Source organism: Triticum urartu, chromosome 1A (genome assembly GCF_056163025.1).
Source record: "Triticum urartu cultivar PI428250 chromosome 1A, HENAU_Tu73, whole genome shotgun sequence".
Taxonomy (NCBI): Eukaryota; Viridiplantae; Streptophyta; class Magnoliopsida; order Poales; family Poaceae; genus Triticum; species Triticum urartu.
The window spans coordinates 514,715,765-514,787,853 of record NC_141873.1 but is presented as its reverse complement, the minus strand read 5'-3'; the positions used below and the strand labels follow the sequence as shown (position 1 = coordinate 514,787,853).

The 72,089-nt window shown below is 45.5% G+C and overlaps 1 protein-coding gene and 1 pseudogene across 1 annotated transcript; one reads left to right on the top strand and one right to left on the bottom strand.

The window, feature by feature from the left end:
* Positions 1 to 26,483: 26,483 nt before the first annotated feature.
* On the top strand, positions 26,484 to 27,077 carry LOC147992109 (uncharacterized). The gene has a single exon (XM_087538928.1). The coding sequence runs from the start codon at positions 26,484 to 26,486 to the stop codon at positions 27,075 to 27,077; it is 594 nt and encodes a 197-aa protein (XP_087395054.1).
* Positions 27,078 to 36,703: 9,626 nt separating this feature from the next.
* On the bottom strand, positions 36,704 to 43,838 carry LOC125537107 (calcium-transporting ATPase 7, plasma membrane-type-like; annotated as a pseudogene).
* Positions 43,839 to 72,089: the final 28,251 nt, after the last annotated feature.

The window sequence follows — 72,089 nt, the reverse complement described above, 5'->3', positions numbered from 1 at the left end:
TACCAAGTATATAGATGCATTAAGTAAATAAGAGATATTGTGATATCCCAACAAATATCCATGTTCCAACATGGAGCAAACTCCAATCTTCACCTGCAACTAACAACGCTATAAGAGGGGCTGAGCAAAGCGGTAACATAGACAAACGACGGTTTGCTAGGACAAGGTCGGTTAGAGGCTTGGCTTAGCAACATGGGAGGCATGATATAGCAAGTGGTAGGTATCGCAGCATAGGCATTGCAAAAGAGCAAGCATCTAGCAAGCAAAGATAGAAGTGATTTCAAGGGTATGGTCATCTTGCCTGCAAACATCTCCGAGAAGATGAAAGCTTGAAATTCGTAAGCATACTCAGCGGGCTCCTCGAACACGTACTCGTCTCCCGGCTCTACCCAAAGCAAGAACACAAGCAAAGGGAGATGCAATCAACCACGTGCAATGCACAAGCAACATGATGCAAAACATGGCATGATATGCGGGATGCGATATGCGGTGCATATGCATGCTTCGTAAAGGAAAGATTGAACCTGGACTCAACTTGGAAAACCAAGAGTGCCACTGGAAAGTTGAGTTGATTTCGGTTTAAATCGATATAAAGATCACTGGAATCGGATGCACGGTTTGGAAATGACAAGCAAAACAAATATGGCACCGGTCTGCGATTAATAGCACGAGACCATCTAAATGCATCAAGAACAACAAGCTACTACACTCTAACATAGCAACAAAATACATGGCAGGAATCCACTCAAGATGCTTGACAAAAGATGAACACTGAGCTACGGCTAATTCACTCAATAGCAGGTTCAAACAAGCATGGCAAAAGTGCAAAAGATTACAGGTTACAGACTTTGTGAAATTAACATGTCAGGAATTAACATCAGGAAGCAATGTTTAGGGCAAGATAACAACATGCTACAGGAACATATCATGGCAAAGCAAGGCATGGCATGAAGCTACTCAAAGCATACAACAAAAGTCCCTTACTGACCATGAGCCAAAAGGGATCAGAAAATACAATGGAAACCATGTGAACATAGCAACTTACGTTAACAGATTCAGACTTAGTAGAAAACTGGAACATGGCAAAACAGATATTAAGTAGGCATGTTTACGAGCTCGATGCACTCACCACAAGGCATTGCATGACAAACTAAGCATACACCCAGCAAGAAGACATGGCATAGAAGCTAAACATGGCAAGAACAACATCATATCATGCATCGATCAACTACAACAACCTCGGCAAAAATGCTTAACACGTAAACATTCTGCCAGGAACATTGTCGGTGTCAAAACCGGCGGATCTCGGGTAGGGGGTCCCGAACTGTGCGTCTAGGCCGGAGGGTAACAGGAGGCAGGGGACACGATGTTTTACCCAGGTTCGGGCCCTCTTGATGGAGGTAAAACCCTACGTCTTGCTTGATTAATATTGAAGATATGTGTAGTACAAGAGTAGATCTACCACGATATCAGAGAGGCTAAACCCTAGAAGCTAGCCTATGGTATGATTGTATGTTGTGATTGTTGTCCTACGGACTAAAACCCTTCGGTTTATATAGACATCGGAGAGGATTAGGGTTACACAAGGTCGGTTACAAAGGAGGAGATATCCATATACGTATTGCCTAGCTTGCCTTCCACGCCAAGTAGAGTCCCATCCGGACACGAGACGAAGTCTTCAATCTTGTATCTTCATAGTCTAACAGTTCGGCCAATGGAGATAGTCCGGATGTCCGGAGACCCCCTAATCCAGGACTCCCTCAGTAGCCCCTAAACCAGGCTTCAATAACGATGAGTCCGGCGCGCAGTTGTCTTCGGCATTGCAAGGCGGGTTCCTTCTCCGAATACATCACAGAAGAATTTGAATACGAGGATAGTGTCCGACCCTGCAAAATAAGTTCCACATTCCACCGTAGAGAGAATAATGTTTTCGCAGATCTAATTTGCTAGCTTGTTTTGGCAACACGATGTTACGTCATGGCCCGGTGATTATTCAAACCGTTTCTTTTAACCAGCCCCGCACATAACATGAGGCAGTTTTTCAACACGTCTTGTCAAAGCAGAGATCGTGTCCCCTTATTACGGGATTCTCATCAATACGGGCGTGGGTAACCCAACCGCGCCATCAATTACGGCGCTTGGGGGATAAGCGAGTTTTACCATGCAAGTGGGGACGTTTAGTTTTGTCCGCCCATATAAAGGGATAAGGATTCACCTTTCTATCCATGCCTTCTTCCTCCTCTGCTCATCCGCTCCCGCACACTCGAGCTCTAGCGCCCAAGTCCTCACTTCCATCTCAACCTTCTCCAACCATGTCTGGAGCGGGAGGCAAGTGGATGGTCTCCTCCGTCACGGAGGGAGACGTCAAGAAACTGAGGAGAGCCGGATACCTGCCCGACGACATCGCGCACCGGCTCCCAGATGAGGGGCAACTCATCCCCACCACCAAGCCCCATGAGAGGGTTGTATTCCTCACCCATTTCTTCCGCGGACTGGGATTCCCTCTCCATCCCTTCGTCCGGGGGCTCATATTCTATTATGGCCTGGATTTCCACGATCTGGCCCCGAACTTCATCCTCAACATCTTGGCGTTTATCTCGTGTGCGAGGCCTGTCTCCGCATCAAGCCCCACTTCGGCCTATGGCTGAAGACCTTCAACGTCAAGCCGAAGGTGGTGGGCGGCCTCCAGGCGGAGTGCGGAGGCGCCATGGTGGGCAAGATGCCCAACATAACATGGCTCGACGGCTCCTTTGTGGAAACCATAAAGGGGTGGCAATCGGGGTGGTTCTATATCACCGAGCCGCGCGACCCCGCATGGGTAGCGGCCCCCGAGTTCCGATCTAGCACCCCCATGCGGCTCACCTCCTGGAAGGAGAAGGGCCTGTCTTGGGGTAATTCAAAAGAGCTGACCAGACTCCAGACATGTATTCAAAACATGGTGGACAAGAAGCTCAAGCTTGTCAACATAGTCCAGGTTATGCTCATCCGCCGGATACTCCCGTGCCAACAACGGGAGTTCACCTTGTGGGAGTTCAATCCGGCGCAGCACCAAACTCTGAACAGGCTCTTCGACACGACTCATGAAGATGCCTGGAGGGTGCTGTTCAAGAGCGCCGAGGTCCCTCCCCCCATTACTAAGGATCGCGGATTCAGCGCGAAGCGCCAAGCCAGCGCGGTAAGTTGTTTTACCTTTCACAGTATACTTATTTTTATATAGATTGACTCTATGCGGGATCTAAACTCCCGTGCCATTAACAGGACTGGCAGAAGATGGCCGGACAAATCAACTGTCCGGCTCCCTTGCCCGGAGGCCCTACAGACGCCCTTCTGGCGAAGATGTTGACTCCAACCCCTTATAAGGTGCCGGAGAAGACCAAGAAGGCCAAGGGAGCTCGAAAGAGTTCCCGACGCCAGGCGTCGTCGGACTCACCGTCCGATGACTCTGTGGCGCACTCTTCCCCTGAAGACGAGGAAGAGGAAGAAGAGGCTCCCCCACTGACTGGGGGAGACAAGAAAAGGAAGGCCGCCCCAACTAGGGAGGCCGGAGGGTCCAAGAAGGGAAGGACTCTCCTTCCGGACAGCTCCACCACCGCCGACGAAAGTGAAGACGAGTGGTTGCCCAGGGCCAAGCCCCAGGGGAGATCGTAAGTATTTGGATACCAAAGTAACCCATAGGATTCATTGCTTTCCCTAATCGCCAAACATAATTACGCAGGCCGCCACGAGCCAATATCGAGGTATCATCGGACGGCTCCCTGGGTTCGTCGGACATGGATAGCGATCCAGTCCCGACTGCCACCTCCCCTCATCCTGCCGACGATGCCGAGGTGTTGTCTCAAGAGGCACCGGATCGAGGGGAGACAGTCCCGGAGGCGCCTCAAGGCGACCTTCCGGACTCCCGGAGCAGAGGGGACGGGGCCCCTGAGAGCTCCGAGTTCGGCCCTTAGCCGAACACCGCGCCGGAACCTCCAGCGGTTCCTGGCTCGAGCAGGCTGTCTCCTTCTAAGAGGGGTGAGATGCCTGTGCCGGTGACCTCTGTCCATCCAGAGGCGCCGGACAATCTATTGGAAGTGCTTCGCAGCGCTTCCATTGAGGAGGAGCACCGCACTATCATGAGTGCGGTGATCCAGAAGGTTCAGTCCGCCAAGAGCGGATTGACTGAAGCCTGTACTAGACTTCTAACGGGCTTCAAGGTAAGTATTTTAAAATGTAGTAGAAGTATTACAGCATAGACAGTAGCCCCTGATGCTTTGTTCGGTGTTCGCAAAGAAAAGCCGAACAGAGGATCAAATAATATCGCAGGAGTCTAATATAAGTATGTCAATATGCATATGTAGGCTTCTCGCTGGCGTCCGCCGCACTAACTGTGGAGGTCGTTGTACTGAAGTAGGACCTCGATGGGTCCAAGAAAGAGCTCGGCCTTGTCAAGAGGCAGCTCGAGGAGAACGACGGTAAGTAATACCCTGTCTATAGATATATGTATATATAAGAAAGGACGCAATTGCAGAATGGCAGGATCATTGTATGTTTTGCCAGGGGCCACGGCCGAGGTGGTGACCCTGAAGCAAGCGCTGACCAAGGATGAAGAGTCAGCGGCCAAGGAGCGCACCGAGCGAGAGAGGCACGAGCCTCGGGTGGGCGAGGTGCAGCAAGAGCTCCAGGCTCTCGTGACGAAGCACGAGGCGTTGGAGCTTGACTTGAAGACGCGAGACTCTGAGCTTGCCGCGGCCCGTGAGAGCGCGAAGAGTGCCAAGGCCGAGGCCCAGAAGGCCCTTCAGGAGATCGGCGCGATGAAGAAGATAGCGGCGGGTAAGGCTTTCTATATGCAAAGCAAGCATGTCAAAGTAAATTATCGATTACTTACCCGGATCCGGAGCTCTTCAGGAGCATTCGCAGATTTGCCCCGCAGTGTGTCCGATGCCGCACAATTTTACCAGGCCGAGGACGGAGCTCGACGGAGAAGCTGTTCTGGTCTCAGTATGCTGAGGCCGAACATCCGGTGCCAATGAGCGACCAGCTGAAGCAGATGGTCGAGCTACATAAGGCGGCCGATCAGGCCATGAAGGGCTTCATAGTCCGGTTGTGGCCTGGCGACGCCCTTCCGAACAGCTTCTTCGGCCTGGTGAGGCGGCTTGTGGATGCCTGCCCACGGCTGGAGGTCGTCAAGCGATCCGTCTGCATTGAAGGTGCACGCCGGGCTTTCGCCCGTGTAAAAACGCAGTGGGTCAAGCTAGACGCCGTGAAGCTGATCAAGGAGGGGCCGCCAGAGGGCAAGGAGCACCGCCACCCCGAGATGTACTACGAGGGTGTTCTGCCGAGCGCCTATCTTATCGCGGATGAGTGTTCACAAAATGTAATATTTGAATGAGACTTGCTCGTTTTGTCCTGTATGTATGAAAACTTGTATCGTATTCGCTATGCAACGCTTGTGTGAATTTAAAATATTACCTTCTGTTTGGCTGTTTATCCAATCTGAGAGATGGCTAGTCCTCGGCTTCTGCCCCCATGCCACAAGTGCTGGGGTGTTCGGGATAAACCTGAGCACTCTTGTTCCCATGTTTGGGTCCTTCGAGGGAGGTGCTCAGCACAACGAACAAGGCAACCGGACTAATAATGCTTTATCACTCTCACTTAGCCATAGAATTCTATAATTTTAAATTTCGGCGAAGCCCCTGGTATTCAAAAGGCCGAATTCGGGGCGCGATACACGCCTGTAAGCCGGACAGAGCCGGCCCCTCGCCCTAAGCGGCATAAGTCTTTAGAGACTCGAAAAACCTCGCCGAACAGCGACCAGTCTCTTGCCTTATCATGACAGTCAGTTTTAGCTTTCTCTACTGAGGTGCTCAGCCTGGCAGAACCGGGGCACAATCGCAGTAGTTCTCCAAGCGCTACCTTAGCCGATAGAGCGGAACGTAAGGTACCAAAACATAGGAGCCGAGCAAACCCAACATTTGATCAAAGACATGATTCGGAGCTGATGCATATAATGCTATAAGTTCGGGGTGCCGCACTTGTGAAAGTGTTCAGACTTTTCACACCATATTGTGGGTACGTAAGCCCCTGGTGCATTGGCCATACCAGAGTGTACGGTTGCAAGGCGTCATTAATGAACACGTAGATATATATATATATATATAACAAAAATGCAATAATAGTCATAATGTCATGCATTGTTTATTAAAAAATTGCATTAAAGCAGAGTGATACCGATAGTGCAATAAGCAAAAGAGTAGGACTATGTCCCTTCCAAGGGCAAGCTGAGGAATGATATGAAATCTGTAATCAACCTGGGAATTTCGTTGTATAACGTAGTTGTCTGCCTCCTTGGTTGCTGTATCATGTGTTCGGCAAATAGAGCTGCCGGACAGTGTTTCTAGAGATTAAAGTCCTGAAAGAAAAAGAAAAATAACCAAACGGGAAGCCCCTAGTGCGGTTTAGGCCGCGTTTTGGGGCATGCCGCAGTTGTGCCCCCCCCCCCTCCCCACCTGTGCCCATGGTATTTTTAATGCGTAATTATGTATGCATGGCACAAATATCGCCGTTGGACTGGGATTGGGGTGGCCGCCGTATTGCTATGCGAGCTCCGATCGCGCCAGGCGGTCTATTTGCCAATTGCCCCGAGCGCGCTTGAAGGTGTCCGGGCTTTGAAACGCTGAACTGGTAGATTGCCTTGAGAGGCTGCTTTGCGCTTCTGCTGCAAGGGCCGCGGTGTGCTCCTCTGTTCGGAGAGAGCGCTCTGTGTTTCCATTGACTGTAATAACTCCGCGAGGTCCTGGCATCTTGAGCTTGAGGTATGCATAATGTGGTACCGCATTGAATCTAGCAAATGCGGTTCGTTCGAGCAGCGCGTGATAACCACTATGGAACGGGACTATATCAAAGATTAACTCTTCGCTTCGGAAGAGGGGATCCGAAGACCACTTCCAGTGTAATTGAGCATGTGCAGTGGGCCTCTACGCCTGGAATGACGCCCTTAAAGGTCGTTTTTGTGGGTTTGATCCTTGAGGTGTCTATACCCATTTTGCGCACTGTGTCCTGATAAAGCAGGTTCAGGCTGCTGCCGCCGTCCATAAGGACTCGAGTGAGGTGAAATCTGTCGATGATTGGGTCTAGGACCAGTGCGGCGAATCCGCCATGACGGATACTAGTGGGGTGGTCCCTGCGATCGAAGGTGATCGGACAGGAGGACCAAGGGTTGAACTTTGGGGCGACTGGCTCCAACGCATATACGTCCTTGAGCGCACGCTTCCGCTCCCTCTTGGGGATGTGGGTTGCGTATATCATGTTCACCGTCCGCACTTGCGGGGGAAACCTCTTCTGTCCTCCAGTGTGCGGCTGCCGGGGTTCTTCCTCGTCATCGATATGCGGCCCCTTGTCCTTGTTTTCGGCAATTAACTTGCCGGCCTACTTGAACACCCAACAATCCCTGTTGGTGTGATTGGCTGGCTTGTCTGGGGTGCCGTGTATTTGACACGAGCGATCGAGTATACGGTCCAAGCTAGACGGACCCGGCGTACTTTGTTTGAATGGCTTTTTCCACTGACCGGGTTTAGAGCCTTTGAATCCGGCATTGACTGTCGTATCCTCAGTACTTTCGCTGTTAATGCGGCGCTTATGCTTGTTGCGACATGACCTGCTATTGCCGTCCTTGGTATCTGAGGTACCATGGTTTTTTGGTATGTTATTACTGCGAGCCAGCCAGCTGTCTTCTCCCGCACAAAAGCGGGTCATGAGCGTCGTGAGGGCTGCCATAGATTTCGGCTTTTCCTGACCAAGGTGCCGGGATAGCCACTCGTCTCGGATGTTGTGCTTGAAAGCTGCTAGGGCCTCCGCATCCGGATAGTAGACGATTTGATTTTTCTTTGTAAGGAACCGAGTCCAGAATTGCCTGGCCGACTCTTCTGGCTGCTGAATTATGTGGCTCAAGTCATCGGCGTCTGGTGGTCGCACATAAGTGCCCTGAAAGTTATCGAGGAATGCGGCTTCCAGATCTTCCCAGCAGCTAATAGAATCCGCTGGCAAGCTGTTAAGCCAATGCCGCGCTGGTCCTTTGAGCTTTAGTGGGAGGTATTTGATGGCGTGTAAGTCATCACCGCGGGCCATGTGGATGTGGAGGAGGAAATCCTCAATCCATACCGCGGGATCTGTTGTGCCGTCGTATGATTCAATATTTACGGGTTTGAAACCTTTTGGGAATTGATGTTCCATTACTTCGTCTGTGAAGCATAAGGGGTGTGCGGCGCCTCTGTATTGGGCTATGTCGCGACGCAGCTCGAATGGGTCTTGCCCGCTGTGTTCAGCCCGGCCGGATTTGCTTTTACTGTATCTGGCGTGATGTTTATCGTCTCGCAGAGTGGTGCGCCCTCGTGATCCGTAGATCGATCTTGAATGCTTTGCCTTCTCCTCCAATATGTCTCACAGGTCTGGCGTATCTCCCCATGCCTTTTTATTTGAATGGCGTTGGGGTGGGGGCTGAGCTTTTGGCTGGAATGCCTCTCTATCGCGGCCATGAGGTGGCCGATCAGCCGTATCATACGCTTCTTCCTCCAGTCGGGGTAGTAACCTGCGCCTTGGGTAACTCTTGGAGGGACGCTCGAGTTTATATTCCTCGGCTGCGAGGACTTCGATCCATTTGTCAGCTAGCAGATCTTGATCAGCTTGAAGCTGCTGCTGCTTTTTCTTCAGGCTATTTGCCGTGGCCATAAGCCTGCGCTTGAAGCGCTCTTGTTCGACGGGATCCTCTGGTACGGCGAATTCATCGTCGCCGAGGCTTGCCTCGTCTTCGGAGGGGGGCATGTAATTGTCATCCTCCTCCTCCCCGCCAGCCGCTCTCTTAGGAGAGCTGGCTCCTTCATCCTCCTGCTCTAAACCTTGCTAGAGGGGATTGTTATTGTCTTCGGCGCTATCCGGAGTGTTATTATCTCATGTGCCGGTATCACCACTTTTGCTTTGGCGGGACTTAGAGCGGCGTTGCTGACATCGGCGCTTGGGTTGCTTCTTGGAGGGGTCATCCTCCTCTATCTCGTCGCCATTGCCTTCATTGGGTGTATCCACCATGTATATGTCATACGACGAGGTGGCTTTCCAGTGCCCTATAGGTGCTGGTTCATGTTCGTCTCCTACATCGTCGTACATACCGTCAATGTCTTCGGAGTCGAAGTCGAGCATGTCGGTTAAATCATCGACAGTGGCTACAAAGTGGGTGGTGGGTGAGCGTCGAATTTCTTCGTCATCCGCATCCCAATCTTGTTGGCCATAATCCGGCCAGGGCTCTCCTGACAAAGAGAGAGACCTTAGTGAATTCAGAATGTCACCAAAGGGCGGGTGCTGAAAGATATCCGTGGCGGTGAATTCCATGATCGGCGCCCAATCGGATTCGATTGGCAGGGGCGCGGATGGTTCGGGGTCCGGAAGAGAGTCCGGCACCTTGGAGTCACGGGCTGCGCAGAGGATTATGCTGGTGTTTGGCTCGATCGCCGTCGAGACTGCAGCCCCTGAGGCGGTGTCTAGCCACCAGTCCTCGATTGGCAGTTGCCTCCGAGCTAAGGGTCGGAGCTGATGCGGGCTTGGCCTCTGGGGTACCGTCCGGTGGTAGAGCTAGGTCATACCCATCGCAATAGTGCGGCGCGCCCGGCTGTGGCTCGAATCCGTCAAAGATCAAGTCCCCGCGGATGTTGGCCATGTAATTCAAACTTCCAAATCTGACCTGATGGCCAGGGGCGTAGCTTTCAATCTGCACCAGATGGCCAAGCGAATTAGCCCGCAGTGCAAAGCCGCCGAATACGAAGATCTGTCCGAGGAGAAAAGTCTCACCCTGGAACGCATCGCTATCGATGATAGTGAGAGCCATCAAGCCTAACGGCGACGTCATAGAGGAACTCTCAATGAAAGCACCAATGTCGGTGTCAAAACCGGCGGATCTCGGGTAGGGGGTCCCGAACTATGCGTCTAGGCCGGATGGTAACAGGAGGCAGGGGACACGATGTTTTACCCAGGTTCGGGCCCTCTTGATGGAGGTAAAACCCTACGTCTTGCTTGATTAATATTGAAGATATGTGTAGTACAAGAGTAGATCTACCACGAGATCAGAGAGGCTAAACCCTAGAAGCTAGCCTATGGTATGATTGTATGTTGTGATTGTTGTCCTACAGACTAAAACCCTTCGGTTTATATAGACACCGGAGAGGGTTAGAGTTACACAAGGTCGATTACAAAGGAGGAGATATCCATATACGTATTGCCTAGCTTGCCTTCCACGCCAACTAGAGTCCCATCTGGACACGAGACAAAGTCTTCAATCTTGTATCTTCATAGTCTAACAGTTCGGCCAATGGAGATAGTCCGGCTGTCCGGAGACCCCCTAATCCAGGACTCCCTCAAACATTTTATAGCAAAAGTAGAGCTTGATTGAGTCAAGCTAGGGTGCTCCATAATTGCAAACAAAGCCATGGATGGATAGAGCACAACAATATCTACAAAACATCCTTACTGATCATGCTCAAAAGAAGCATGGATCACTCTGTAGCAACATGAATACATGGCATAAAAATATTAACAGGGCAAAGACTTAGAAGAATTCTAAGTCCCTGAAATCAGCAACATTACGAGAGCTACTATGCATGCTTGTGCTAGTCACCACAAAGATCACAAAAATACATGGCATACACCCCTGTAAAGATGGCATGGCATACTTCAAAACATATGTAGAGCTCAAGTTCATAGGAGGCACACATCAATCATGGCAAAAATGACAAATGTCCAAATGCTGATAAGAATCTGAAACTAACATTGCATAGCACTCTTGCAACAGCATTTAGGGCATCAAGATGAACTCAAATGAACATGGTGCAATGGAATGAAATGAAGTACTCGTCAAGACGAACAATTTGATATGCTAACCGCCCAAAATGTAGCTACGGATGCAAAGTTATGATGCGATGAATAATGCTAAAAATAACTAGGACTAGGGCAAAAATTAGGTCAACCTCCGAGATTCCAGATCTGGATCTGAGGCGGTGCACGAACCGAGGTTCGCCGGAGATGTGGCCGGAGAGGAGGGAGACGATGGTTGGCGTGGTCGGGGTCACCGGATCCGGTGACCGGAGGCGGGGTTGGCGACGAGGGAGCTCCGAGTGGCGAGCTTGGCGGCGGCGGAGGAGGAGAAGCCGGCGAAGGGCACGGATCAGGAAGAGTCCGGCGATGAGGCGGCCTCGGGCGCGGCCCGGCGAGGAGGCGGCGGGCGGCGGCGGTCTCGAGCGCGGCCCGGTGAGGAGGCGGCGGAGCGCGGTGGAGGGACGCGGGGCGCGGGCCCGGTCGCGACGGGGAGCGGGCCGGCCGCGGGCTGCGCGGGCCGCGGTGGCGACGAACGACGGGCAGCCACGTGTCGGCGTTTGATTGGAGCGGGCGCGGCGGCCGGATTTGTCCGGTCCGGGACGGACATGTCCGGTGGGCAAGAGGGGAAGATCTAGGGTTAGACCATGAATTTCGGAGGGGATCACATATATATAGGTAGAGGGAGCTAGGAGAGTCCAAATGAGGTGCGGTTTTCGGCCACGCGATCATGATCGAACGACCGAGAGGATGTAGGGGGTTTAGGTGGGTTTTGGGACACTTTGGAGAGGTGTTGGGCTGCAACACACACGAGGCCTTTTCGGTTCCTCGGTTAACCGTTGGAGTATCAAACGAAGCCCAAATGGCACGAAACTTGACAGGCGACCTACCGGTAGTAAACCAAGGCCGCTTGGCAAGTCTCGGTCCAATCCGAGAATGTTTAGCACCCGCACACGAAAAGAGGTAGAAAGGGACACTGGAGGACATAGGAGCGCCGGATTGCAAAACGGACAACGGGGAAAATGCTCGGATGCAAGAGACGAACCTGTATGCAAATGCGATGCACATGAAGACATGACATGAAATGCATGACACGAAAGCAAATGGCATGGCAACCACAGCGAATAACTGGAAGACACCTAGCACATTGGTCTCGGGGCGTTACAGATGACAAGCTCGAGTTCATCGAAAACGGAGTTCACTTGCATCTTCTATGATGTTTTCGATGTTGGAGGTTCTGCCGGTTCTTCTCTATTGGAGGTTTCTCTCCTCTTTTGTTAGGCATACCTCTCCTGCCTTTTGTTAGGCATACCCCCCCCTTGCAGTTTGGATGCTACTCGTTGTCTTGTATCCAACAAGCTTGAGTTTGCTCAATTCGGAGTTCATTTGTAGAAGTTATGGCAGTTCTGGTTTTAGTGTTCCCTCGGAGTCTTTCTGTGGCAGTGGTTTTAGTGTAGAGTGGTTGTACCGCTTGTTAAAGCGGTTGTACCGCTCGGCCGGTTGTTCCAGTTAAACCACCGCTCGTACTACCGCCTAGGGGTGATATCCTTCTGTTATTGATACGGTGGTAGAGCGGTAGTTCTGGTTTGCTCTTACAAACTGGTACTACTACTGGTGTCTACGGCGGTTGTACCGCCCAGATCTCCAACTCCCCGGGACTCTGGTCCAGCGGTTGTACCGGCACAACCACCGCCCCAACCACTGCTATGGGGTGAAACCCTTCTGTTTCAGAGGCGGTTGTTGGGCGGTGGTGGAGCGGTAGTTCAGGTTAGCTCCGGCTGACCGGTACTACCGGTAGCTCCACCGGTTGTACCGCTGGTGCACTTCTGCAAGGGAACCCGCGAATTCCGGTGGTACCGGTAGTTCAAGCGGTTGTACCGCTTGCTACCTCGTGAGCACTATGTTGGTTTTCCCTTGAAGAGGAAAGGGTGATACAGTAAAGTAGCGTAAGTATTTCCCTCAGTTTTTGAGAACCAAGGTATCAATCCAGTAGGAGATCACGCTCGAGTCCCACGCACCTACACAAACAAACAAGAACCTCGCAACCAACGCAATAAAGGGGTTGTCAATCCCTTCACGGTTACTTACGAGAGTGAGATCTGATAGATATGATAAGATAATATTTTTGGTATTTTTATAATAAAGATGCAAAGTAAAATAACCGGGAATAAAAATAGCTAAGTATTGGAAGATTAATATGATGGAAAATAGACCCGGGGGCCATAGGATTCACTAGCGGCTTCTCTCAAGAGCATAAGTATTACGGTGGGTAAACGAATTACTGTCGAGCAATTGATAGAATTGAGCATAGTTATGAGAATATCTAGGTATGATCATGTATATAGGCATCACGTCCGCGACAAGTAGACCGAAATGATTTTGCATCTACTACTATTACTCCACACATCGACCGCTATCCAGCATGCATCTAGCGTATTAAGTTCATAAGAACAGAGTAATGCTTTAAGTAAGATGACATGGTGTATAGGGATAAACTCATGCAATATGATATAAACCCCATCTTTTTATCCTCGATGGCAACAATACAATACGTGTCATTTCCTTTTCTTTCACCGGATCGAGCACCGCAAGATTGAACCTAAAGCTAAGCACTTCTCCCATTGCAAGAAAGATCAATCTAGTAGGCCAAACCAAATTGATAATTCGAAGAGACTTGCAAAGATAACCAATCATACATAAAAGAATTCAGAGGAGATTCAAATATTGTTCATAGATAAACTTGATCATAAACCCACAATTCATTGGATCTCGACAAACACACCGCAAAAGAAGATTACATCGAATAGATCTCCAAGAAGATCGAGGAGAACATGGTATTGAGATCCAAAGAGAGAGAAGAAGCCATCTAGCTAATAACTGTGGACCCGAAGGTCTGAGGTAAACTACTCCCACATCATCGGAGAGGCTATGGTGTTGACGTAGAAGCCCTCCGTGATCAATGCCCCCTCCGGCGAAGCGCCGGAAAAGGCCCCAAGATGGCATCTCACGGGTACAAAAGGTTGCGGTGGTGGAAATAGGGTTTTTGCTCCTATTCCGATCGTTTGGGGGTACGTAGGTATATATAGGCGAAAGAGGTCGGTCAGGGGAGCAACGAGGGGCCCATGAGGGTGGAGGGCACGCCTGGGGGGGTAGGCGCGCCCCCTGCCTCGTGCCTTCCTCGTTGCTTTCTTGACGTGGACTCCAAATCCTTTGGATCACGTTTGTTCTGAAAAATCACGTTCCCGAAGGTTTCGTTCCGTTTGGACTCCGTTTGATATTCCTTTTCTGCGAAACACTGAAATAGACAAAAAAAATAGCAATCTGGGCTGGGCCTCCAGTTAATAGGTTAGTCCCAAAAATAATATAAAAGTGTATAATAAAGCCCATTAAACATCCAGAACAGAATATAATATAGCATGGAACAATCAAAAATTATAGATACATTGGAGACGTATCACCGCTGCAGTGTAAAAACGGCTGTAACGGACAGATTCGTGGGGACCTATAAAAGGGGGGTCTTCTTCCCCATTGAACCTTATCCTTTGAGCTCGTGTTCTTCACCCATTGTTGACCTTCTTCGAGCTTGCTAACTCTCAATCCCTCCATGGATTCTTGCTAGTTTTTGAGGAAAAAGAGAGAGGAGATCTAGATCCACATTTCCACCAATCACTTTCTCCTCTTTGTGAGGGGAACCCCTTGGATCTAGATCTTGGAGTTCTTGGTGTTCTCCTTCTTGTTCTTCCTCTCATTTTCCTCCCTAGCATTAGTTGCTTCGGTGGGATTTGAGAGAGAAGGACTTGGGCACTCTGTGTGCCCTTGCCATTGCATTTGGTGCATCGGTTTGAGTTCTCCACGTGATACGTGGAAGTTACAAGTTGAGAAGCTTATTACTCTTGGGTGCTTGGTACCCTTGAGCTTGTTCCTCTTGGTGCTTGGGCACCCTAGACGGTTGGTGGTGTTCGGAGCTCAATCATTGTGGTGTAAAGCCGCGGGCAAGCGTCGGGGTCTCCAATTAGGTTGTGGAGATCGCCCGAGCAATTTGACGGGTACCGGTGACCGCCCCCAAGGGTTGTCAAAGTGTACAGGTTCAGTGACCGCCCCCAAGGGTTGCCATTTGTACGGGTTCGGTGACCGCCCTCAAGGGTCCCTTAGTGGAATCACAACATCTTGCATTGTGCGAGGGCGTGAGGAGATTACGGTGGCCCTAGTGGCTTCTTGGGGAGCATTGTGCCTCCACACCGCTCCAAACGGAGATTAGCATCCGCAAGGGTGTGAACTTCGGGATACATCGTCGTCTCCGCGTGCCTCAGTTACCTCTTACCCGAGCCCTTTACTTATGCACTTTACTTTGTGATAGCCATATTGTTTCTTGTCATATATCTTGCTATCACTTAGTAGTTTATCTTGCTTAGCATAAGTTGTTGGTGCACATAGGTGAGCCTAGTAGTTGTAGGTTTTGTGCTTGACAAATTAACCGCTAGGTTTATTCCGCATTTGTTCAAGCCTAAACCGTAAATATTTTAAAGCGCCTATTCACCCCATCCCTCTAGGCGACATCCATGATCATTCAGTGAGGAATAACAATTTATCCGTCAATCAAAATTATGCATAGCCCGTATGTTGATTGCATCAGCAATAATGATATTTTCCGGCATTAGGGGGGATAAGTTGTTGGGGATCGTAGCATAAATTTAAAATTTTCTACGCATCACCAAGATCAATCTATGGAGTCATCTAGCAACGAGAGGGAGAGGAGTGCATCTACATACCCTTGTAGATCACGAGCGGAAGCGTTCAAGAGAACGGGGTTGATGGAGTCGTACTCGTCGTGATCCAAATCACCGATGATCCTAGCGCCAAACGGACGGCACCTCCGTGTTCAACACACGTACAGAGCAGAGACGTCTCCCGCGCCTTGATCCAGCAAGGAGGAGGGAGAGGTTGAGGAAGAGAGCTCCAATAGCAGCACGACGGCGTGGTGGTGGTGGAGTAGTAGTACTCCGGCAGGGCTTCGCCAAGCTCTTAACGGAGGAGGAGAGGCGTTGGGGAGGGGAGGGGCTGCGCCTTTGATGTGGTATGCAGCCCTCCCCTTGCCCATCTATTTATAGGTGAAGGAGGAAAGGGGACAGCCCCCTCTAGATGAGATCTAGAGGGGGGCGGTGGCCAAGGGGGTGGCTTGCCCCACAAGCAAGGGGGGCGCCCCCTCTAGGGTTTCCCCCCAACCCTAGGTGCATGGGCCCAAGGGGGGATGCGCCCAGCCCACTTGGGGCTGGTTCCCTTTCCTCTACAGCCCATGAGGCCCTCCGAGAGAGGTGGCCCCTCCCGGTGGACCCCCGGAACCCCTCCGGTGGCCCCGGTATAATACCGATATGCCCCCGAACCTTTCCGGTGACCGTATGACAACTTCCTATATATAAATCTTCACCTCCGGACCATTCCGGAACTCCTCGTGACGTCCGGGATCTCATTCGGGACTCCGAACAACATTCGGTAATCACATACAAGTCTTCCTAATAACCCTAGCGTCATCGAACCTTAAGTGTGTAGACCCTACGGGTTCGGGAACCATGCAGACATGACCGAGACAAATCTCCAGCCAATAACCAACAGCGGGATCTGGATACCCATGTTGGCTCCTACATGTTCCACGATGATCTCATCGGATGAACCGCGATGTCGAGGATTCAAGCAATCCTGTATACAATTCCCTTTGTCAATCGGTACATTACTTGCCCGAGATTCGATCGTCGGTATCTCAATACCTCGTTCAATCTCGTTACCGGAAAGTCACTTTACTCGTTCCGTAACACATCATCCCGTGACCAACCCTTAGTCACATTGAGCTCATTACGATGATGTCTTACCGAGTGGGCCCAGAGATACCTCTCCGTCATACGGAGTGACAAATCCCAGTCTTGATTCGTGCCAACCCAACAGACACTTTCGGAGATACCCGTAGTGCACCTTTATAGTCACCCAGTTACGTTGTGACGTTTGGCACACCCAAAGTATTCCTACAGTATCCGGGAGTTGCACAATCTGATGGTCTAAGGAAAAGATACTTGACATTAGAAAAGCTTTAGCAGACGAACTACACGATCTTGCGCTATGCTTAGGATTGGGTCTTGTCCATCACATCATTCTCCTAATGATGTGATCCCGTTATCAATGACATCCAATGTCCATGGTCAGGAAATTGTAACCATCTATTGATCAACGAGCTAGTCAACTAGAGGCTCACTAGGGACATGTTGTGGTCTATGTATTCACACATGTATTACGATTTCCGGATAACACAATTATAGCATGAACAATAGACAATTATCATGAACAAGGAAATATAATAATAACCATTTTATTATTGCCTCTAGGGCATATTTCCAACAGTCTCCCACTTGCACTAGAGTTAATAATTTAGTTCACATCACTATGTGATTGTAATGAATCCAACACCCATGGGGTTTGTTCATATCTTGCTTGTTAGAGAGGTTTATTAGTCAATGGGTCTGAACCTTTCAGATCCATGTGTGCTTTGCAAATCTCTATATCATCTTGTAGATGCAGCTACCATGCGCTACTTTGAGCTATTCCAAATAACTGCTCTACTATATGAATCCGGATTACTACTCAGAGTCATCCGGATTAGTGTCAAAGTTTGCATCGACGTAACCCTTTACGACGAAATCTTTTACAACCTCCATAATCGAGAAAATTCCTTAGTCCACTAGTTACTAAGGATAAGTTCGACCGCTGTCATGTGATCCATTCCTGGATCACTCTTGTACCCCTTGACTGACTCATGGCAAGGCACACTTCAGGTGCGGTACACAACATTGCATATTGTAGAGCCTACGTCTAAAGCATAGGGGACGACCTTCGTCTTTTCTCTCTCTTCTGCCGTGGTCAGGTCTTGAGTCTTACTCAATGCTCATACCTTGTAACACAGCCAAGAACTCCTTCTTTGCTAATCTATTTTGAACTCCTTCAAAATCTTGTCACGGTATGTATTCATTTGAAAGTACTATTAAGCGTTTTTTATCTATCCTTATAGATCTTGATGCTCAATGTTCAAGTAGCTTAATCCAGGTTTTCCATTGAAAAACACTTTTCAAATAACCTTGTATGCTTTCCAGAAATTCTACATCATTTCTGATCAACAATATGTTAACAACATATACTCATCAAAAATTCTATAGTGCTCCCACTCACTTCTTTGGAAATACAAGTTTCTCATAAACTTTGTATAAACCCAAAATCTTTGATCATCTCATCAAAGCGTACATTCCAATTACGAGATGCTTACTCCAGTCCTTAGAAGGATTGCTGGAGCTTTGCATACTTGTTAGCATCTTTCAGGATTGACAAAACCTTTTGGTTGTATCACATACAACCTTTCCTCAAGAAAAACGTCGAGGAAACAATGTTTTGACATCCTATCTGCAAGATTTCATAAATAATGTAGTAACTGCTAACATAATTCCAACAGACTCTTAGCATCGCTATGAGTGAGAAAGTCTCATCGTAGTCAACTCCTTGAACTTGTCGGGAAACATCTTAACGACAAGTCGAGCTTTCTTAATGGTGACACTTACCATCATTGTCTGTCTTCCTTTTTAAAATCCATCTGCACCCAAAAGCCTTACGATCATCAAGTAGTTCTTACAAAGTCTATACTTTGTTTTTATACATGGATCCTCTCTCGGATTTTATGGCCTCGAGCCATTCATCGGAATCCGAGCCCACCATTGCTTCTCCATTGCTCATAGGTTCATTGTTGTCTGGCAACATGACTTCCAAGACAAGATTACGTACCTCTCTGAAGTAGTATGCATCCTTGTGGACCTATGAGGTTTGGTAGTGACTTGATCCGAAGTTTCATGATCACTATCATAAGCTTCCACTTCAATTGGTGTAGGTGCCACAGGAACAACTTCATGTGCCCTGCTACACACTAGTTGAAGTGACAGTTCAATGACCTCATCAAGTCTCCACCATCCTCCCACTCAATTCTTTCGAGAGAAACTTTTCCTCGAGAAAGGACCCGTTTCTAGAAACAATCACTTTTGCTTCCGGATCTAAAATAGGAGGTATACCCAACTATTTTTGGGTATTCTATGAAGATGCATTTTGGGTTCAAGCTTATCACCCTGAAATTTTTTCACATAAGCATCGCAGCCCCAAACTTTCAAGAAATGACAGCTTAGGTTTCTCTAAACCATAGTTCTTACGGTGTCGTCTCAACGGAATTATGTGGTGCCCTATTTAAAGTGAATGTGGTTGTCTCTAATGCCTAACTCATAAACGATAGTGGTAATTCGATAAGAGACATCATGGTTTGCACCACATCCAATAGGGTGCAGCTATGATGTTAGGACACACCATCACACTATGGTGTTCCAGGCGGCATTAGCTGTGAAATAATTTCCACAATGTCTTAGTTGTGTACCAAACTCGTAACTCAGATATTCATCTCTATGATCATATCATAGACATTTTATCCTCTTGTCACGACGATCTTCAACTTCACTCTGAAATTACTTGAACCTTTCAATAATTCAGACTTGTGTTTCATCAAGTAAATATACTTAGAATCTACTCAAATCATCTGTGAAGTAAGAACATAACGATATTCACTGCGTGCCTCAGCACTCATTGGATTGCACACATCAAATGTATTACTTCCAACAAGTTGCTCTCTTGTTTGATCTCACTGAAAACGAGGCCTTTCAGTCATCTTGCCCATGTGGTATGATTTGCATGTCTCAAGTGATTCAAAATCAAGTGAGTCCAAACGATCCATCTGCATGGAGTTTCTTCATGCATATAAACCAATAGACATGGTTCGCATGTCTCAAACTTTTCAGAAAACCGAGTGAGTCCAAAGATCCATCAACATGGAGCTTCTTCATGCGTTTTATACCAATATGACTCAAATGGCAGTGCCACAAGTATGTGGTACTATCTTTACTATCTTATATCTTTTGGCATGAACATGTGTATCACTACGATCGAGATTCAATGAACCATTCATTTTAGGTGCAAGACCATTGAAGGTATTATTCAAATAAACAGAGTAACCATTATTCTCCTTAAATGAATAACCATATTGCGATAAACATAATCCAATCATGTCTATGCTCAACGCAAACACCAAATAACAATTATTTAGGTTTAACACCAATCTCGATGGTAGAGGGAGCATGCGATGCTTGATCACATCAACCTTGGAAACACTTCCAACACATATCGTCATCTTACCTTCACCTAGTATCTGTTTATTCCATAGCTTTTTATTTCGAGTTACTACCACCTAGCAACCGAACCGGTATTTAATACCCTGGTGCTACTAGGAGTACTAGTAAAGTACACATTATAATGTATATCCAATATACTTCTATCGGCCTTGCCAGCCTTCTCATCTACCAAGCATCTAGGGTAGTTCTGCTTCAGTGACTGTTCCCCTCATTTCAGAAGCACTTAGTCTCGGGTTTGGGTTCAACCTTGGGTTTCCTCACTAGAGCAGCAACTGATTTGCCGTTTCATGAAGTATCCCCTTCTTGCCCTTGCCCTTCTTGAAACTAGTGGTTTTACTAACCATCAACAATTGATGCTCCTATTTGATTTCTACTTTTGCGGTGTCGTGAATAGCTCAAGGATCATCATATCTATCCCTGATATGTTATAGTTCATCACGAAGCTCTAGTAGCTTGGTGGCAGTGACTTTGGAGAACCATCACTATCTCATCTGGAAGATTAACTCCCACTCGATTCAAGCGATTGTAGTACTCATACGATCTGAGCACATGCTCAACGATTGAGCTTTTATCCTTAGTTTGCAGGCTTAAGAAATTTTTCAGAGGTCTCATACCTCTTGACGTGGGCACTGGCCTGAAATCCCAATTTCAGTCCTTGCAACATCTCATATGTTCTGCGATGTTTCAAAAACGTCTTTGGTGCCTCAATTCTAAACCATTTAGCACTACGCACTGAACTATCATGTAGTCATCAAAACGTGCATGTCAGATGTTCGCAACATCCAAAACCGACGCTCGAGGTTCAGCACACTGAGCGGTGCATTAAGGACATAATCCTTCTGCGCAGCAATGAGGACAATCCTCAGTTTACGGACCCAGTCCACATAGTTGCTACTGTCAACTCTCAACTAAATTTTCTCTAGGAATATATCTAAAACAGTAGAACCAAAGCGTGAGCTACGACATAATTTGCAAAGACCTTTTGACTATGTCCATGATAATTAAGTTCATCTAATCAAATTATTCAATGAACTCCCACTTAGATAGACATCCCTTTAGTCATCTAAGTGATACATGATCCGAGTCAACTAGGCCGTGTACGATCATCACATGAGACGGACTAGTCATCATCGGTGAACATTTTCATGTTGATCGTATCTTCTATACGACTCATGTTCAACCTTTCGGTCTTCCGTGTTCTGAGGCCATGTCTGTACATGCTAGGCTCGTCAAGTCAACCTAAGTGTATTGCGTGTGTAAATCTGGCTTACACCCGTTGTATGCGAACGTTAGAACCTATCACACCCGATCATCACGTGGTGCTTCGGAACAACGGACCTTAGCAACGGTGCACAGTTAGGGGGAACACTTCCTTGAAATTATTGCGAGTGATCATCTTATTTATGCTACCGTCGTTCTAAGCAAATAAGATGTAAAACATGATAAACATCACATGCAATCAAATAGTGACATGATATGGCCAATATCATTTTGCTCCTTTTGATCTCCATCTTCGGGGCGCCATGATCATCATCGTCACCGGCATGACACCATGACCACCATCATCATGATCTCCATCATCGTGTCTTCATGAAGTTGTCTCGCCAACTATTACTTCTACTACTATGGCTAACGGTTAGCAATAAAGTAAAGTAATTACATGACGTTTATGTTGACACGCATGTCATAAATAAACTAAGACAACTCCTGTGGCTCCTGCCGGTTGTCATACTCATTGACATGCAAGTCATGATTCCTATTACAAGAACATGATCAATCTCATACATCACATATATCATTCATCACATCCTTTTGGCCATATCACATCACACGGCATATGCTGCAAAAACAAGTTAGACGTCCTCTAATTGTTGTTGCAAGTTTTTACGTGGCTGCTATAGGTTTCTAGCAAGAACATTTCTTACCTACGCCAAAACCACAACGTGATATGCCAATTTCTATTTACCCTTCATAAGGACCCTTTTCATCGAATCCGATCCGACTAAAATGGGAGAGACAGACACCCGCTAGCCACCTTATGCAACTAGTGCATGTCAGTCGGTGGAACCAGTCTCACGTAAGCGTACGTGTAAGGTCGGTCCGGGCCGCTTCATCCCACGATGCCGCTGAATCAAGATAAGACTAGTAACGGCAAGTAAATTGACAAAATTGACGCCCACAACAACTTGTGTTCTACTCGTGCATAGAAACTACGCATAGAGCTAGCTCATGATGCCACTGTTGGGGATCGTAGAATAAATTTAAAATTTTCTACGCATCACCAAGATCAATCTATGGAGTCATCTAGCAACGAGAGGGAGAGGAGTGCATCTACATACCCTTGTAGATCGCGAGCGGAAGTGTTCAAGAGAACGGGGTTGATGGAGTCGTACTCGTCGTGATCCAAATCATCGATGATCCTAGCGCCGAACGGACGGCACCTCCGCGTTCAACACACGTACGGAGCGGAGACGTCTCCCGCGCCTTGATCCAGCAAGGAGGAGGGATAGGTTGAGGAAGAGAGCTCCAATAGCAGCACGACGGCGTGGTGGTGGTGGAGTAGTAGTACTCCGGCAGGGCTTCGCCAAGCTCTTAACGGAGGAGGAGAGGTGTTGGGGAGGGGAGGGGCTGCGCCTTTGATGTGGTTTGCAGCCCTCCCCTTGCCCCTCTATTTATAGGGGAAGGAGGAAGGGGGCCGGCCCCCTCTAGATGAGATCTAGAGGGGGAGCGGTGGCTAAGGGGATGGCTTGCCCCCCAAGCAAGGGGGCGCCCCCTCTAGGGTTCCCCCCCCCCAACCCTAGGCGCATGGGCCCAAGCGGGGGATGCGCCCAGCCCACTTGGGGCTGGTTCCCTTTCCTCTATGGCCCATGAGGCCCTCCAAGAGAGGTGGCCCCTCCCGATGGACCCCCGAAACCCCTCCGGTGGCTCCGGTATAATACCGATATGCCCCCGAACCTTTCCGGTGACCGTATGACAACTTCCTATATATAAATCTTCACCTCCAGACCATTCTGGAACTCCTCGTGATGTCCGGGATCTCATCCGGGACTCCGAACAACATTCGTTAATCACATACAAGTCTTCCTAATAACCCTAGCATCATCGAACCTTAAGTGTGTAGACCCTACGGGTTCGGGAACCATGCAGACATGACCGAGACAACTCTCCGGCCAATAACCAACAGCGAGGTCTGGATACCCATGTTGGCTCCTACATGTTCCACGATGATCTCATTGGATGAACCACGATGTCGAGGATTCAAGCAATCCCGTTACAATTCCCTTTGTCAATCGGTACGTTACTTGCCCGAGATTCGATCGTCGGTATCTCAATACCTCATTCAATTTTGTTACCGGCAAGTCACTTTACTCGTTCTGTAACACATCATCCCGTGACCAACCCTTAGTCACATTGAGCTCATTACGATGATGTCTTACCGAGTGGGCCCAGAGATACCTCTCCGTCATACGGAGTGACAAATCCCAGTCTTGATTCGTGCCAACCCAACAGACACTTTCGGAGATACCCGTAGTGCACCTTTATAGTCACCCAGTTACGTTGTGACGTTTGGCACACCCAAAGTATTCCTACAGTATCCGGGAGTTGCACAATCTGATGGTCTAAGGAAAAGATACTTGACATTAGAAAAGCTTTAGCAGACGAACTACACGATCTTGCGCTATGCTTAGGATTGGGTCTTGTCCATCACATCATTCTCCTAATGATGTGATCCCGTTATCAATGACATCCAATGTCCATGGTCAGGAAACCGTAACCATCTATTGATCAACGAGCTAGTCAACTAGAGGCTCACTAGGGACATGTTGTGGTCTATGTATTCACACATGTATTACGATTACCGGATAACACAATTATAGCATGAATGATAGAAAATTATCATGAACAAGGAAATATAATAATAACCATTTTATTATTGCCTCTAGGGCATATTTCCAACATAAGTACGACAAAGTATGTCAAGAAATAAATTAGAAATGTTATTGACATTCAATCCTTATATCCACGTACTCAAAGAATCTGAACTAGAAGTTTAGAGAATCATATATTTGCAACACATTGCAAATCTTCCAGATACATTTACTGATGACAAGGTGTCACTAAATTCTACATTCCTTTAATGAAATGTAAGAAAGAGTGGAGGTACCTGATAAACCACTCTTCTCCCCGAATGAGAGCAATAGGGGGAGAAATCTGACCACACGAGATATAATCTCTCATATGCTTCCGCGGAAAGGGAAATTATATCCTCAACCATTAAATGTAATCCAACATCAAGTTGAAAGACACCTCACTGGATGCTCATCATCCAACACCCGACATAAATGTGCACAAATGTTTTGGTGCCAGGACATCGAAACGCCTTGACTCCATTTGTTGTAGGAAATCGCAAGGAGTTAAAAATGAATAAATATATTATCCACAAACTTCAATGATTCCATCAGAATCATATAAACTAAATACTACATTTGTCGACATATATTTTTCTCAAAGTGCTAAAACCTTTTGGGCCTTGAACCAAAATCCATGGTAGAGTGCCTCTTGCACTCATATTGGTTCACATAAAAGGAAGCAAGTAATAAAGAATAACACTAGCTCTACAAACGAGTGGTAATTACCGCAGTAATACTTACTCCTCATAAGTATCTTCCATATGGAATACGAAAAGCTTCTCATTCATAGACAAAGTCAATGAGGTGGTGAGAAAGCGAAGCTTGTAGCAAAAGGGTTCACGCAGAGACCTGGCATCGGTTACGATGTAACATACACTCTTGGTATGAGTGGAATTATGTTTTCTATACTAAATATCACTGGCAATAAAAAAATATCCATGAAGTTGATGGATGAAGTGGCTACATACTCCTATGAGTCACTCATTTCGGAAATCCCTATTAAAGTCCCGGAAGGGCTTACAATTCCGAATCTAAAATCAAACCACAACATGTTTTGTGTAAAACTTCATAAGTCACTCTATGACTTGAAATGGTCAGAAATCATATGGTACTGCCAACCAAATGAGTTCCTTCTTCAAAAGGATTACTCAAAGAATGATGATTGTTTATGTGTTAATAAAGGAATCCCAAATTTGATTTCCTTGTATCACCTTAGTGTATATTGATGACCTCATTAGTGTCTATACAAGACATAAACATAAACAAAATCTTCTTAAGACGGAAAATTTGGACTCAACCAAATTTAGCTTAAGTTTACAACTTGAGCATTCTCTCAAGAATACATATCATTCTACATATATCCAATATATATATGAGAACTTCAAGTATATCATAACAATAAAATTCCATCAGGAAGATAAGGATATGACCATGATATGATGTAATGATATTGGCTCTTTTTTATCCCAATAATGCCATATCGATGACCGAATTCACTGGAATAGTCTTATCATGGAAGTCATCTAAATAGACTTTAACATCTACTTCCACTTACCATTCTGACAATAATTTCTTTACCTAATAGTATTGCAAAATATGCATAGCTCAGTAGAATGATTAACCTCAAAATCATATGGTTGAGATTCATCAGAATCACATACCTTGATTGATCAAGATTCTACCAGTTGTATTACTCAATACCTACATGTTATATGGAGAGCAATATCATAAAAAGCACATTGCTCGAAAATCACTTATCCTCACGAATTATAGGAAGTGAGGAAACAATTTGCAAACAAAATATTGGAAAATCCAACAAATTATTCATAATGTCATGATCATGTCAATGGAATTTGTCTGATACTTCCTTTTGCCACTGCGAAGCACCAGAGGAGCACATGCTTCATGTTCCTCAAAATAAGAGCCGTTCATGTTCAACTTAACCCACCCAACAGTAGAACACCATTTGGTCGGTACAACAGCAACTAACAATATATATTTCATGTGGCCGGACTGCTTCAATATCATATGCAACAATAGACTTGCCTTTCTTTGGATCAAGTGAGAGATCTACCTTTATACCGATCAAAGAGTCAAGGTAGCTGGCTAGGAACCTTCTGGATACTTCCATAGGAGGCGGAGGTTCGTGATGTAAAACCTCGGTGCGGATGTGCGAGGTGCTCCACAGAGTCATAAGAGCATCTCCAACGGCCGCGCAAAACGACGCGCGCGCGGTAAACGCAGCCTTTAGCGCGCGCGGGGCGTTTGGCGGGAAAACCACGCGCGCGGAAACCGCTTACGCGCGCGCGAAAAGGCGCTAGCTCGCGCGCCATCTTTTGCGCGCCGCTTCCAGCGCGCCTATAAAGTGCGGCGCGCGCCAGCGCCTCTCCACGTCTCCTCTTCTCCTCTTCCTCTCTCTCTCTGCCACGCGCCGCTCCAGCGCCCCGCCACCGACGCGCCTCCGGCGCCCCGCCACCGACGCGCCGCCATGCCGCCGCGCCGCCGAGGAGCGTCCGGCTACCGCGGCGTCCGCCTGCGCCCCAACGGCGGCTACTACGCGGAGATACGCTCCGGCGATCTCCGGCTCGGTCTCGGCACGTACGGGACGGCGCGCGAGGCCGACCACGTGTACAACGCGGCGGCGTGGCGCCTAGGCCGGCCGCGCGGCCAGATGAACTTCCAGGATGTCTACACGCTCCAGCAAGCGCTCGACCGTGCCCCGCCGCCGCGTCTGAACACGGCACAAGACCGTGCGGAGCACGCCGAGCGGCAGCGCCGCCTCCTCGTCGCCCAGGAGGACGAGCGGGTCATGGCGGAGTGGCGCCGCCGCCACCCGGAGGACATCGCCTACGAGCAGTCCTACTGGGCAAGGCGTCGCGAGGAGGACACGCGAAGGCGCCGCGAGGCGCGGTTGGACAGGCGTCGGCGCAAGGCGTTGGCGAACACGCAGTCCGATCTCGTTGAAGCAGGTGGGCAGTCATTCTTCATGCCGGATGATGGTCGGTGGTTGGACATCTGGCTGGATACCTCGGACGACACCGCCGAGGAGGATGACGATAGTGATGATAGCGACTTAGACTAGTTTTTTTTATGCAATCTATCTCGTGTTTTATCGTTTGTCGTTTTTAATTATTATGCAATCTATGTTTCCGATGTAAAATACATTTGTATTGTTAAAATCTATGCAATCTATCTATTTTCCAATAGCCTAGAATGAGCGCGCGCTGCATTTTAGCGCGGCTGCTGGAGCAGATGCAACGCGCCGCGCCAAACCAGCCGATGCGCGCGCGACATATGTGTTTTTTGCGCGCGGCGCGACCGGCGTCTGTTGGAGATGCTCTAAGAACTATGGATCTCTCAATTTTGGTAGAGGATGAAGTAACTGTAACAACCATTCACTCCCACTGTTCTGTATGGACTCAATGTTAGGCAAATTCCATATTTGAGAAAGTGGACAACGGAAGAAAGAGTGGAAGTTATTCTGAGTTTCGACAGAGCAAACCGGGCAAGTATCAAATAGCTCAAGACCCCTAGCATGTTTGTTCTGCGGGATTGACTATGTGCAAGTTGACTGAATTTTGTTTTTGGGTAAGTTGCCTGACCAAAATTAGGGGTCAGTCACTTTTTACTGTCGTGCTCACGTACACAACCTGCATGCCTGCATGCTCATGAACACAATCCCACAACCGGGACCCAGGCTGCATGCGTGCAAGCTCAGTTTCTCACGTACACAAGCCCAACATCAGTAATTATATAATATGATATAAAAATTAATAAAGTTAAATTAACGAAGTTTTATAAGCAAGAATATGCTAGGGGCATTGGTATTGCCTTTTAAGAATAAAGAAAATGAAGAAAAAAACATGCACACATCATACATTCGAATCACACTTTCGGTAATACGCAAAGAGTAAACATATAGTAATGTAATTTTCATGATCTAGTATAAGTTACACACATATTGTATATTACTTGCATGTATACTTACAAACGCAAAAATGAAAAAAAAATAAGTTGTCTAAGAAATAATGAATTAGTGGCATTAGTATTCCCCTTTAAGAAGTAGAAAATAAAAAAAAGACAAAATTTGCACACAATTTACACACAAATTGCACTTTTTATAATATGCAAGAATAAGCATATAATAGTGAAATTATATTGGTACCGCCCTTCAAGAAAAAAATGAAATAAAATAAAAATAAAATCAAAATCAAAATAATGAAGTTTTCTATGGAAGAATGAAACCCTTTTAAGAAGAAACAAAATGAACAAACTAAAACAAAAGCAGAATAATGAAGTTTTCTTGGGAATAATGAACCCCTTTAAGAAGAAAGAAAAAGATAAGAAAAAACATGCACACAAGTTTGTACTTAGGGCATCTCCAGCCGCGCCCTCAGGAAGGCCTCCCCAGGCGTTTTTTTTTTGCGCCGGCGCCGAAAAATCGGCCCAGTCGCGCCCCCAGGAGCCCGATTTTCGCCGGCTTGGGCCGAAAACAGCGCCGGCGGACCCAGACCGAACCCGGTGTGCTGGGGGGCGCCCGGGGGCGCCGGGGCGAACTGTTTTGGCGTGAAACAGCCGCGGGCCCGCCGCGTCAGGGACACGGCTCTCTTCTCGCCCCTTCGTCGTCCTCATCGCCTCGTTTCCCGCGGTGAATCAATGCCAAAGTTGTCGCGCTGCCGCGCCGGTCAGCCTGCGCCATTGATGCCTCACGGGCGGCGCAGTGAAGACCGGATGACGCGCGTCCCTCGCCCTCCCTCGCCCGCCACACGTACTCACGGCGGCTTGCGCACGGGCGGCGCCTCGGCCTATATAAGATGCGCCCCAGCGCACTCGGCGACTCGCACTCTCTCGCCGTCGTCGTTCCTCCCTCTCCTCTCTCTCGCCATCTCCAGTTCATCACACCCATGGCCGAGCGCTTCCCAGGCGACGGCGCGGCGGCGAACGGCTTCGGCCACTGCCATATTCACGAGAACGAGGCTCGCCTCCTTTTCGAGGCCGAGTACCCGGTCCCGCCAGACATGCGGGTGCCCGGGGCGTGGAGGATCAGCGCCGGCGGCGTGCCGGTGCCCCCGGTACCCACCGGCGTGGCGCGGCGTGCGGAGATTGCACGCATCCGCTCGTCCCTGCCGCGTGCGGCGAGGGAGGGGCCACGGTACGTCCCCGACAGCCCGCTCTGGGAGCCTTATTTCCGCCGCCGTCACGCCGAGCAGCTCGAGGCCACCAACGGCGTCGAGCCCTCCGGCAGGCTCAACGCCGTCGGCCGGCGTCGGTGGTGGGGCGTGCCCGGGCGCACGTTGGAGGCCGTCCTCGAGTACATCGAGGGCGGCAACACGCCGCGCCTCGAGTACCCCGGTCCCCCATCCTTCCCACGCCGCCGGGGAAGCTCCTGGACCCCGAGGCGCATGGAGACCGGGGGGTCCTCCTCCTCGTCCAGCGGCTCCCCCTGCCTCCACCTCCGCCCCGTCAAGCCGGAGCCCCAGGGCACGCCTGTCAGCACGCGCACCCGCAGCTCCGGCGTCCGCATCGGCGACAATGCCTCCCCCACCGGCCGCTTCGTCCTCGTCGAGCCCAAGCCAGAGCCCGGCCTCCCCGCGGAGTACGAGAAGATAGCCCGGCGTGGCTTCTCCGATGAGGACGCCCTGCGGTGGGCGCGGGACGACTACCTCCGCGACGAGATGGTCCGGCAGCGCCGGGCCCTGGAGGAGATCGCCGCCCGCAAGCGTGGGCGCGAGGACGAGCACGGCGTCGTGGTCCTCGACAGCGACGACGACGACGACGCCCCCGGACCGTCCAACCCGCCGCGCCAACCGGGGGAGGGATGCAGCAGGGACGGCGGAGGCGTCGGCGGGGGCGACGACGACGACGACGGCGGTGACTACACGCGGTTCTACAGCCTCCTCGGCATGTAGAACCGCGTGGGCGGGCGGCGAGGCGGGCGGAGAGGGAGACGGCGGGGGTAGCCCGCAGTAGTTTTTTCCTTTTTTGTAAAATATGTTTAAATTTGAACGAACTCGAACGTGTTTGCGTTGTGTTTGTGCCGAATTTAAACATTTTAAAAACCAGTGGGGGCGCGACTGGGGGGCATCACGCCCTCAGTGCGCGGTTTAGCGCCGGTGCGCCCCCATGGGCGATTTTTTGCCCCTCCTGGGGGGCCAACGGCTGGAGATGCCCTTAAATTGCACTTTTAGTACTATGCAAAAAAGAAGCATATAATATTACAATTTTTGGAACAAGTTGTTTAAAAAATAATTAATTAGTGGCATTATATTCCCCTTTAAGAAGAAGAAAATAAAAATGACAAATTTTGCACACAGTTTATACAAAAATTGCACTTTTTATAATATACAAGAATAAGTAAATAATAGTTAAATGATATTGGCATTGCCCTTAAAGAACGAAAAAAAGGAAAAACAAAATCAAAATAATGAAGTTTTCTATGAAAGAAACAAACCCTTCAAGAAGAAAAAAATTAAAAAAAAACTAAAACTAATGCAAAAAATGAAGTTTTCTAGTGAATAATGAACCCCTTTAAGAAGAAAGAAAAAGAGGAAAACAATTACACACAAGTTTGCACTGAAATTGCACTTTTAATAATATGCAAAAAGGAACATATCATATTGCAATTATCGCAATCGACTATAATTTACACACATGTTGTTTAGTACTTGCGTGTATATTTATATACACAGACACAAAAACAAAAGCAACAATTTCTAAGAAAGAATGAAGTTGTGGCATTGGTACCACGCTTTAAGAAAAAAAAAAGGAAATCATGATAAAATTTGCACATAATTTACTCATAAATTGCACTTTTTCATATATGCAAGAACAAACATATAATATTATTATTTACATAATAAATAAGTTTAAAACAAAGGAATGAATTAGTCTCAATCATATTACCCTTAAATAAGAAAGAAAGTGAAATGAAAACATAGAACAAAAATTTCCACACAATTAGTACAAAAATTGCATTTTTATAATATGTAAGAAGAAACATATAGTAGTAAAATTTCCAGACTCTAATATAATATATATACATGTAATACTTGTGTGCATACATTTACACACACTCAACATCCAAAAGTACACATAAAAAATGAAAACTCGAGGAAATATACATAAAAACTGCGCTTTTAAAAAAATATGCAAGAATAAGCATAACTGGAATGTTTGCAAAAACAAAATCTAAGAACATATGAATTGTGGCATTGGTATTAACCTTAAAGTAGAATGAAAATGAAGTAAAGACTAAAACAATAGCAAAAAATATATTTTTTCTGAAAAATGAATTAGTGGCGTTGGTATTTCTTTTAAGAAGAATGAAAAAAAAACTTGCACAAAAAAATTGCATTTATTGTAATATGCAGAAGTAATCGTATAACCATGAAATTTTGGCACATATTATATAGTATTTATATGTATATAACTATACTCAGCCAGCAACCAACAAAATATAATAATAATAATAAAGGAAAAAATAAAAATGCATAGAAGCATAAAAGTGAAATTAAAACAAAATGAAACAAAATATCCACAAAAGAAACAAACAAAGAGAGAGAGAGAGAGAGAGAGAGAGAGAGAGAGAGAGAGAGAGAGAGAGAGAGAGAGAGGAAGGCTGGATGGCAACTCTTAATGGGCGTCGGCCCAGTGGCAATCGACTGACCCAAATATGAGGTCAGTCGAACCAACAGAGCACAGCTGAAGAAGCAACACAGGCAGGGAAAAAAGCAGCGCGAATCATAAAGCAAAAAATCAATGGTCAAAAAATCGACTGACCCAAATTTAAAAATTCAGACAACTTACAAGTAGCTAAAGTGTTGTTCTGCCAGGGTTTGGCTAGCTGCAAGTCGACTGATTTTGTATTTTGGGTCGGTTACTTTTTTCACCGTAGGATATATTTATCAATTAATAATACTCAGTATTTTGGGTCAGTCACTGGTGAGATGGCCTGGGCGTGTGACTTGATCTGGCTACGCAGCAAGGCCCAAGGCGATGCGGGTCAACCTTTGGTTGAGTTGGTTAGGTGGACAGTGGTATTCCTAACCCACCAGGGTTCAAATTCTGGTGCTCGCATTATTTCTGTATTTATTTCAGGATTTCCGGCGATGCGCTTTCAGTGGGAGGAGATGTTCCCGTCGACGACGAGGCGCCTACGGTGACTTTGTAAATCTCAAGATGATATACCGGCTCAGTCTCTCGGAGATGTTCATAAGAGTAGGGTGTACGTGTGTGCGTTCATAGGGATAAACGTATGCGCGTGTATATGAGCGCTTTTGTGTCTGTACTGATGTAAAAAAAAGGGCAAGGCAATGCCTGGCTGGCTACGTTGCATGCATGCAATTGTTCGACATGTCATACATGGATGACGGATGGGTCACATTGTACATCACCATTCGCAGTTGAACTTTTTAGGCTGAATGGATAGGAGTACATGCATGAGAAATGAAAGCATGCATATGTTTGTATAATTCTCTAGTGATTGTATGGACATATAAAATAAAATAAAATAAAATAATGAGGTTTTCTTGGAAAATATGTATTCGTATCATCGGTATTGCCTCTAAGAAGAAAAAACTTGCAACACTCAGATTGCACTTTTTGTAATACACAAAGAATAAACATATAATAGTGTAATTTTCACAATCTAGTATAATTTACACACATATTGTATAGTATTTGCGTGTATACCTACACATGGAAATAAAAACTGAAGTTGTCTAATAAATAATGAATTTTTGGCATTGGTATTACCCTTTAAGGAGAAGATGATGAAAATAATAATAATAATAATAAAATATTGACAAAATTTGTGCACATGTCACACATAAGTTGCGCTTTTCATAATATGAAATAATTACCATATAATACTGGAACAATATTGGTATTACCATTAAATAAGTAAAATGAAATAAAAGGAAAGTTGAAACGAAAGCAAAATAATGAAGTTTTCTAGGTAATGAAACCCTTTAAGAAGAAAGAAAACTAAAATTCAAAAACAAAATAATGAAATTATCTAGGGAAGAATGTAACTAAAACAAAACAATGAAGTTTTTTAGGAAAGAATGAAACACTTTGAGAAGAAAGAAAGAGAAAAAACAAAAACAAATTAATGAAGTTTGCTATGGAAGAATGAAACCCTTTAAGAAGAAAGAAAATTAAAACAACAACCAAATAATGAAGTTTTCTAGGGAAAAATGAAACCCTTGTAGGAAAAAGAAAATAAAAAAACTTTCATACAAGTTTGCCCTGAAATTGCACATTTTGTAATATGCAAAAAAATAAGCATATATAGTGCAATTTCTGCTCTCTTCTATAATTTACACACATGGTGTGTCGTACTTGCGTGTATACTTACTTACAAACACACACAAAAAATCTAAGAATAAATGAAGTATAGTAGCAGTGGTACTACCCTTCAAGAAGAGAGAAAGTGAAAAAAAAGAATAATGGCAAGATTGGCACACAATTAACACATAAATTGCACTTTTTAGTATATGTAAGAATAAACATATAATGGTGAAAGTTACACAATACAAATAAATTTTTAAACAGGGATTGAATTAGTGGCATCGATATGAACCTTAAAAAGAAAAAAAAAACTAACACATAATAAAACAAATAAAGTTTTTTTCTAAGAGAGAATGAATTAGTGGCATTGGTATTACTCTTAAGAAGAAAGAAAAAAACTTGCACACAACTTTGAGTGAAATTGCACGTTGTAATATGCAGAGAATACACATATAATTATGCAACCTCCGTAATCTATTATAATTTACACATATATGGTATAGTACTTGAATGCATTACATGCACAAAAATAGAAAAAATATTTTCTAAGAAAGACTGAATTTTTACAATATTAGTACAAAAAATTAACATTGGTGTTACCCTTAAAGAACAAAGAGAACGAGAAAACCAACAAAAAATTCCAGACAGTTAGTACAAAAAAAGCACTTTTCATAATATGATGTGTAAAATAAACATATAATGGTGAAATTTCTGTGCTCTAATGTAATTTCTACGTGTAGTACTTGGGTGTATACATTTACACACACTCAACATCCAAAAATACACGTAAAGAAAAAACAAAACACAACTGAAAAATACAGAATAAAAAAACAAAAAAAAACACGTGAAGAAAACAAAGCAAACACAAGGGGGAAAAGCATGCACACACACTAAATTTGGTATGCATCTCATCCGTGAATTTTCGTGCAAAAGCCACGAACTAGACATGCATGCATGCACGGAGGCTACATCGTGCATCCAGCAAGAGCAAGGATACGCAAAAGATCGACTGAACAAAAGAAAAAAGTCCAAAATAAACCTTGAAGTTATAGACAAAAGCTTAATCAAATCTCAAACTTTGAATCCCAGAAATTGGCACTCTAAACTTGTAATCCCGGTCTATTTTGGACCCTAGACCTGTTTGGCAAACTGGGAATAGTACAATCCCGGCCGGGATAACCAGCTACTCTTACGGACAATTATTTGGGCCGGCCCACTATAACACAACAAGACTTCGTGGCGTTTAAAAAATGTTCCCACGTTTTTTAAATTGTTCAGAAGTTAAAAATGTTCATATTTTCTATTTTTGGCGCAAATTCAATTAATTTAGTGTTCTATAAAAAATATTTTGCATTTTAAAACTATGTTCGCATTTTAAAAAACTGTTTGCGATTTCAAAAAGAATAACAAATTTTTCAAAAATGTTCGGACTACCAATATTTTTTCAGATGCTATGATTTTTTTTTCATATTTTCAAATTGTGTCAGATTTGAAAATATGTTTTTTGAATTTCATAAACTATTTCATAAATAATGTTTTTAAAAAATGTTTTCGCTTGTTGGCTGCCGAATCGACTGGGCCGGCCCACCAGACATGATGCGAGTTTGTTTTTGCTTCACACGAGACGTAAATAATCTTTCTTTCTTTTTCTAAACGCTTGACGTAATAATTCCAAAACAAAAAAACATGCCGTGGAGTCAACTTGGGACCTAGCATGGTTGACCTGATTTTGCTAGCCACTACACCAGACGACTATGACTCACAGAATAAGAGGCCGAAAGTATTTAAGCAGAAACCAAAGCGCCGAACTTTGAAAACTTTTATTAGGCGCAAACAAGTAAAACGTATTTATTTCTGAAATCTTCAAACATTTCATAAAGTGCGAGAACTTTTTGAAATTTCGAATAATTTTAAAAACCAACAACTTTGAAAAAGCCAACACCTTTTGAAACATAAATAGTTTTTGAAACCTGAACAAAAATGAAACATATTTTTTTCTGAAACATGAACAAAATTTTAAAGTGCGAACACTTTTTGATACATAAACATTTTCTGACTTTGTGACATCTAGAAAATACCACAAATTTTTATAAAATGTATGGGCCAATTCAAACAAATGTTTATGCAATGTATAATACTCACTCCATTTTTATATACAAGGTCAATATCAAAATTACAAGTTGCATCTATACAAGGCTACTAACACAAATCGATGTAAAATTGATGAGGTTTGCCTCGTACTAGCAACCGAAGACATTAATACCTTATGCATGCATGCGGGAGTGAGAAGATTTATTTGCATGCACCGTATTAATCAACCAACAAGGAGTGAGAGAGTTGTCTCATTGTGCGTTGGAGAGAAAAATACACATTAATTAACACGTCAAGCAAGGAGAAAAGACTAGTTTACAACATTGCCTTAAGTAGCTATTAATTTCTACCTTGGTATCTGTGATATTGGTTTGTGCACCCGCAAAAAAAATATTGGTTTGTGGTCTTGTATATAAAAATGGAGGGAGTAATATTCGTGTGATTCAAAAAACATGTTTCGTACATTCAAAAAATTGTAACATTTCAAGAATGTTCACGAGTTTCAGAAAATGTGTTTGTGACATTTAAAAAAAATGTATGTACAATGTAACGAAAATGTGTGCGTGTTTTATAAAAATGTGACATTTAACAGAATATACGTGACATGTAATAGAAAAAAGTGTATGTGAATTTGAAAATGTTGAACCATGTAAAAGACTGTTCATGTAGTTTTGTAAAATGTGTATTGTCATTAAGAAAATGTAAAACATGTATTTCAAAAAATATTACCATGTATCCAAAAAAGTTTTGAAAACATTTAATTTCAAAATGCCCATAACCTATTTGAAAATATCAAAAATAATTCAAAAGAATATTTAATGTGTGCGTTCAAAATGTACATTGGGTACTGAGAAAAATTAGACATGTATAGAAATGAAAAAATAAAAAGAAAGCGTAAAAGAAAAAAAAAGACTAGTGCGCGCGCACGAGCGACTGCGCTACTGGGCCGGCCCAATTCAGCAAATACCGGCCAAGTCCTCTCAAGGTTTAAAATAGACCGGGAGTATAGAGTTCGGTGTGCTGATTTCAGGGATTGAGAGTTCGGGGTTTGATTTAGCTTTTGCCTATAAATTTAAAGTTTATTTTGAACTTTTTTCACTGAACAAATAACGGAATCATTCACAAAGCACCTTAAATCAACGGCCATAAATTTGACTGACCAAAACTTAAAAATTCAGTCGCCTGACATGTACGTAGCTAATGCGGTTCTGCCAAGTAGGAAAGGAATTAGTAGCCAATGTTCGACAAATAATTACTGTATACTAAACAAATGTATGAAAGAATTACATAAGCTAAGTAAATTGTGAAATAGTATGTATGAATGAATCATGACGATTTCTGGCGTGTGAGGACAGTCCGGTCCGGCACGGGGATGAACTTGACGGCCCAGCCGATGGGCCACGACACGGCGGCGATGGCGAGGCAGACGGCCCACTGCCCCAGCCCCAGCCTCTTGGTGCCGGCGAACCTGGTGAGCACCTCCACCATGACCACCTGCAGCATGAGCGTGACGGCGATGATGACCAGGAACATCCTGTTCTTGAGCACCCCGGCGAACACGTTCTTCTTCTCGATCTCCCGCGCGTTGAACTCGTTGAACACCTGGCAGAGCACGAAGGCGTTGAAGATCATGGTGCCGTTGCCCTTCTCGTCGGTGCCGAAGACGTCCCGGCCCCGGTACTGGAGCGCCAGCAGCAAAGCGATCTGGAACGCCGCCTGCGCGGCGAGGTTGCGCCACATGGCGTTGCTGATGAGCGGCGCCGTGTGGCCGATCCATGAGCGCCTTGGTGGGCGTGTCCGTGGCGAGCGCGAGAGCGCCCATGGTGTCCATGATCAGGTTCACCCAGAGGAGCTGCACGGTGGTGAGCGGCATCTTGCCCGTGGTGATCACGGACACGAAGTTGATGACGAGCGCCGCCACGTTGACGGTGAGCTGGAACTGGATGAACTTTTGCATGTTGTTGTAGACGCAACGCCCCCACAGCGTGGCCGTCACCACCTTGTCGAAGTTGTCGTTGAGGATGATGATGTCCGAGCTCTCCTTGGCCACCTCTGTGCCCTGCACGCCCATGGAAAGCCCCACGTCCGCCTCCTTGCGCGCTGGCGCGTCGTTCGTGCCGTCGCCGGTCACGGCCACCACGTGCCCCTTCTCCTTCAGCCGCTGCACCAGTGCCAGCTTGTCCAGCGGCAGGGACCGCGCCATGACGGGCATCCTGTCCACGATCTCCAGCTGCTGCTCCGGCGACATGGCGCAGAACTCGTGCCCCTCGATGACGATACCGTTGGGGTCATGGCTGGATATGATGCCGCATTCCTTGGCGATCGCGCGGGCCGTGAGGATGTTTTGGCCGGTGACCATCTTGACGGAGACGCCTGCCTTGGTGCAAGCTTCAATGGCGGCCTTGACCTCTGGTCGGCACGGGTGTAACACCACGGATATGATTTATCTAATATGTAATCCAACTCTTGCCGTTTCCGGCGTTAAGTTATTTTATTTTCTCGGGTTCGGATTTTTGTCTCCGTGTGTTGTTGTCGTTGCCATGCATCTCATATCATGTCATCATGTGCGTTGCATACGTGTTCGTCTCATGCATCCGAGCATTTTCCCCGTTGTCCGTTTTGCATTCCGGCGTTCCGTTCTCCTCTGGTGATCATTTCCACCTTTCTTTCGTGTGTGGGGGTTAAACATTTCCGGATTGGACAGAGACTTGCCAAGCGGCCTTGGTTTACTACCGGTAGACCGCCTGTCAAGTTTCGTACCATTTGGACTTCGTTTGATGCTCCAACGGTTAACCGAGGGACCGAAAAGGTCTCGTGTGTGTTGCAGCCCAACATCCCTCCAATTTGGCCCAAAACCCACCTAAACCATCTCCATCATCTAGAGCGTTCGATCACGATCGCGTGGCCGAAAACCGCACCTCATTTGGACACTCCTAGCTCCCTCTATGCCTATATATAGAACCCCCTCCGAAATTCACGGGTGAAACCCTAACCCTCTCCCTCTCCTCGCGACCGGACAAAAATTCCACCGACGGACATGTCCATTTCCACCCCGCCGCCGCCACTTGTCGCCGCCTGATTCGCCCGCCCGGGTGCCCACTTCGCCGCCGCCGCCAGGGCCCGCGGGACCCGCGTCCGGCCCTCCCAGCCCGAAGAGGCGCGCCGCCCGCCGCCTCCCTTCTTCCTCCCGCGCGGCGAGCCGCCCGGCCCTCCCTCACGTCCGGCCGCCGCAGACGCCATCGCCGGCGAGCTCCGGCTCTCCCTCCGGCCGGCGCCGCACCAAGCCCCCGCGCCGGATCTCCTCGCCGCGCCGCCGCCCCACATCGCCGGAGGCCGCGCCGCACCGCCCGGGTCGCCTCGCCCACTCCGGCCTCCTCCTCCCCCTCGCGCCGGCAAGCTTCTTCCACTCCGGCGCCGACCTCCCCGTCAAACCTCGGGAACCGCGCCGCTGCTACAGTGTCTTCGGGCTGGATCTGGATCTGAGAATTTTGCCTCGGTTGACTTTCTCCCGAAATCCTAACTAAATTGCCATGTTCATCGTGTCGTAACTTTGCATCCCTAGCTCCATTTTGGGCATATAGCATATCAAAATGTTCGCCTCAGAGAGTACATCATTTCATCTCATTGCATCATTTTCATTTGAGTTCATCTTGATGCCCGAAATGCTGTTGGAAGAGTGTTATTTGAGATAATTGTCAGATCTACTGCTCCAAATAGCCATTTGTCATTTTTGCCATGATTAATGTGTGCATGATATGCCCCTGAGCTCTTCATGAGTTTTGTTATATGCGTTGCCATCTTTCCAGAGATGCAACCCATGTATTTTTGTGATGTGTGTGGTGATTAGCACAAGCTTGCAAAGTGGAGTATTCGTTAATGTTGATTTCAGGGACTTAGCAATTCCACTAAGTCCTTGGTTTGTTTATATCAATATGCCATATGTTCATGTTGTTTCCTAGTGATCCGTGCCTCTTTTGAGGATGATTAGTAAAGACGTTTTGTTAATATTGTAGTGCTCTATCCATCCATGTTTTTTTTGCAATTATGAAGCACCCTAACTTGAGTCAATCGAGCTCTACTTTTGCTATTTCGTGAATCTGGGCAGATTGTCTACTTGTTAGCGATTTTGCCGAGGATGTTGTAGTTGATCCGTGCATGCTATGTTATTGTTTTTGCCATGTCTAGCTTGTATAATGTGTATTCTTGATGGGTGTATGCTTATATTGTCATTTCATGCTCTATAGTGAGTGCATCAAGCTCGTAAACATGCCTACTTGATATCTGATTTGCATGTTCCAGTTTTTCACTAAGTCTATGATCTGATTATGTTTTTGCCATGTTCACATACTTGCAATTGTATTTTCTGTTCCCTTTTGGCTCAAGGTCACTAAGGGACTTTTGTTAAGCTCTTTGAGTAGCGCAATGCCATGCTTTACTTTGCCATGTTAAGTTCCTGTAGCATATAGTTTTCATGCTCCAAAGTGTGCTACCTGATCTGAAATTCCAGACAAGTGTTAATTTCACTAAGTCTGAAATCTATTTACCAATTGCACTTTTGCCATGCTTGTTTGAACCTGTTAATGGATGAATTGGCTGTATCTCGGTGTTCATCTTTTGTTAAGCATTATGAATGGATCCCTGGCATGTATTTTGTTGCCATGTTTGGGTGCTGTAGCATGTTTGTCTTGTTGCATTTAGATGGCTACTTGCTGTTTATCCCAGACCGGTGCCATATTTGAATTGCTTGCCATTTTCAAACCGTGTCTCCGATTCCGGTGATCTTTATATCGTTTTCAAGCGAAATCATCTCACCTTTCCAGTAGCACACTTGGTTTTCCAAGTTGAAGCCAGGTTCATTCATTCCTTGTCAAATCTTGCATATGCATCACATATCGCATCCCGCATAGCATACCATGTTTGCATCATGTTTGTCTTGTTTGGGTAGACCCGGGAGACGAGTTCGCTAACGAGAATCCCGTTGAGTTTGCTTTCGAGGATCCAGTCAACTCTGACAACTTTGCAGGCAAGATGATCATACCCTCGAAATCACTTCTATCTTTGCTTTGCTAGATGCTCGCTCTTTTGCTATGCCTATGCTACGATGCCTACCACTTGCTTATCATGCCTCCCAAATTGCCATGTCAAACCTCTAACCCACCATGTCCTAGCAAACCGTTGATTGGCTATGTTACCGCTTTGCTCAGCCCCTTTTATAGCGTTGCTAGTTGCAGGTGAAGATTGGAGATCGTTCCTTGTTGGAACATTGTTTACTTGTTGGGATATCATTATATTATCTTGTTATCTTAATGCATCTATATACTTGGTAAAGGGTGGAAGGCTCGGCCTCTCACCTAGTGTTTTGTTCCACTTTTGCCACCCTAGTTTCCGTCATATCGGTGTTATGTTCCTGGATTTTGCGTTCCTTATGCGGTTTGGTGATAATGGGAACCCCTTGACAGTCCGCCTTGAATAAAACTCCTCCAGCAATGCCCAACCTTGGTTTTACCATTTGCCACCTAGCCTTTTCCCTTGGGTTTCGCGGACTCAAGGGTCATCTTTAGTTTAAACCGCCGGGCCAGTGCTTCTCTAAGCGTTGGTCCAACCTAGAGCACCGTGCGGGGCCGTCCCTTGGCAACTTGGGTTACGTTGGCTCCCGTACGCTTAGCTTATCCGGTGTGCCCTAAGAACGAGATATGTGCAGCTCCTATCGGGATTTGTCGACACAGCGGGTGGTGTTGCCGGACTTGTTTTACCATTGTCGGAGTTGTCTTGTAGAACCGGGATGCCGAGTCTGATCGGAATGTCTCGGGAGAAGGTATATTCCTTCGTTGACCGTGAGAGCTTGTCATGGGCTAAGTTGGGACTCCCCTGCAGGGATTTGAACTTTCGAAAGCCGTGCCTGCGGTTATGGGCAGATGGGAATTTGTTAATGTCTGATTGTAGATAACTTGAACCTTAACTTAATTAAAATGAATCAACTGTGTGAGTTACCGTGATGGTCTCTTCTCGGCGGAGTCCGGAAAGTGAACACGGTGTTGGAGTAATGCTTGCCGCAGGTTGTTCTCTAGTTATTCGTTCGCGCTTTGCCTTCTCTTCTCGCTCTCTTTTGCGAACAGGTTAGCCACCATATATGCTAGTCGCTTGCTGCAGCTCCACATATTACCTTGCCTTACCTATAAGTTTAAATAGTCTTGATCGCGAGGGTGCGATATTGCTGAGTCCCTGTGGCTCACAGATTACTTCCAAACCAGATGCAGGGCCTGATGACTCCGTTCCAGATGACGCGCTTGAGCTCAAGTGGGAGTTCGACGAGGACTCACGCCGCTACTACGTGTCTTTCCCTGATGATCAGTAGTGGTGCCCAGTTGGGGCGATCGGGACCATGTCGCATGTTGGGTTGATCTTTTATTTTGGCACCGTAGTCGGGCCATGAGTGATTGGATGATTTAATGCTATTTATGTACTTTGTTTGACGTGGCGAGTGTAAGCCAACTATGTACCTTACCCTTTTATTATCTAAATTACATGGGATGTTGTGACGATTGCCTTACTTGCGACATTGCTTTCAATGCGGTTATGCCTCTAAGTCGTGCTTTGACACGTAGAAGATATAGCCGCATCGAGAGCGTTACAACGGGTCTTTCAACCCGACGAAGCCCAGCAATGTCAGACCGTCGTCGTCAATCTTTGATTGCTCAGTGCCGTTGAGTTGCTTGTAGGCAAAGGCGATGCACCGGAGGCTGCCGACGGCCATGTCGTTGATCACCATCTCGAGGTTTCTCCTCTGCTCCACCCTGAGTTGGCACCGCCCCGTCCGTGTCCACGTACATCGAGCAGTTCGCCAGCACCATCTCCGCGGCGCGCCTTTCCAGTGTGCGACCACCGTGCCGGTAGCGTTGTCCTTGATCATCAGGCCGCTGCGCTTCTTGTCCAAGTTGAAGGCCTCGACGTGCAGCACCTTGCAGCTCCTCTTCAACGCGTCGGCGTCCATGCCGAGGTCCGCTACGGCCCACGACAGCAGCGCCTTCTCCGTCGGGCTGCCTGTTATCTCCGGCGGCGACACGTTGTCCGGCTTGTAAACGCTTCCCGTGGTGTTGAGCCCAGCTCCCTGGCAAAGCAAGGTAACGACGCTCCCGGCGATCGCCGTGGCACCTCTGGGCTTGTCGGTGCCGACCCAAAACTCGGTCACCTTCATCTGGTTGAGCGTCAACGTTCCGGTCTTGTCGGTGCAGATGGCTGTGACTGACCCCATTGTCTCGCATGCCGACAGGCGGCGCACCCGCGCGTTCTCCTTCACCATCCTCTTCATGGAGAAGGCGAGCGTCAGCGTCATGGCGAGCGGGAGGCCCTCGGGGATGGCGACGACGATGATGGTGACGGCCTGCTGGAAAATGACGACGAGGAAGCTGAACACGGAGTCGAAGGTGACGTGGCCCTTGTTGAACAGCGGCTTGCCTTGCTCGTCCTTGGTGCTGCCGGTGAAGTGGCGCGCGGTGAGCACGGTGAAGACGAGCACCGCGACGGCGACGCCGATCTTGCCAATGCTTGAGGTGAGGCGCTCGAGGCGCTCCGCTCATCATCTCGCCCCACAAGGTGTCGGTGACGAGCATCCGGCCGTAGCCATCGACGATCTTCATGCCGCCGGTGAGGAAGGGGTTCTTCTCGGCATCGATCTCGATCGGGCGGGGCTCCAGGAACACCCCGTCCGCCGGCACCGAGTCGCCGATCTTGAGTATCACCACGTCGCCGACCAAGACATCGAATATGGAGACCTCCTGCCTCCGGCCGGCGCGGACGACGGTGACGGCAATATTGTTGGACTCGCTGGCCAGCTTGTCGAACCGCTTGGCCTGGCTGTGGTTGCTGACGGCGGACACGGCAGCAACGAGGAACACGGCGAGGAAGATACTTACGCCGTCGTACCAGCCGTCCTTGAGGCTGTGCTCCTTGATGCCGAAGCCGAGGGAGACGGCGGCGCAGACGAGGAGCACGATGAGGAAGACGTCCTTGAGCGCGTCCCAGACGTGGCTGAAGAAGCTCTTGGGCCTGGGCTTGGGGTACGTGTTCCCGCCGAATGACTCCCTGCGGCGCCGCACGTCGTCGCCGTCCCCGCGGATGCCGCGCTCGGCGTGGGACGCCAACGCGGCTGCGATGCCAGCGCCGGCCGCCCCCGAGGCGGCGGAAGCAGTCGTCGCGCTTCTCCTTGACCAGGCCCTTGAAAAGCTCGTCATCAGCGGCGTTACCGGACGAGTGGGCGTCGGTGTCGCTGCCGTCGTGGTGGATCTTGATGGTGACGTAGGAGGAGGTGCTCCGCGGACAGAATGCCGAGTCTGGCTAGCCTGTGGCACGTCCGGATGACGGTCAGCGCCTTGCTCCATTACCTCCCCGGCTGCCACGAGGAGGACGGGGAAGGCGACGTCGACCGGCGGCCCACGGCGATCAAGACGTCGGCGCACTCCATCCGTTGTGCAGCGGGCGATCGGAAAGCCAGGCGAGAAGGGTGAGAGGAAACTAAGACGGGCGGACGAGGGATCAATGGATGCGGCGGGGAGGTGAGATGGGTCAAGAACTCCTAGGACACGAGGACGGATGTAGCTGGGAGGGTCAGGTCAGGGGATGGATGCCTGAATTCCTTGCTGGGTTTGATATATCAGTTTTGCTAGAACTCATCCAGATGAGATATAATTTGGTCTCATTCACCTTTTATAGCCATTGGATGTGATGCTATAAGATACGTGTGTGCTAACGTGGGTTGTTTTGTTCTTGATTTTCAGGTGAATGAGACCAAATTATATCTCATTTAGATGAGTTCTAGGTATTCCCTTGATATATATGTAACCCTGTAATCCTATTGTATTCTAAGGGGGTGTTTGTTTTCAGGGACTTTTTTGTGTAGGGATTAGAAAAAATTCCTCTTAGACATTTTTACTAAATGGGAGGGACTTTTGAAGGACTAAACTAGACATTTGAGACTAAATGAAGAAGACTCTCAAGGAGAGTCTTTTTGAGAATTTTTGGGACTTTTTCAACAATGCCCCTTCATGCACGCATTGGCTCGCCATCCCATGGTGTTGTTTGATTGTTATTTTTCTATATACTAGGGGCAATATGGTCATTTAATAACCTCTAGGAAGGGACTATGAACTTTTTAGCCTCTGAAAACAAATAGGGAGGGTTTTTTTAAAGACTAGGGATTTTTTAGTTGAAACTAGAAAAAGTCTTAAAACTAGAGAACCAAACACCACCTAAGACAAGTCAGGGAAGCTTCCTGGAAATCAGAGTGGAAACTGCTCGACGAACCACCTCGAGTGCCGTGGGACGGCGAGTTCGTTCGTTTCTTCCGTCACGCCAACGGAGCAACCATTACTGTTGGTGGTCTGTTATAAGGTAGCCGTTGCACTGCATGCGGGATTCATTTTCAGGCCAAAAATACCCTGCATTTACTTCCACAACAAAATATGTCAATGCTGTGTGAATGTCGTTCAAAAGCTGCAACGTTTATTTGCATTGGATCTACCAAATACTACCCACCATAATGGGTGGTAGGATGCACCGTAAAAAATCACTATTCAGAAAAGGCCCAAGCGCTATGTATCGCGTAATCTTGGACGTGCACCCCACTGACACGCTCTTGAGTCTCGCCCACTTTCTTCGGCCACCATGTTAAACAAAGCGAGCTTCCAGTAGGCATCTCGTTTGAACGAATTCCGCAAAGAAACGCACAAGAATTGTTTACTTGCAGGGGTGTAAAGAGGGATATACTCCCTCCGTAAAGAAATACAAAAGTGTTTAGATCGCTAACCCTTATATTTCTTTACACAGGGAGTATACATAATAAAAAACACAGCATTTAAGAAGGTGTAAAAAAAGGAATGACCAAGGTTCAGACATGCTCACTTCACCTGATGATTCAGGTGTACATGTGGCGACCCAAAGTTGCCACGGAGCTTTTCATCACTACGATGGTCTTCTTTTTGGTGTGGGATGACAGAGGCTCGAACCAGGGCCGGCCCTGAGGGGGGGCGGCCGCCCCAGGCCCCCATAATCTGGGGGGGGGGGGGGGCTCCCTTCCCTGGTTGCATATACGTACGTAGGTTGGCCCATTAGACTGTAGCGAGTTTCTCCTGAAAAGAAAAACGAGTAGCCCGGCTGACTAGATCCCAAGTAAAGGCCCGAGGAACGGAGCTAGGACGCAACTCACGCAGTTTTTCCTCTGATCGTGCGACATTCCCGTTAGCCGTGATGCCCAATCGCCCAATCTTCGTCACAGGCTGCAGCGCTGGGCGCGGTAGGGCATCTCCCAGGCCCAGCGGCTCCGGTGTCCCGGTCTCAAATCTCCAGCCTCCAGCGCTGGGGCCGATCACCTCTCGCCCTCCCGCCTCGTGCTAGAGTGGGACACCGGAGCATCCAATCGAGGCGTCGATCCGACCAATCCGAGGCGTATGATGTATTCCCTGCAGATTAAGTACGTACTAATCTGATGTATTTATTTTTTGCAGATTAAGTACATAATTTATTTTCTTCTTCCACTGTTCATATGTAATCTGATGTGTTTTTTGTATTTTCATCAATGTATTATCAGCTCCAAAAAATATGCATCTTGTAGCGAAAAGGAAAAGGGAAACAACGTGTGGTTGTCTTCATAGAATCACACAGACAGGACCTATTGACATTTTATTTACGAGTACATCTGATGCGTCAATGCGCCATGATGTTGAGTTTGCAATAGTTGTCGTGGGGAAAGAACAACCAACTAATGGGAATTCTGAATCTGAGAAGCAAGAAGAAAATGTCGACACCAACATCAGTGATGACAATGTAAGTGGCTCTCCGAACGTAACTAATTCATTGGATGCACATTTACAGTCGCCTAGTGTTCATGAACATCTATTTTTTACTTTGATATTTATGCTCCAAGAAATTGGGGCAATCCTGACATTAAATCAAAAGACGTACGTAGGTTGGCCCATTAGACTGTAGCGAGTTTCTCATGGAAAGAAAAACGAGTAGCTCGGCTGACTAGATCCCAAGTAAAGGCCCGAGGAACGGAGCTAGGACACAACTCACGCAGTTTTTCCTCTGATCGTGCGACATTCCCGTGAGCCGTGATACCCAATCGCCCAATCTTCGTCACAGGCTGCAGCGCTGGGTGCGGTAGGGCATCGTCAGAATCGCGATTTTGAATCGGATCGGAGCTCCGATGGTAAGATTGCAAATCGTAGAATCTTCACTATCAGGATCGTAGAAACGTAAATTCTATGAACTAAAATCGTAGAATCATAGGGGTTAGTTTGGATCGTAAAGTCATAGAATCGTATAACAGAATCGCGATTCTGACAACCTTCCCAGCGGCTCCGGTGTCCCGGTCTCAAATCTCCAGCCTTCAGCGCTGGGGCCGATCACCTCTCGCCCTCCCGCCTCGTGCTAGAGTGGGACACCGGAGCATCCAATCGAGGCGTCGATCCGACCAATCCGAGACGTATGATGTACTCCCTGCAGATTAAGTACGTACTAATCTGATGTATTTATTTTTTGCAGATTAAGTACGTAATTTATTTTCTTCTTCCACTGTTCATTTGTAATCTGATGTGTATTTTGTATTTTCATCAATGTATTATCAGCTCCAAAAAAATATGCATCTTGTAGCGAAAAGGAAAAGGGAAACAACGTGTGGTTGTCTTCATAGAATCACAGAGACAGGACCTATTGACATTTTATTTACGAGTACATCTGATGCGTCAATGCGCCATGATGATGAGTTTGCAATAGTTGTCGTGGAGAAAGAACAACCAACTAATGGGAATTCTGAATCTGAGAAGCAAGAAGAAAATGTCGACACCAACATCAGTGATGACAATGTAAGTGGCTCTCCGAACGTAACTAATTCATTGGATGCACATTTACAGTCGCCTAGTGTTCATGAACATCTATTTTTTACTTTGATATTTATGCTCCAAGAAATTGGGACAATCCTGACATTAAAGCAAAAGATTATTTCCTATGTTAAGGTATATGATCTTATTTATGAATTGAAGATTATCAAATTCACTTAGTCATATGGCGTAATGTCTGCTATGGAGATTTTCAAGCATGTGAGAGAGGTTGATTGTTATCCCAATGTGTCCATTGCTTATTGCATCTTATTTACTGTGCAGGTGACTGTCGCATCGATTGGATCAAGCTTTTCAAAGTTGAATATTGAAGAACTATTTAGGATCAACAATGACTCAAGAGAGATTAAATGGAGTATTATGGATCGAGAAGAAATTATTGGATGAGATTGACATCAACCCCCTCATAAGTGACTTTACATTGAGGAATGTAAAGAAAATTCGAAGGTAATATATATAAATCATTTTATATGAATACTGCTTTTGTATGCGTATAAGTGTTTATTGGTAACATTTTATATGCGTAAATTTTGTTACTATTATAATGTTTATATTAAGGGCCCTGACTTTTAGTTCCGCCCCGGGCCCCCAAAATACCAGGACCGGCCCTGGCTCGAACTCTCGACTTCAAGGATGGAGGAATAACTGGCCATCTACAAGGACAAGACGAGGCCGACGGAGACCAGCAGGTCGTGGCTCAACCAGGTGCATGCGCTCGTCCACCTCCGCCAGCGCTCGCCCTTGAGTAGCACCGGAGCCAGAGCTGGAGACATGAGCGATCCTGAGGTCGACGATAGGGGTGCAAGGCAAGAGGCAAGGGTTCCTAATTGTATGTGTGCAGGCAGAGGCAGTCCAGCATACGCATATTGCATCATCTGGGGAACTCTGTCGAATGGAGACAACACAGATTCTTCCTGCTGACGGTTAAATTAAACGCGTCCAAAAGACTGTGAATGCAGACAGCACATATTCTTAAATAGTGAACTCAAAAGAGAAACCCAAAAGTGCCTTCCATCCAAGTGCTTCATACAGGGCCGACCCTAAGGGGGGGCAGGGGGCGGCCGCCCCCGGGCCCCCATAATCTAGGGGGCCCCTCCCTGGTTGCATATACGTACGTAGGTTGGCCCATTAGGCTGTAGCGAGTTTCTCCTGAAAAGAAAAACGAATAGCCCGGCTGACTAGATCCCAAGTAAAGGCCCGAGGAACGGAGCTAGGACGCAACTCAAGCAGTTTTTCCTCTGATCGTGTGACATTCCCGTGAGCCGTGATGCCCAATCGCCCAATATTCGTCACAGGCTGCAGCGCTGGGCGCAGTAGGGAATCTAATGCGGTGCATCCCATGATCATCCCCATGTACACTTCGACTACTCCCCAAGCCTAAAAGGACATACGATAAGACCTCAACCATACGCCATTGGACACAAGGTGAACTCACTCCTATTCGAACCGTCACTTTCCACATATTAGACATGGTTACTACCTCATGCATGGACCTTGCATATACTCAGGTACAACCGAGATGACCATGGAGGATCCAAGGACCAAGGCCAAGCATGGAAGAGGAGAAGGAAGAAGAAGAACGGACAAGACAGGACTTGCCCGGATCATCCGGACCCCTGATACGTCTCCAACGTATCTATAATTTTTGATTGCTCCATGCTATATTATCTACTGTTTTGGACTATATTGGGCTTTATTTTCCACTTATATATTATTTTTGGGACTAACCTATTAACTGGAGGCCCAGCCCAGAATTGCTGTTTTTTGCCTATTTCAGTGTTTCGAAGAAACGGAATATCAAATGGAGTCCAAACGGAATGAAACCTTCGGGAACGTGATTTTCTCACCGAACGTGATCCAGGAGACTTGGAACCTAGCCAATTCATCAGAGAGGCGGTCACGAGGGTGGGGGGCGCCCTCCCCCCCAGGGCGCACCCCCCTGCCTCGTGGGCCCCTCGGTGCTCCACCGACGTACTCCTTTCTCCTATATATACCTACGTACCCCCAAACGAACAGAGACGGAGCCAAAAACCTAATTCCACCATCGCAACTTTCTGTATCCACGAGATCCCATCTTGGGGTCTGTTCCGGAGCTCCGCCGGAGAGGGCCGTCATCACGGAGGGCTTCTACATCATCATAGCCTCTCTGATGAAGTGTGAGTAGTTTACCTCAGACCTTCGGGTCCATAGTTAGTAGCTAGATGGCTTCTTCTCTCTTTTTGGATTTCAATACAAATTTCTCCCCCTCTCTTGTGGAGATCTATTCGATGTAATCTTCTTTTTGCGGTGTGTTTGTTGAGACCGATGAATTGTGGGTTTATGATCAAGTCTATCTATGAATAATATTTGAATCTTCTTTGAATTCTTTTATGTATGATTGGTTATCTTTGCAAGTCTCTTCGAATTATCCGTTTGGTTTGGCCAACTAGATTGGTAGTTCTTGCCATGGGAGAAGTGCTTAGCTTTGGGTTCGATCTTGCGGTGTCCTTTCCCAGTGACAGAAGGGGCAACAAGGCACGTATTGCATCGTTGCCATCGAGGATAACAAGATGGGGTTTATTTCATATTGCATGAATTTATCTCTCTACATCATGTCATGTAGCTTAAGGCGTTACTCTATTTTTAACTTAATACTCTAGATGCATGCTGGATAGCGGTCGATGAGTGGAGTAATAGTAGTAGATGCAGAATCGTTTCGGTCTACTTGTCACGGACGTGATGCCTATATACATGATCATGCCTATATATTCTCATAACTATGCTCAATTATGTCAATTGCTCAACAGTAATTAGTTCACCCACCGTAGAATACTTATGCTCTTGAGAGAAGCCACTAGTGAAACCTATGGCCCCCGGGTCTATTCTCATCATATCAATCTCCATCACTTTAATCTTGCTTTCCTTTTTATTTTTCCTTTACTTTTTACTTTGCATCTCTATACCAAAAATACCAAAAATATTATATCTATCAGATCTCATTCTCGTAAGTGACCGTGAAGGGATTGACAACCCCTAATCGCGTTGGTTGCGAGTAGCTATCGTTTTGTGCAGGTACGAGGGACTTGAGCGTGGCCTCCTACTGGATTGATACCTTGGTTCTCAAAAACTGAGGGAAATACTTACGCTACTCTGCTGCATCATCCCTTCCTCTTCGGGGAAATCCAATGCAAGCTCAAGAGGTAGCAAGAAGTATTTCTGGCGCCGTTGCCGGGGAGTCTACGCAAAAAGTCAACATACCAAGTACCCATCACAATCCCTATCTCTCGCATTACATTATTTGACATTTGCCTCTCGTTTTCCTCTCCCCCACTTCACCCATGTCGTTTTATTCGCCCTCTCTCTATCTCTCTATCCTCCCTCTCTATTTTCCTATTTTGCCCGTTTGCTATTGTCTGCTCGTGTGCTAGTTTGCATGTTTGTCGCGATGGCTCAAGATAATACTAAATTGTGTGACTTCACCAATACCAACAACAATGATTTTATTAGCACTCCGATTGCTCCTCTTACTGATGCTGAATCTTGTGAAATTAATACTGCTTTGTTGAATCTTGTTATGAAAGATCAATTCGTCGGCCTTCCTAGTGAAGATGCCGCTACTCAACTGAATAGCTTCGTTGATTTATGTGATATGCAAAAGAAAAAAGATGTTGATAATGATGTCGTTAAATTGAAGCTATTTCCTTTTTCGCTTAGAGATCGTGCTAAAGCTTGGTTTTCGTCTTTGCCTAAAAATAGTATTGATTCTTGGAACAAGTGCAAAGATGCTTTTATCTCTAAGTATTTCCTTCCCGCTAAGATCATCTCTCTTAGAAACGATATTATGAACTTTAAGCAACTTGATCATGAACATGTTGCACAAGCTTGGGAGAGAATGAAATTAATGATACGTAATTGCCCTACTCATGGTTTGAATTTGTGGATGATTATATAAAAAATTTATGCCGGATTGAATTTTGCTTCTAGAAATCTTCTAGATTCGGCTGCGGGAGGCACTTTTATGCAAATCACTTTAGGAGATGCTACTAAACTCCTAGATAATATTATGGTTAATTATTCTCAATGGCATACTGAAAGATCTTCTAATAAAAAAGTGCATGCGATAGAAGAAATTAATGTTTTGAGTGGAAAGATGGATGAACTTATGACATTATTTGCTACTAAGAGTGTTTCTTCTGATCCTAATGATATGCCTTTGTCTACTTTGATTGAGAATAACAATGAATCTATGGGTGTGAATTTTGTTGGTAGGAATAATTTTGGTAACAACGCTTATAGAGGGAATTTTAACCCTAGGCCATATCCTAGTAATCCTTCTAATAATTATGGGAATTCCTACAACAACTCTTATGGAAATTATAATAAGATGCCCTCTGAATTTGAGAATAGTGTTAAAGAGTTTATGAATTCATAAAAGAATTTTAATGCTTTGCTTGAAGAGAAATTGCTTAAAGTTGATGATTTGGCTAGAAACATTGATAGAATTTCTCTTGAGATTGATTCTTGAAAGATTAGATCTATTCCTCCTAAGCATGATATCAATGAGTCTCTCAAAGCCATGAGAATTTCCATTGATGAGTGCAAGGAAAGAATCGCTAGGATGCGTGCTTCTAAAGATGCCTTTATTAAAGCGTGTTCTTCCAATTCCTATGAAAATCAAGATGAAGATCTAAAAGTTATTGATGTGTCCCCTATTAAATCTTTGTTTTGCAATATGAATCTTGATGAAAATGAATATGATCTTCCTTTACCTAGAAGGCGTTCTAAAAATTTGGAGTATTTAGATCTTTATGATGAAATTGATGAAAGTGGGATTGAAAGAAATAAAAATCTAGATGTTGCTAAACCCACTATATTGGATTTCAAGGAATTTAATTATGAAAGTTTCTCTTTAATTGATTGTATTTCCTTATTGCAATCCGTGCTAAATTCTCCACATGCTTCTAGTCAACATAAAGCCTTCACCGAACATATTGTTGATGCCTTGATGCAATCTTATGAAGAAAAACTTGAGTTGAAAGTTTCTATCCCTAGAAAACTCTATGATGAGTGGGAACCAACTATTAAAATTAAAATTAAAGATCATGAGTTTTATGCATTGTGTGATTTGGGTGCTAGTGTCTCTACTATTCCCAAGACTTTGTGTGATTTGCTAGATTTCCGTAATTTTGATGATTGCTCTCTAAACTTGCATCTTGCGGATTCTACTATTAAGAAACCTATGGGAAGTATTAATGATGTTCTTATTGTTGCAAATAGAAATTATGTGCCCGTAGATTTCATTGTTCTTGATATAGATTGCAATCTTTCTTGCCCTATTATTCTTGGTAGACCTTTCCTTAGAACGGTTGGTGCGATTATTGATATGAAGGAAGGGAATATTAGATTTCAATTTCCATTAAAAAAGGGCATGGAACACTTTCCAAGAAAGAAAATAAAATTACCATATGAAACTATCATGAGAGCCACTTATGGATTGCCTACCAAAGATGGCAACACCTAGATCTATCCTCGCTTTTATGCCTAGCTAGGGGCGTTAAACGATAGCGCTTGTTGGGAGGCAGCCCAATTTTATTTTTATTCCTTGCTTTTTGCTCCTGATTAGTAATAAATAAATTATTTAGCCTCTGTTTTGGTTGTTTTTTGTGTGTTTAATTAGTGTTTGTGCCAAGTAGAACCGTTGGGAAGACTTGGGGAAAGTCTTGTTGAACTTGCTGTAAAAAACAGAAACTTTAGCGCTCACGAGAACTTCTGTCATTTTTATTTGAAGAGTGATATTTAGTTAATTATTTTTGAAGATGATTAATAGATAAATTCCTCACGTCCAACAATTTATTTTAGAATTTTTGGGGTTCCAGATCTTGCGCTAGCTACAGATTACTACAGACTGTTCTGTTTTTGACAGATTCTGTTTTTCGTGTGTTGTTTGCTTCTTTTGATGAATCTATGGTTAGTAAAATAGTTTATAATACATAGAGAACTTGTAATACATTAGGTTTAACACCAATATGAATAAAGAATGAGTTAATTACAGTACCTTGAAGTGGTATTTTGTTTTCTTTCGCTAACGGAGCTCACGAGTTTTCTACTTTAAGTTTTGCGTTGTGAAGTTTTCAAGTTTTGGGTGAATTCTTGTGATGGATTATGGAACAAGGAGTGGAAAGATCCTAAGCTTGGGGATGCCCATGGCACCCCCAAGATAATCCAAGGACACCAAAAAGTCAAAGCGTGGGGATGCCCCGGAAGGCATCCCCTCTTTCGTCCACTTCCATCGGTAATTTACTTGGAGCTATATTTTTATTCACCAACATGATATGTGTTTTTCTTGGAGCGTCTTGTATTATTTTTGTCTTTGTGTTTTAGTATGCCACAATCATCCTTGCTGTACACACCTTTTGAGAGAGCCATACATGAATTAAAATTTGATAGAATACTCTATGTGCTTCACTTATATCTTTTGAGCTAAGTAGTTTTGCTCTATGTGCTTCACTTATATCTTTTGAGCGTTATAATTTTGTTCTATATGCTTCACTTAGATCTTTTAGAGCACGGTGGTGGATTTGTTTTAAAGAAACTATTGATCTCTCATGCTTCACTTAAATTATTTTGAGAGTCTTAATAGCATGGTAATTTGCTTAATAATAATATGCTTGGTATTCAAGATTTGTGAAACTTTCTTTTGAGTGTGTTAAATACTAAGAAAAGATTGAAACATGATAATTGTTTTGAGATATGGAGGTGATAATATTAAAGTCATGCTAGTTGAGTAGTTGTGAATTTAAAGAATACTTGTGTTAAAGTTTGTGATTCCCGTAGCATGCACGTATGGTGAACCGTTATGTGATGAAGTCGGAGCATGATTTATTTATTGATTGTCTTCCTTATGAGTGGCGGTCGGGGACGAGCGATGGTCTTTTCCTACCAATCTATCCCCCTAGGAGCATGCGCGTAATACTTTGCTTTGATAACTTCTAGATTTTTGCAATAAGTATATGAGTTCTTTATGACTAATGTTGAGTCCATGGATTATACGCACTCTCACCCTTCCACCTTTGCTAGCCTCTCTAATACCGCGCACTTTTCGCCGGTATTATACACCTAACATATACCTTCCTCAAAACAGCCACCATACCTACCTATTATGGCATTTCCATAGCCATTCCGAGATATATTGCCATGCAACTTTCCACCGTTCCATTTATTATGACACACTCCATCATTGTCATATTGCATATCCCGGTACACCGCCGGAGGCATTCATATAGAGTCATATTTTGTTCTAAGTATCGAGTTGTAATTGTTGAGTTGTAAGAAAAATAAAAGTGTGATGATCATCATTTTTAGAGCATTGTCCCAGTGAGGAAAGAATGATGGAGACTATGATTCCCCCATAAGTCGGGATGAGACTCCAGACAAAAAAATGGGCCAAAGAAGCCCAAAAAAAGAGGCCATAAAAAGAGAAAATGCCCAAATAAAAAATGAGAGAAAAAGAGAGAAGGGACAATGTTACTATCCTTTTACCACACTTGTGCTTCAAAGTAGCACCATGATCTTCATAGTAGAGAATCTCTCATGTTATCACTTTCATATACTAGTGGGAATTTTACATTATAGAACTTGGCTTGTATATTCCAATGATGGGCTTCCTCAAATTACCCTAGGTCTTCATGAGCAAGCAAGTTGGATGCACAGCCACTTAGTTTCTTTTGATGAGCTTTCATATACTTATAGCTCTAGTGCATCCGTTGCATGGCAATCCCTACTCACTCACATTGATATCTATTGATGGGCATCTCCATAGCCCGTTGATACGCCTAGTTGATGTGAGACTATCTTCTCCTTTTTGTCTTCTCCACAACCACCATTCTATTCCACCTATAGTGCTATATCCATGGCTCACGCTCATGTATTGCGTGAAGATTGAAAAAGTTTTGAAAAAGTTAGAGTATGAAACAATTGTTTGGCTTGTCATCGGGGTTGTGCATGATTTAAATACTTTGTGTGGTGAAGATAGAGCATAGCCAGACTATATGATTTTGTAGGGATAACTTTCTTTGGCCATGTTATTTTGAGAAGACATAATTGCTTTGTTAGTATGCTTGAAGTATTATTATTTTTTATGTCAATATGAACTTTTTTCTTGAATCTTTTGAATCTGAATATTCCTATCACAATTAAGAAGATTTGCATTGAAATTACGCCAAGTAGCACTCCGCATCAAAAATTCTCTTTTTATCATTTACCTACTCGAGGACGAGCAGGAATTAAGCTTGGGGATGCCTGATACGTCTCCAACGTATCTATAATTTTTGATTGCTCCATGTTATATTATCTACTGTTTTGGACTATATTGGGCTTTATTTTCCACTTTTATATTATTTTTGGGACTAACCTATTAATCGGAGGCCTAGCCCAGAATTGCTGTTTTTTTGCCTATTTCAGTGTTTCGAAGAAATGGAATATCAAACGGAGTCCAAACGGAATGAAACCTTCGGGAATGTGATTTTCTCACCGAACATGATCCAGGAGACTTGGACCCTACGCCAAGGCATCAGAGAGGCGGTCACAAGGGTGGGGGACGCCCCCCCTAGGGCGCCCCCTGCCTCGTGGGCCCCTCGGTGCTCCACCGACGTACTCCTTCCTCCTATATATACCTATGTACCCCCAAACGAACAAAGACGAAGCCAAAAACCTAATTCCACCGCCTCAACTTTCTGTATCCATGAGATCCCATCTTGGGGCCTGTTTTGGAGCTCCGCCGGAGAGGGCCGTCATCATGGAGGGCTTCTACATCATCATAGCCTCTCCAATGAAGTGTGAGTAGTTTACCTCAGACCTTCGGGTCCATAGTTAGTAGCTAGATGGCTTCTTCTCTCTTTTTGGATCTCAATACAAAGTTATCCCCCTCTCTTGTGGAGATCTATTCGATGTAATCTTCTTTTTGCGGTGTGTTTGTTGAGACCGATGAATTGTGGGTTTATGATCAAGTCTATCTATGAATAATATTTAAATCTTCTCTGAATTCTTTTATGTATGATTTGTTATCTTTGCAAGTCTCTTCGAATTATCGGTTTGGTTTGGCCAACTAGATTGGTAGTTCTTGCCATGGGAAAAGTGCTTAGCTTTGGGTTCGATCTTGCGGTGTCCTTTCCCAGTGACAGAAGGGGCAGCAAGGCACGTATTGAATCGTTGCCATCGAGGATAACAAGATGGGGTTTATTTCATATTGCATGCATTTATCTCTCTACATCATGTCATCTTGCTTAAGGCGTTACTCTATTTTTAACTTAATACTCTAGATGCATGCTGGATAGCGGTCGATGAGTGGAGTAATAGTAGTAGATGCAGAATCGTTTCGGTCTACTTGTCACGGACGTGATTCCTATATACATGATCATGCGTAGATATTCTCATAACTATGCTCAATTCTGTCAATTGCTCAACAGTAATTCGTTCACCCACCGTAGAATACTTATGCTCTTGAGAGAAGCCACTAGTGAAACCTATGGCCCTCGGATCTATTCTCATCATATCAATCTCCATAACTTTAATCTTGCTTTCCTTTTTATTTTTCCTTTACTTTTTACTTTGCATATCTATACCAAAAATACCAAAAATATTATATCTATCAGATCTCACTCTCGTAACTGACCGTGAAGGGATTGACAACCCCTAATCGCGTTGGTTGCGAGTAGCTATCGTTTTGTGCAGGTACGAGGGACTTGAGCGTGGCCTCCTACTGGATTGATACCTTGGCTCTCAAAAACTGAGGGAAATACTTACGCTACTCTGCTGCATCATCCCTTCCTCTTCGGGGAAATCCAACGCAAGCTCAAGAGATAGCAACCCCCAGCCAGACGATCCGGACCAAGCCCGGACGATCCGGACGACCACCCGGACAATCCGGCTAACGTGCCCAAAGACACCCGAAGCCTGCTCGACGAAGCCGGATCATCCGGACGGCCATCCGAATCATCCGGACCCCCGATACCTGGATCTGGATCATCCGGGCCACCATCCGGATCATCCGGACCCCGCCTGCGCGCGTGGCTTGGGCCGAGGCCCGTGTACCCCTTCGCCCCTCACTTACCCCTTTGTGGCTTAGCACTATATATAGACCCCCTCCTCCTCCATTTGAGGGTTAGAAAAGTAGTAGCTCATTAGATATAGAGCTTTGTTCATCCATATTGGATCGTCTCCTCGAGAGTGACCGCGGCCCCTCTACGGAGAAGATCCCCTTGGATTCAAGACCCCCTCTTGGGTGGCCCCATCAAGACCTCCTTACGGAGAAGAACCGGTTACCGTTTGTATCATCTTTTGTTGGACTTGGATCTTGTATCTCACCTTTGTGTTCATCGATCTAGCGCATGTGTGATCTATTCTTGTTGGTTGAGTGATTCTCTCGCGTTTCCTCTTGTGTTTTCCCTTATTTTCCCCTCGTGTTCTTTGTGTCCTTAGTTGGGATCCGTTCCTTTCGTGAAAGATCGGCCGTATGGAGTTCCACTCCACATCATCTTGGTATCAGAGCCAGGTTGATCATGAATTTGGAGCCCCTACCCCTCTTTTTCTAGCCTTGTTTTGCTTGATTTTGTCCTAAATTCGAAAATCCCCACCAAAAATAGCCCCAATTTTTTTTGTGATTTGTTGGTTTTGATGATGTTTTTTGATTTTGATCCATGGATTTGCTTGGTTTCAAGTGGATCTAGCATCTCCCCAAGTTTCCCCACCTTCCATCCACAAAATCTCCTCAAATTTGCCTCGAAAATCCCCTGTTTCCGCCCAAAAATTCGTCCCCGAGAGAAAATCCCGAGTAGTTTGACCTGCCCATATCATCCGGAAGTGCTCCCGGATCAGCTGGACCATCTCCCGGATGTCCGGATGCCCCACACGATAGAAATCCGGTTGACGAACCCGGATCATCCGGACCTACTCCCGGATGTCCGGCTAATCCTGAAACTGACACGGACAAATTTTTGTTTTGGCCATATCTAATTCATACGAACTCCGTTTTTGACGTTCTTTAGCTCGTTTTGAAGCTCTTGACATCCCCCTTCCCACAAAAATACCACCAAAATCATTTGACTCCATCAAATTTTCTGAAATTTGGCAAGTTTGCCTAGGCCCTCCACCATATCATCCTCATTACCACCACCGACTTCCGCAACCTAACTCATTTCGATTCCCATTGTACATGTGGTTGTTTGAGTTGTGACTTGAGTCTCCTAAGGTATTTCGGCTACTTAGGACCGGTTTCTTCTTCAGCGACCACCACCACCACTTCCGCATAACCTTGCCCACCATACACTTACGCCACCTCAACTTAACAAAATTTTGTTTGTGTTGTGAGTTGTGTCTCCTAAGGTGTTTCGGCTACTTAGGGACCGTGCTTTCAACTCCGACACCGTGTATAGTCCACCACCATAACCTCCACTTCCGCATTGCCTACCCCAAAACCCATCATTGCATTTCCGCAAACGCCATCGCATTCCGCTACAACTATTTGACTTTTGTCCTTGAGATTTTGAGTTGTGGTTTTTCCGTTTCCTAAGGTGTTTCGGCTACTTAGGGACGAGTCTCCATCATCTTGGTATCTACATAAAGAACACCGCCACTCATCATCACAAAGGACGGTAACCTCGACGACACCATTGTACATTCCCCTTGCAATTGCATTGTTAACACCTAGCCCATTTTGCTTCACTTGCCTATTGAGACTAGCCATTTGAGTATTGCCGGGCCACGTTACTTGTGCACATTAGTGATCCACCGTTCCATTGCATACATACAATATCATCTTGGTATCATATCATCCATTGTGTCACAAGATTGTTCCCGCATATACACAATTGCTATCTTGATTTGTGCATTGTGGCCATATAAAAAAATAAGCTTTTAAGAAAAAGAGAAAGAGCAAAGAAGCTTGTAAGCAATAGCCATAGCATCCTACCACATTGCATAAGCTTGTCATATCCGATCATCTTGGATCAAACACCGGGAACCATACATACATAGCATACTTGGGATAGAAAGTTTATCCATTTTGCAGCTTATAGGTTGTGCACAAGTGTCGTATCCGCCTATTGAGCAATCGTGCTAGCATCTCTCTTGAGTTGTGCAACACGAGTGTATTCCATGGATTCCACATTTTGTGCTCATTCCTTGGTTGCACGGCCCCATTTATCTATCCGTGTGTGTGTTTCCGTGTGCCATTCATTGCTAGTGGTCTACTTGTTACACTTGCGAATTTGTGAATCTCTTTCAACATTATTGACTCTTGCTAACATTTTGCATCAAATTTTTGTGCCACTATCCTCACCGAACTCCACCATAAGCCTTACTTGTGTAGGTGTGAGAAACCTACAAGAATTGGTACCAATTGTGCTATTTCCTTGTTACACATTGAGTGATCATTGATCCATTTTCAACATCGGTCAAGGTACATTTGGTATAAGTTCTTCTCTTTCTCGCACTCATATTTGCTCGAGTCTTGTGATGGACAGGCAAGGCATTTCATCTCCGGTCTTCGACAACAACGACGACGTGAACAACTACATCACCAAAGCGTCCATCTTCGATCTACAACGACAAATGCAAGGCACACAATCTACCTTGCGAGAGCGCCTCGACAACCTTGCCATCGACATACACCACTCTGAAGCAAGGAAAAGGGACTACATCGACACCAAGTTGGGCGAGCTAAAGGATCAACTACGAGACATGGTGGCCGACTACAAGTCTTATTCCCCTTCATCATCCTCAAGGCGGCGGCGAGCAAGTCGATCATCTTCGGAGCGCCCATGCGATACAAGCGCAAGTCGTCCACGTCCACATCTACATGGCGACCACCATCACATTTGTGATCTACATCGTCATGAAGAGCAAGTCACCTCCAAGAATCATGTGCACGACGACGACGAACGACATCTACTACGAGTTCAAGCACGACAACGACATCATCAACATGAAGATGCTCAACAAGCGCAAATGCACAAGTCCCAACAAGCCCTACTTCACGCCAAGTCCAAACTTCATGAGCAAAAGAGAAGACCTCGAGACGAGCACCACCAAGACGGAGCTACGACTACACCAACCACTTCGGCATCTTCGCCAAGTGCTATCAAGGCATCTTCGCCTTTGGACGTACGGCATCTTCGCCTACTTCCCGTGAGTTCGCCTACATCGACATCTTCAACAACAAGGCGACCACCTACGAGCGTGGGCGACACTTCCATCTTCAGAAGCCCCTCAAGAAAGATGGCCGAGCATGGGAAATTCCCTTCGGTCATGGAGACGAGCTACGAGGTGCCACGTCATATGGACCTGTTGGGGAACATAGTAATTTCAAAAAAATTCCTACGCACACGCAAGATCATGGTGATGCATAGCAACGAGAGGGGAGAGTGTGATCTACGTACCCTTGTAGACCGACAACGGAAGCGTTAGCACAACACGGTTGATGTAGTCGTACGTCTTCACGGCCCGACCGATCAAGCACCGAAACTACGACACCTCCGAGTTCTAGCACACGTTCAACTCGATGACGATCCCCGGACTCCGATCCAGCAAAGTGTCGGGGAAGAGTTCCGTTAGCACGACGGCGTGGTGACGATCTTGATGTACTACCGTCGCAGGGCTTCGCCTAAGCACCGCTACAATATTATCGAGGATTATGGTGGAAGAGGGCACCGCACACGGCTAAGAATATGATCACGTGGATCAACTTGTGTCTCAAGAGGTGCCCCCCTACCCCCGTATATAAAGGAGCAAGGGAGGAGGAGGCCGGCCCTAGGAGGGGGCGCGCCAAGTGTGGAGTCCTACTAGGACTCCCTAGTCCTAGTAGGATTCCACCTCCCATATGGAATAGGAAAAGAGGAAGGGAAAAGGAGAAGGAAGGAAGGGGGCGCCCCCCTTCCCTAGTCCAATTCGGACCAGACCAAGGGGAGGGGTGCGGCCACCCTTGAGGCCCTTTTTCTTCTTTCCCGTATGGCCCAATAAGGCCCAATACGTATTCCCGTAACTCTCCGGTACTCCAAAAAATACTCGAATCACTCGGAACCTTTCCGATGTCCGAATATAGTCGTCCAATATATCGATCTTTACTTATCGACCATTTCGAGACTCCTCGTCATGTCCCCGATCTCATCCGGGACTCCGAACTCCTTCGGTACATCAAAACTCATAAACTCATAATATAACTGTCATTGAAACCTTAAGCATGCGGACCCTACGGGTTCGAGAACAATGTAGACATGACCGAGACACGTCTCCAGTCAATAACCAATAGTGGAACCTGGATGCTCATATTGGCTCCCACATATTCTATGAAGATCTTTATCGGTCAGACCGCATAACAACATACGTTGTTCCCTTTGTCATCGGTATGTTACTTGCCCGAGATTCGATCGTCGATATCTTAATACCTAGTTCAATCTCGTTACCGGCAAGTCTCTTTACTCGTTCCGTAATACATCATCTCACAACTAACTCATTAGTTGCAATGCTTGCAAGGCTTATGTGATGTGCATTACCGAGAGGGCCCAGAGATACCTCTCCGACAATCGGAGTGACAAATCCTAATCTCGAAATACGCCAACCCAACATGTACCTTTGGAGACACCTGTAGAGCTCCTTTATAATCACCCAGTTACGTTGTGACGTTTGGTAGCACACAAAGTGTTCCTCCAGCAAACGGGAGTTGCATAATCTCATAGTCATAGGAACATGTATAAGTCATGAAGAAAGCAATAGCAACATACTAAACGATCGGGTGCTAAGCTAATGGAATGGGTCATGTCAATCACATCATTCTCCTAATGATGTGATCCCGTTAATCAAATAACAACTCTTTTGTTTATGGTTAGGAAACATAACCATCTTCGATTAACGAGCTAGTCAAGTAGAGGCATACTAGTGACACTCTGTTTGTCTATGTATTCACACATGTATTATGTTTCCGGTTAATACAATTCTAGCATGAATAATAAACATTTATCATGATATAAGGAAATAAATAATAACTTTATTATTGCCTCTAGGGCATATTTCCTTCAGGACCTCCAACAACAAGGCGGTGACAAGAAGGTTGAGCATGGGACTATCCCTTCAACCAAGGCGGCGATAGGAGTTGAGCACGGAGACGTTTGCACCAACATCTCTCCAACACCCACATATAACGAGATGTTCCAATTGCCATGTGAGTAGAGCCACCAACACATGAGTGAGATGAGTGACTCCACCATATATGACATTGAGTGCATTTCCTATGAGAGGATGAGTGTGACCACCACTAGCCCCACACATGAGAGCATGCCACACATCCCATGTGAGGTTGAGAGCCATTTGAGTGACTCCACCAACCATATGAGTGAGAGCATCTTACCGGGAGTGAGTGAACCACAACACTTAGTGAGTGAGGTAGTTGACACGGCACGTGAGGCCACTTTGATTTCTAATGACTTAACCTCTACTCCTAGTGTGTTTTCTTCTTTGGTGCTAGGTCTCATGCATGACGACATGCCTTTCCTCGACGATTCCATACCTCCAATGGAGATGACGATGGCCATGATGGACGATGATGCACCCCCCACATGGTTCCATCAAGATGAAGATGAACACGACTTGATCTTCCACACCTCACCTACAACAAATGAGCGATGTTCTAAAGGTAACATAGGTGATGGTGCTTCTCTTGTCCCACTAGTGGACTATATTACCAATGATTGCTTGCATGATGTTGACAAACCTATTCCCATGCTTCATGCTAGTGCGACTTCCTCATGCCATGACTTACCAATTTACGATGAATATGACGATAAGGATGTTGAGTTGCCTAGTTGTGATGCTATGCTCCATAGGATATCTTGTGAAAATTCTATTGGTCACTTCATGTTTGACAATCCATTGAACTTGTCATATGCTATGAGTGAGATCTCCCATATTGCATCTTTCCAATCTCAACATAGTAACTATGCATGCCCCATTAAGATAAATCCCATTTGCACTTATGGCATAGATGACAAGATGATGGTCATTGGCTTTTGTTTTTCATGCGATGATATTGCCATGCTTACTTTACATGATTTGCGCAATTCATCTACTATGCCATGCCATGATCACATTGTTCCAAATATGTTTTGTTTTGGATGTTGTCAATATTCTCCATGTGATGTTTCCACTAATACTCATGAGGAGACCCCCATAGTTTCCTCATACATATTAGGAGATTTTGATGCATTCCATACTTTACATAATTCCCATGATTGCTTGCACCATATGCATACCATGAATAACAATGCTCTACATATTTCTCATGATGCTTTACACAATTTGAGTCTCCATTATGCTATACATAACACCAAACCTATCATGATGGATGACATGTTTCTATATCACGCATCTCATTTATTTGAGCATTGGCCATTTTGTGCTAACCAACACATGCACGTATGCATCATGATGGATGATGTGTACATATATCACGCACACACAATTTTTCCTTTGCCTTTGTTTTGTGTAGGTACTCATGTATACTCATCAACCTCTCAATTCCAAGAGTTGACGAAACGAGCTCTTGAGAGCAAAGATGATTTGGGATCCCGAGGATTAGCATTCCCACCATTCCCCTCGCGCAAGGACTACGCGCATCTCTTTTACTTTTCTCTCACACGGCTATGGGCTATTTACAATTTGTCACCTTATGCTCATTTTCCCGTGTTCACTTTGCATGTTATGCTTGCTTCTATGCCTTTGCCATGCAATTGTGACCCTTGCTTGCATTTACCCATGATGCACCATTATGATACTCCTATGTGTATTTTCATGCTTGGTGGAGATCCTTGTTGCTATTGCCATGTTTATCATGTGCTCATGCTATTGATGATATTTTGCTCATATCTTGCTTTCATGCTTGCGATATGTTATGTGCATTATTCATGCCCACTATTTGCACACATGACATGCTTGCCATGATTCCTTCTAGTATGTTGCATCTTCGCACTACTAGCTTGCTTGACTTGATCACTATGATTACTTTCTTGGTTGCATCACCCATGTTCCATTCTTACTCGCTTTCTTGGGTTGATGACATATATGTTCATGCCTCTCACTTGATTTGTATTGATCATTGTCTCTTGTCTCCATTAGTGGCATCTCTCATATCACCTTGTATCGAGTGCCAACTTGCTATGCTTATTGATCGTGGAGACTTGGACATATTACTTGTGAAGCATGCTTGTTTCATTGAGCCTATTGTATTTGGTTGTTCTCGCATCATATGCCTCCATACTATGAAATGCTCCCTTGTCCTTTCTTATGATGAGCATGATGCATACACTTGTTGGGTATCTTACCACACGAATGATAGGTGTTGCATTTGCACCAACCTCATTTGTTTTTCCGAGTGTTTGTCATGTTCTTTCATTTTGAAGGATTCACAAGGCGGTACCATACCGAGACATATTGGTTATGTGAAGGCATACAAGATGTGCAACTCCATCATCCTTGAGAAACTCCTAAAGGTGAATTCCTTCCCTTTGAGCCATCTTAAATATGCATATTGGATGGGACATGCTTTCATTGTTGTCTCCTTCTTCTTGTCTACATGCTACATATATTGGATGGAGGACCAACATTGGAGATGGACCCTATGGACCTTCACGTTGAGGAGTGCCCCGACATCGAGCATTGGTACATCAACACTCCTTTGACACACTGCACCAACACATACATATTTGTTGATTGTGTTCCCATATGTCATGCTTGATGGACATATCATACCCATAGCAAATTTTCATCTTATGCATGGATTGACTCACCTTATGATTGCCTTGTTGCATCTTGTATTTCTATGCCATCCATGATATATGAGCGTGTGCATTTCCTTAGCAAATTTGTTGTGATCTTTCTTGATGGCATATTCATACATAATGATCACATTGTCAAACATCAATTGCATGATAACATTATCATACTGAGCATCCATTGCCATATTCATGCTATTGATAAACCGTCTCACTATGACATCATTTTGCACCGTGGTTGCATTCATCATATTCACAACACATTTGTGTGCACAATGAATGTTTTTGCTCCCATGAATTCTTTGCATAACATTCTCTATCATCTTGATAAGCTTCATGTGTTTTGTCACGAACAATCTTGCCTCACAGACTCATACTTCCTTGATGGACACTTTGTGTGCGCTAACCATTGTATTTCCGAGTGTCGTTTGTGTTTGTTTTTCTTGCATGTATACCACTCCGGCGAAACCTTGGAGTACTTGGATTGCACCATGTCTTCCACTTCGTCCAACTACAAGTCCGTTCATGACAACCATTTCCATGGTGATGAGGATCACGATCCGAGGTCGGATCTTTCCCAAGGGGGCGGAGATGATGCGGTGCATCCCACGATCATCCCCATGTACACTTCGACTACTCCCCAATCCCCAAAAGGACATACGATAAGACCTCGACCATACGCCATTGGACACAAGGTGAACTCACTCCTCTTCGAACCGTCACTTTCCACATATGAGACATGGTTACTACCTCATGCATGGACCTTGCATATACTCAGGTACAACCGAGATGACCATGGAGGATCCAAGGACCAAGGCCAAGCATGGAACAGGAGAAGGAAGAAGAAGAACGGAGAAGACAGGACTTGCCCGGATCATCTGGACCCCCAGCCGGACGATCCGGACGACACCCGGACTATTCGGCTAACGTGCCTGAAGACACCCGAAGCCTGCTCGACGAAGCTGGACCATCCGGACGACCACCCGGATCATCCGGAACCCCGACACCCGGATCATCCGGGCCACCATCCGGATCATCCGGACCCCGCCTGCGTGCGTGACTTGGGCCGAGGCCCGTGCACCCCTTCGCCCCTCACTTACCCCTTCGTGGCTTAGCACTATATATAGACCCCCTCCTCCTCCATTTGAGGGTTAGCAAAGTAGTAGCTCATTAGAGATAGAGCTTTGCTCATCCATATTGGATCGTCTCCTCGAGAGTGACCGCGGCCCCTCTACGGAGAAGATCCCCTTGGATTCAATAGCCCCTCTTGGGTGGCCCCATCAAGACCTCCTTACGGAGAAGAACTGGTTACCGTTTGTATCGTCCTTTATTGGAATTCGATCTTGTATCTCACCTTTGTGTTCATCGATCTAGCGCATGTGTGATCTATTCTTGTTGGTTGAGTGATTCTCTCGCGTTTCCTCTTGTGTTTTCCCTCGTTTTCCCCTCATGTTCTTCGTGTCCTTAGTTGGGATCCGCTCCTTTCGTGAAAGATCGGCCGTACGGAGTTCCACTCCACATCAGCATCTCCCAGCGGCTCCGGTGTCCCGGTCTCAAATCTCCAGCCTCCAGCGCTGGGGCCGATCACCTCTCGCCCTCCCGCCTCGTGCTAGAGTGGGACACCGGAGCATCCAATCGAGGCGTCGATCCGACCAATCCGAGGCGTATGATGTATTCCCTGCAGATTAAGTACGTACTAATCTGATGTATTTATTTTTTGCAGATTAAGTATGTAATTTATTTTCTTCTTCCACTGTTCATCTGTAATCTGATGTGTTTTTTGTATTTTCATCAATGTATTATCAGCTCCAAAAATATGCATCTTGTAGCGAAAAGGAAAAGGGAAACAACATGTGGTTGTCTTCATAGAATCACAGAGACATGACCTATTGACATTTTATTTACGAGTACATCTGATGCATCAATGCGCCATGATGATGAGTTTGCAATAGTTGTCGTGGAGAAAGAACAACCAACTAATGGGAATTCTGAATCTGAGAAGCAAGAAGAAAATGTCGACACCAACATCAGTGATGACAATGTAAGTGGCTCTCTGAACGTAACTAATTCATTGGATGCACATTTATAGTCACCTAGTGTTCATGAACATCTATTTTTTACTTTGATATTTATACTCCAAGAAATTGGGGCAATCCTGACATTAAAGCAAAATATTATTTCCTATGTTAAGGTATATGATCTTATTTATGAATTGAAGATTACCAAATTCACTTAGTCATATGGCGTAATGTCTGCTATGGAGATTTTCAAGCATGTGAGAGAGGTTGATTGTTATCCCAATGTGTCCATTGCTTATTGCATCTTATTTACTGTGCATGTGACTGTCGCATCGATTGGATCAAGTTTTTCAAAGTTGAAATTATTGAAGAACTATTTAGGATCAACAATGACTCACGAGAGATTAAATGGAGTATTATGCATCGAGAAGAAATTATTGGATGAGATTGACATCAACCCCCTCATAAGTGACTTTACACTGAGGAATGTAAAGAAAATTCGAAGGTAATATATATAAATCATTTGATATGAATACTGCTTTTGTACGCATATAAGTGTTTATTGGTAACATTTTATATGCGTAAATTGTGTTACTATTATAATGTTTATATTAAGGGCCCTGACTTTTAGTTCCGCCCTGGGCCCCCAAAATACCAGGACCGGCCTTGGCTCGAACTCTCGACATCAAGGATGGAGGAGTAACCGGCCGTGTACAAGGACAAGACGAGGCCGACGGAGACCAGCAGGTCGTGGCTCAGCCAGGTGCATGCGCTCATCCACCTCCGCCAGCGCTCGCCCTTGAGTAGCACCAGAGCCAGAGCTGAAGACGTGAGCGATCCTGAGGTCGACGATAGGGGTGCAAGGCAAGGGGCGAGGGTTCCTAATTGTATGTATGCAGGCAGAGGCAGTCCAGCATACGCATATTGCATCATCTGGGGAACTCTGTCGAATGGAGACAGCACAGATTCTTCCTGCTGACGGTTAAATTAAACGCGTCCAAAAGACTGTGAATGGAGACATCACATATTCTTAAATAGTGAACTCAAAAGAGAAACCCAAAAAGTGCCCAGACTGTTCCATCCAAGTGCTTCATACAGGGCCGACCCTGAGGGGGGCAGGGGGGCGGCCGCCCCGGGCCCCCATAATCTAGGGGGGCCTCCCTGGTTGCATATACATACGTAGGTTGGCCCATTAGGCTGTAGCGAGTTTCTCTTGGAAAGAAAAACGAATAGCCCGGCTGACTAGATCCCAAGTAAAGGCCCGAGGTACGGAGCTAGGGCGCAACTCACGCAGTTTTTCCTCTGATCGTGCAACATTCCCGTGAGCCGTGATGCCCAATCGCCCAATCTTCGTCACAGGCTGCAGCGCTGGGCGCAGTAGGGCATCTCCCAGCGGCTCCGGTGTCCCGGTCTCAAATCTCCAGCCTCCAACGCTGGGGCCGATCACCTCTCGCCCTCCCGCCTCGTGCTAGAGTGGGACACCGGAGCATCCAATCGAGGCGTCGATCCGACCAATCCGAGGCATATGATGTATTCCCTGCAGATTAAGTACGTACTAATCTGATGTATTTATTTTTTGCAGATTAAGTACGTAATTTATTTTCTTCTTCCACTGTTCATCTGTAATCTGATGTGTTTTTTGTATTTTCATCAATGTATTATCAGCTCCAAAAAATATGCATCTTGTAGCGAAAAGGAAAAGGGAAACAACGTGTGGTTGTCTCCATAGAATCACAGAGACAGGACCTATTGACATTTTATTTACGAGTACATCTGATGCGTCAATGCGCCATGATGATGAGTTTGCAATAGTTGTCGTGGAGAAAGAACAACCAACTAATGGGAATTCTGAATCTGAGAAACAAGAAGAAAATGTTGACACCAACATCAGTGATGACAATGTAAGTGGCTCTCCTAACGTAACTAATTCATTGGATGCACATTTACATTCGCCTAGTGTTCATGAACATCTATTTTTTTACTTTGATATTTATGCTCCAAGAAATTGGGGCAATCCTGACATTAAAGAAAAAGATTATTTCCTATGTTAAGGTATATGATTTTGTTTCTGAATTGAAGATTATCAAATTCACTTATTCATATGGCGTAATGTCTGCTATGGACATTTTCAAGCATGTGAGAGAGGTTGATTGTTATCCCAATGTGTCCATTGCTTATTGCATCTTATTTACTGTGCATGTGACTGTCGCATCGATTGGATCAAGCTTTTCAAAGTTGAAATTATTGAAGAACTATTTAGGATCAACAATGATTCAAGGGAGATTAAATGGAGTATTATGCATCGAGAAGAAATTATTGGATGAGATTGACATCAACCCCCTCATAAGTGACTTTACACTGAGGAATGTAAAGAAAATTTGAAGGTAATATATATAAATCATTTGATACAAATACTGATTTTGTACGCGTATAAGTGTTTATTGGTAACATTTTATATGCGTAAATTTTGTTACTATTATAATGTTTATATTAAGGGGCCCGACTTTTAGTTTCTCCCCGGGCCCTAAAATACCAGGACCGGCCCTGGCTCGAACTCTCGACTTCAAGGATGGAGGAGTAACCAGCCGTGTACAAGGACAAGACGAGGCCGACGGAGACCAGCAGGTCGCGGCTCAGCCAGGTGCATGCGCTCATCCACCTCCGCCTGCGCTCGCCCTTGAGTAGCACCGGAGCCAGAGCTGAAGACGTGAGCGATCCTGATACGTCTCCAACGTATCTATAATTTTTGATTGTTCCATGCTATTATATTATCAACATTGGATGTTTTGTACGCATTTATATGCTATTTTATATGATTTTTGGGACTAACCTATTAACCTAGAGCCCAGTGTCAGTTTCTGTTTTTTCCTTGTTTTAGTGTATCGCAGAAAAGGAAAATCAAACGGAGTCCAATCGACCTGAAACTTCACGGAACTTATTTTTGAAAGGAAAGCAACCCGAGAGACTTGGAGTCCACGTAAGGGAAGCAACGAGGAGGCCACGAGGCAGGGGTGGGCGCGCCCTCCACCCTCACGGGCCCCTCATGGCTCCCCTGGCGTACTTCTTCCGCCTATATATCTCCATATACCCTAAAACGATCGGAGAGCACAATAGATCGGGAGTTCCGCCTTCAGAAGCTTCTGTAGCCACCGAAAACCAATCTAGACCCATTCCGGCACCCTGACGGAGGGGGCAATCCCTCTCCGGTGTCCATCTTCATCATCCTGGTGCTCTCCATGACGAGGAGGGGGTAGTTCTCCCTCGGGGCTGAGGGTATGTACCAGTAGCTATGTGTTTGATCTCTCTCTCTCTCTCTCATGTTCTTGAGGTGATACGATCTTGATGTATCACGAGCTTTGCTATTATAGTTGGATCTTATATTTGTCCTTCCCCTCTACTCTCTTGTAATGGATTGAGTTTCCCCTTTGAAGTTATCTTATCGGATTGAGTCTTTCAAGATTTGAGAACACTTGATGTATGTCTTGCCGTGCGTATCTGTGGTGACAATGGGATATCACGTGATTCACTTGATGATGTTTTGGTGACCAACTTGCGGGTTCCGCCCATGAACCTATGCATAGGGGTTGGCACACGTTTTCGTCGTGATTCTCCGATAGAAACTTTGGGGCACTCTTTGAGGTTCTATGTGTTCCTTGAATAGATGAATCTGAGATTGTGTGACGCATATCGTATAATCATACCCACGGATACTTGAGGTGACATTGGAGTATCTAGGTGACATTAGGGTTTTGGTTGATTTGTGTCTTAAGGTGTTATTCTAGTACGAACTCTAGGGATTTTTGTGACACTTATAGGAATAGCCCAACGGATTGATTGGAAAGAATAACTTTGAGGTGGTTTCGTACCCTACCATAATCTCTTCGTTTGTTCTCCACTATTAGTGACTTTGGAGTGACTCTTTGTTGCATGTTGAGGGATTTTTATATGATCCAATTATGTTATTATTGTTGAGAGAACTTGCACTAGTGAAAGTATGAACCCTAGGCCTTGTTTCAACGCATTGCAATACCGTTTGTGCTCACTTTTATCATTAGTTACCTTGCTGTTTTTATATTTTCAGATTACAAAAACCTTTATCTACTATCCATATTGCACTTGTATCTTCATCTCTTCGCCGAACTAGTGCACCTATACAATTTACCATTGTATTGGGTGTGTTGGGGACACAAGAGACTCTTTGTTATTTGGTTGCAGGGTTGCTTGAGAGAGACCATCTTCATCCTACGCCTCCCACTGATTGATAAACCTTAGGTCATCCACTTGAGGGAAATTTTCTACTGTCCTACAAACCTCTGCACTTGGAGGCCCAACAATGTCTACAAGAAGAAGGTTGTGTAGTAGACATCAAGCTCTTTTCTGATGCCGTTGCCGGGGAGGTTAGCGCTTGAAGGTATATCTTTAAATCATGCAATCGAGTCTTTTAGTTTCTTGTTTTATCACTAGTTTAGTTTATAAAAGGAAATTACAAAAAAATGGAATTGAGTTTACCTCATACGCTTCATCTTTTTAATATCTTTCGTGAGTATGATGGAAAGGAAAATTGTGCTCAAATACTAGAAGAAGAATTACATAGAATGCCTGGCATAAAATATGTGAATGATGAGCATGATTGCAATGTTGTTAGTACGAATTCTTTAAATATCCATGATACTAATGATGATTGCACTAGTTATGATGAAAATGTCTCCTATAAACATGTCAATTTTTGTGGAGTGCATTGGGTTTGTAAGTACACACCAAAAAGGGAAGATAGATATTGCAAGAAGCGTAAGTACTTAGAAACTAAATTTTTGCAAGAAATACTAGATGATTGTGCTTAAAATTAAAATTTTCTTGGCCATACTTGTGGACTTTGCAATGAACAGGGTCATTTAGCTATCTGATGCAAATTGTTCCATGATCTAATCATGTCCAAAAATTGTGATGACTTGATTTCCCTTGCACATTATAATGAACTTAGTTTGCTTATGGGTTATGAAGAAATGAA

Coding starts and splice junctions, on each gene's coding strand:
- LOC147992109 (XM_087538928.1), top strand. CDS start 26,484: ATGCCGCCGCGCCGCCGAGGAGCGTCCGGCTACCGCGGCGTCCGCCTG.